Source organism: Neomonachus schauinslandi, chromosome 16 (assembly GCF_002201575.2).
Source record: "Neomonachus schauinslandi chromosome 16, ASM220157v2, whole genome shotgun sequence".
NCBI lineage: Eukaryota > Metazoa > Chordata > Mammalia > Carnivora > Phocidae > Neomonachus > Neomonachus schauinslandi.
Window position 1 is genome coordinate 8,299,896 of NC_058418.1, and position 69,367 is coordinate 8,369,262.

The following is a 69,367-nucleotide window of genomic DNA, read 5'->3' on the forward strand; positions in this document are numbered from 1 at the left end:
GTCCAGTATCCCTTTATGACAATAGGACTAAATCAAGGGGCCATTTCCTGGGAAAGGAGCACACAGGCACCAAGCCCACCATTTGCAATTTCAGAGAGTTCACGGGCCCCCTGACACGCATTAGCATATCCCCTCAGGAATTTGAGGACACCAGAGGATAAAGACCCCCAATGTAGAAAAAGCCAGTGAGATGATGAATCCCAGGTGTCTCTCTCTCTCCTCCTACCTGCCCTCTCCTGCCCTCTCCCGCCGTTGCCCTCCTGACCTCCTCACTGTTTCTCCAACACACCAGGGACATTCCTGCCCCAGGGCCTTTGCACCTGCTGTTCTGCTTCCGGTGATCTTCGCTCAGGAGTCCACATGGCTCCCTCCCTCGCTTTCTTCAGGTCTCTGCTCAGATGTCACCTCCTCTGAGGGCCTTCCCTGTCTAGCTTATATCAACTCCTCTGTCCTTGTTCTGCTTTGCTTCAGAGCACTTGTCGTCTCCAGGCATTATTTTATACTTACACACTTACTTACTGGTCTGCTCTCTCCTCAACCATCCCCAGTAGAACGTGAGTGCCAGGAGGCCAGGAAGTTTGTCTTTTCTCCCTGATATGTCTCCAGGACACCGCCCCGCACACAGTCAGAGCTCAATATTAACTTTTGTTGCAGAACCCTCCTACGTCTCATTGGAACACCAGTTGCAAAGGCTGTCTGGGTCCCAGATCCTCCAGGAACCAGATAAAAACCGCGGACCGGCTCCCAGACAGATATGCGAGCAGGTGGGTACATGATTTACCCTCAACCTTGCAGATTCCAGAAACTGCCCAAACTGAGGGCAGGGGAGACCCTTGTGAAAGGCAGGGGTCAAAACGGGGCAGAGGGACAGAGGGACACCTCCAGGCCTGCACACCTGTGCAACCCCCCATGCGCATGCACACACGGCCCTCCCACACACACCATGCATGGGCTGACGCTCTGACGACTGAGGTCCGGATTCTGTGTGTACGAACTCAGGCAGACACACAGCCCCAGGAGTCACCATATGCAGAGACAGCTACAGCCCTGCAAACACAGGCACATCCCCAGGCATTGCCCCACCACCAGACACACACACACACACACACACAGATGGCTTCAGACACAGGCACATGAGCATCCTTGGCTCCCAGGGGAGGGAAGTTAGGGGGCCCAGAGCAAGAACAGAAACTAAAATATGGGGTTTGGTTACTTCCAGCCTTCAGTTCTCTCCTCTGTCTGCACGTTTGTCTCCTAGAGACAGACAGACAGACAGAGACAAAGAGAGAGAGAGACAAAGAGACAGAGAGACAAAGAGGGAACGACATGGAGAGAAAGGGAGCGGGAGGCTCCGCGGCTGGGGAGCGGGGGCGGGCCGGGCGGACAGAGACCTGTGGCGGCCGGCGGGCGGGAGGCAGAGGAGGCCCGGGCCGGGTGCGGGGAGAGGGCGGCGCGGACAGGGGCAGCCGGGGTGGGGACCCGGGGAGACCCCGACACAAAGGCCGCCCCTAGGGCGGCGGCGGGGGGGAGGGGGGGAGAAGGGAGGGGGGGAGAGGAGGGAGGGGCCGCCCGCCCCGCCCGCGGCCCAGCCACCGGCGGACAGTGGGTTAAGCATCTCGATGTGGAACTTCCGGATGTGACCACAGAGAGAGGGAGAGACCGGGAGAGACCGGGAGAGACCGGGAGGCGGGGAGACACCAAGCCATCCAGCCGCCGGCAGCCGTCCGGCCCGCCGCCGCCGGGACCCCGCGCGGGGAGCCCCCCGCCCCCCCCCCCGCCCCCCCCGTGCCCCGCGCCCCCCGGCCCCACGCCCGCGCCCCCTCCCAGTCTCCCTCCACCCCCGGTCTCCCCAGTCTCCCGGTCCATCGTCCTCGGGCCGCCCCGATCCTCCCGGGACCCCGGGAGGGGGAAGGACCGGGGGCCCGACCCCCCGCTCACCCCCGCCCCCGCCGGCATGAGCCCCTCGTCCTGACCCCCGCGGGGGGAGGGTGCCGGGGGTCCATGCACGCAACCTCCGCGCTGCCCGGCGCCAGCCACTGACGGCGGCGGGGGTGGGGGGGCCGGTCCCCCGGTCTCCTGCCCCACCCCCTGGCGTCCGCACCGCGGCCCGTCGGGGGCCGCTGCCCCGGGCTGCGCCCGCCCCGCCGGCCAGGCCCTGGAGGGACCCGGGAGCTGCCGCCGGCATCAGCCCATGGCCCGGAGGGTAGGTCTGAGGGCGGGCACCCCGTGCCCCAGCCCGGCCGCGCACCCGTCCCTCCGTCGCCCACCCCCCGCCCCCCGCCCCACTCCGGCGCCCCGGCCCCCGTCAGCCCGTCCCGCCCTCTCCTCCATCTCTTTCTCTGCCTCCCCTCTCTGCCCCCGGTCTCCCGTCTCTGCTCCGGGTCTCCCCCTCTCTCCACCCCTGGGTCTCCTCCTCTCTCTATCCCCGGGTCTCCCCTGTCTCTGCTCCGGGTCTCCCCCTCCCTCCACCCCTGGGTCTCCTGCTCCATCTCAGGTCCTTTCTCCTACCCCCTCCTTCCTCTTCTGCCCTCCCCAGTCCTCCTCCCCGGTCTACTTTTGTTCCAAGTCCTCCTGAGGGTTAGGGGTGGGGACAGTACTGGGAGGGGAGGGAGGGTCTCACCAGGCTGGGCCGAGGGATTCTCTCTTCTATGGTCCTGGGGATAGGGAGATCAGAGTTCAGGCGAGGAGGTGAGTATGCACCTTTGGGGGTGCAGGGGTGTGGGAACATGGCAGGCTGTGAGGACCCCATTGCACATCCTCGCAGGGAACAGTTGGATTCAACTTCGGGGCTCGGGAGAAGTTAGGAGAGGAGGAAGAGAAAGAGACGGAGAGAGGGACATACACACACAGAGCCATCGGCGCACACCCGTCAGGGGCAGGGGCCAGCGACCCATGGCGGGAATGCCTGCATCCTTCTGTTTGAGTCTCTTGGCTTCTTTGAGCCTGTTTCCTCAAGCCCAAGGAGAGGGTTTAGCCTGGGTGGTTTAAGGCCCCTCTGGCCTCCCCAGTGTGCATGCTTTTGTGATGACAGTGGTTCGCTTTGGGGCTAATCACACAAGTGGGTTGTGCGGTTGTGCGGGGTTCCACTTCGGTTCAACAAGTGTTTATGGAATGTGTGCCAGGCGCTGTGCTACCTGCCTTATTCATTCATTCATTCACACATGTGCTAAATGCCTCATTCATTCATTCAACGACTCATTCCTTCATTGCTGTGTCTGGTGTTTGGCTCTGTGTGTGTGTGTATGTGTGTGTGGAGGGGTGGATTCACATGGTGAGTGGGGTGTGACAAGTTGTTAAATATGTACAGTCAGATGGACATATTTGACAACTGTGGGATGAAATTGAAGGGGGGGTGACAGTGTAGATTTACATTTATGCATAAATGATGCGCTGCTTTTGTGGGAAGTGTCCATGAGTGAGCATCTCTCTCTCTCTCGCTCCTGTATCTTCTCTTCTCCATCCCTCTCTTTCCTATCCTCTGTCTCTCTCTTGTATCTTGCTCCTAGTCTCTATCTGAATCTCTCCATGGCTCTCTCCCCTCTCCCCCTCCCCTCCTCATTCTGGGAGGAGTTGGGAGTTACCATCAGCTGATCCTTGACCCCCACCTTGATCCTCAGACCTGAGACCTGGGTCAGTCTGTCTCCTCTGGACCCTTCTGCCCACACATCAAGAATCTCTGATGGAACATTTTTCACAGGCCAGGGGTATAAGAGAAGACCATGGGACAGGGCTCTCAGACCCACCCAGAGAGCTCCATGGGACGTCCGCGGTCTAAAGGTGGCAGGGTTCAGACACGGGGAACGAAAGGGCTGGTTCTGGGGGGCAGGGAGGGGCATCTCCTGGATGCCAGGGTAGGGAGGTTTCCTGATGCCTCCCTGGGGCTCTCCCCCTCTTGCCTCCCCCCAGTATGATGAGCTGGCCCACTACCCAGGCATCGTGGACAGCACCGCAGCCCTGGCTGGCTTTTCGGAGGCAGTGCCCTCGACACCGAGAGCCCCCGGGCCCTATGGCCCCCACCGGCCTCCCCAGCCCCAGCCCCCGGGCTTGGACAGTGATGGCCTGAGGAGGGAGAAGGATGAGATCTACGGGTGAGTGGGGACAGGACTGAAGGTTCCATGGGGTCTTGGGATTTGGGCCCCTTTCTCTGTCTCTCTGACACGCTTGCTCTGTCTTCATCTCTCCATCTCTTCCCTTGGGTCTTCTGTCCCTCTCCCAGGTGCTCCATACTCCACACGTCCCCTGCTTTCCCTCATGAACCTTCTCTCCTGCTTCCCCCAGACACCCGCTCTTCCCACTGCTGGCCCTGGTCTTTGAGAAATGTGAATTGGCCACGTGCTCGCCCCGGGATGGGGCCGGGGCTGGGCTGGGCACACCTCCAGGTGGTGATGTATGCTCCTCTGATTCCTTCAACGAGGACATCGCTGCCTTTGCCAAGCAGGTGGGCACCCCCATCTGCTGTGTGCCAGAACAGCCAGAGAGGAGGGGTGGGCTGAAGACAGGGCGCCCCCTCCCTGGTCTCTCTCTTCCTCCCAGGTCCGCTCTGAGAGGCCCCTCTTCTCCTCCAACCCGGAGCTGGACAATCTGGTGAGACCTGCGCCCTCCCCAGTGCTCCTTCCTCCGCAGGGGTCTCCTGTCCCACCCTCCATAGCCCTGGGGTTGGTTGTGGGAGCAGAGAAGAGATCACCTGACCCACTTGATCAAACAGTGATAATTGTGGCCCATTTGCAATGAGTATAGCCTAGAGTTTGAGAATGGGGACTAATGGCCTGAGTTCAAATCCAAGCTCTGCCACTCACTAGTTCTGTGAACCAGGACAAGTAGCTGAATCTCCCTGTGCCTCGGTTTCCTCATCTGTAGCTAGGAACAATTCCTATCTCATAGGGCTGTTGTGAGGATATAATGAGCTAACAAGAGTCAAGCACTTAGAACAACATGCCTGGCACAGAACAGGGACTCAGTAGACGCTAGCTGTTCTATCAGCCAGGACAACAGAGCCCATGCCAAGATGAGTGCAGGGACAAAGCGCAAAGGAGAGAGGAGAGGGAGAGGGAAGGAGAAATACCCTGGCTTCTCCCTTATTTTTGTTTTCCAGCTCCCGCCAGGGCTTCCTATTGGCTGACCCTTTTGACAAAGGACTCTGGGAAATGTAGTTTACAGTCAGAGGGTGGGAAATGGAGCAAGGGGCAAGCAGGCAAAGGATGGAATATTTTTATTATAGCAGACCTTCATTCACTCCTCTTGCGATGGATCCTTTCCTGTCTCTTCCACCTCTTGCTCCTCTTTCTCTGTCTCTCTCTGACATTCCATCTTCCCTTAATTCTGGGTCTCTGTGTCTGTTCCCTGTTGCTCTCTGCCCCTGTGGTTCTGTCCCTCTCTGCCTGTCCTCTGTCTTTGCCATTCTATCTCACTCTTTCTGTTCCTCTCTCTCCTTTTTTCTCCTTTCTCTTCCTCCTCCTCCTCTTGTCCTTCTCCCTCTTTCTCCCTCTTTCCCTCTCTTTCCCTCCCTCCTCCTCTCCCTCCATCCCTCCCTCTCTCCCCTGCTCTGTCTCTTCCTGTCTCCATTTTCAGATGATACAGGCCATTCAGGTGCTCCGCTTCCACCTGCTGGAGCTGGAGAAGGTGAGTGCTTCTCACTTCCCCTCACACCCTTGCTTGCCCTCCACCCCTCCCCTTCTCCCCACTTCCACCCCTCCTTCAGGCCCTCTGCCCACTGGAGTTGGAGCAGAATGCTGCCCCCATCCCTGTACACCCCAGCCCTGGCCCCCGGGTGGCCCCCCCAGTACCCCGGTGCCCCCTCAGGTCCACGACCTGTGCGACAACTTCTGTCACCGCTACATCACCTGCCTCAAGGGAAAGATGCCCATCGACCTGGTCATCGAGGATCGGGATGGCGGCTGCAGGGAGGACCTCGAGGACTACCCGGCCTCCTGCCCCAGCCTCCCGGATCAGGTGGGCCGGGGAAGGGGCACCAGGCATCACCCCGCAACCAAATCCGCGAGCAGACACGGCCGGGCTGCAGCGTGAGGGCGCGCACACACACCCCGCAGCCTCAGCCAGACACGCCTGACCACTGGGCATGCGCCAACGACGCAACAGCTGCGCATACCGGGACTCAGCTGGATGGCAGCGCATGCGCACACACGCACACACGTAGGCGCAGCTGCACGCACAGAGCCTCAGACACAGCCACGCACGCTCAGTTACAGCCGTTCTCCCTCGCAGCTGGATGAGAGCGTATACCCCCTACTCAAGCACACACATCCCAGCTGCAGAGCAGCGTCATGCGCCGCACAGCCTGACCGAGACCCGCACTTCTAGAGCACGCCCAGCCACACAACAGTCACACCGGTGGAGACGGAGCCAAACGGCCCAGATCCTGCCGCACAGACTTGGACAGCGCCGCACTTAGACCCAGAGCTGCACGAGCACAGGGCCTGTGCTCACTCAGACGTGAGCCACCCTCACCGCGTGACAGCCCCTAGCCCCAGGTGCAGATGGATTCGTTTTGTTGGCAGCCCCATAACAGCCGCGCGGAGCCTGACCCGGGCCACCCCTGCCCCAGATACAGGCACATGGCCGTACCCCGACACAGACTCGGGCCGGCTGCGCACAGCAGTCACAGACGGGCCTCGGGGACCCTCGGCCCCACAGCGCACAATCTGCACATGCGCAGCAAGAGCCCCACTCAGAGGCATCGCCGTATTCTGCATTTTCAGGCAGCCTCCGATACACACCATGGCAATCCTCCAGCCCAGTGTAGACACAAAGCCACCGGCGTGGTAACCACACACACCGTCTCACAAAGAAGACAACCCAGCCCTGGAACACCAGACACAGACTTAGAACACTGTGGTCTCGTGATGGTCACATACAGCCATCTGGCCATCTCAGAGAGGGACACAGGCGTGGGCACACTGACACTTGCCACACAACAATCCCAAGACAGCTTCGGGCACACTGCTGTGGACGCTCACGCACAGCGTCCCATCAGAGCCAGCGCTAGAAGAGCTGGAGGCGACCCTTGCAGCCAAGCTCAAAAGCCTTCGGACTGATGGTTCCGCAGTTCGCTCGCCCTTCCATCATGCAATCAAACACACAATTCCACACAGACATACCACACCTGGAGAAACCTTCTCAGCTGTGGCATCTCCAGCCCGGCCCCTGCAGGATAGATGATGCACCCGCAATGGGCCATGTTGGGGGGTGGGGGTGGGGAGGGCTGCTTACAAAGCAACAGGCAGGGTTGAGGGTAATCAATAGGGCAGGTGGGGCACCCTGGGGTTCAACAAGAGCTGAACCCCCCCAGTCTGCCTCCCAACAATTGAGCTGAACCTGAAACTGAATGACAAAGGGCGTTGATGAAGTGTGTACAGGTAGGTCAGCCTCCAGGACACGGAACTGGGGCCGAGGGCAGATCCAATGCATTGTCCAGTTCTTCAAAGTGTGTCGGAGTCTGCATAAAGAAAGCACAGCCTGAACTCCCCCGATCTGCAATTCAGAGACACCTCCCTCCCTGTCGCTGAAAACTGAAAGTTGTTTTTTATCCCCCGTAAGTTTAGTGCAAACTCATTTGGCAGCAAAGTCTGACCTGAACTAATGAGAGGCTATTTATAGACTTTATTTATTCCACTTAGTTAAATATTCATCCATCTTGCTGCAGAAATGTTAATGAGTTTGATGAGGAGGTTAAGCCCCAGACCCTGCTGGGGGTGTTATGAAATACACAGTGTGTGCACGAATTTACTGTCTACACATGCGAAGAGTTCTAGGGGCGCCCAGCTGGCTCAGGCGGTAGAGCATGCAACTCTTGATCTTGGGGTCGTGAGTTGGAGATTACTTTTAAAAATAAATTTAAAAAAAAATGTGGAAAGTTCTGAATTCTGAAACACTGCTGGTCCCCAAGGATTTCAGATAAGCTGTCATGGATCTGTATAAGCTCATTTTTTTTTTTAAGATTTTATTTATTTATTTGAGAGAGAGAATGAGAGACAGAGAGCATGAGAGGGAGGAAGGTCAGAGGGAGAAGCAGACTCCCTGCCGAGCAGGGAGCCCGATGCGGGACTCGATCCCGGGACTCCAGGATCATGACCTGAGCCGAAGGCAGTCGCTTAACCAACTGAGCCACCCAGGCGCCCCTGTATAAGCTCATTTTTATAGGGCGATTGCTATGTGTCTTTATGTGAATGAACTCACTGAGTCCTTTCCACGCTCTGTGAGGTAGGGAGAGTTGTCCTGTTTTCCAGTTGAGGAAACGAAGGCACAGAGAATTGAAGCAACTTGCCCAAGGTCACACAGCCAGGAAAGAGGCAGGGACAGGCTTTACACTCAGGTGTCCCAGCTCCAGAGCCCATGGTCTCCGCCACTACGCTATAGAGCACCCAAGCCTTGGCACTGACCTCTAGCTCTTGTTTTCCAGAATAATACATGGATTAGAGACCATGAGGACAGCGGGTCTGTACATTTGGGGACCCCGGGTCCATCCAGTGGGGGCCTAGCCTCCCAGAGTGGGGACAACTCCAGTGACCAAGGTAAGACGCCTGGGAGGTGGAGGGGAAATGTGGGAGTTGGTCTGAGGATTGAAGTTAAACAGCAAGTAGGACTTCCAGAGGCGCAAGGATGACAGAGGTGTGGAGCAGTCTCTTGGGTGAGGGTTCTGGGTCCCTCTGGTCCCCTCGCTCACTGCCCACAAGCACAGCATGCCTGTCCTCCCTCAGGAGACGGACTAGACACAAGCGTGGCCTCTCCCAGTTCCGGGGGAGAGGACGAGGAGCTGGACCAGGAGCGACGGCGGAATAAGAAGAGGGGGATCTTCCCCAAGGTGGCTACCAATATCATGAGAGCCTGGCTGTTCCAGCACCTCTCGGTGAGAGCCCTGGAGCCCGGGTGCAGGGTAGGCATAGAGAGAGAAGGAGAAGGATGGTCACACAGAGACTGAGGCCGTGAGAGAGACCCAGTGATGGGAGACTGCGGCATGGGGGAGATACTGAGGGCGAATCTCAAGGGGAGGCGGTTAACAAGAGCAAGCATCCGTGAGCGCTAGCTGCGTGCCAGGTGCCGCTAGGGCTCTGAACTCACTCAGTCCTGCCCCCAACCCACCACCCATTCACATCCCGCCCCCTCCACAATCATCACCAAACAGAGCCTATGAGGATGGGGCTGTGAGGAGCTCCATTTTGCAGGTGAGGAGCCCAGAGGTCTCCTAGCCAGAAGTGTGTTCAGATGCAGGCAGTTTGGCCTTATCCAGTGCAGCATGCTGCCTCGTGGAGGGAGCCGGGAAAATACAGGAAGAGAGTCAGGGAGAGACTGAGTCACAGAGGGACAGAGACCGGGACAGAGAGAGACATGCACCAGGACCCTGACAGAGACTCAGACAGGGCCCCATGCTGGGCTTTGCCTCCTTTCTGGTGTTGGAGCCCCCACCCCGAGCTTCGGTCTCCCTAATGAGAGCTGGCCAATTAGCCTCTAATGGCTGGAAGAGGCGGGGGCGCCCACAGGCATAATTGCCCGAAGCTTGGCTCCGCTTCCCTCCACTGGGCTCTGGGGGAGCCTAGAGCAGCTCCGAAGAGCTGGCTCTCCCGGCCCTGCCCCAGCCTGGGCTCACCATCCTCATGGGGCCAGGCCTTGGGGACCAGATGGCTGCTGGGCAGGCAGGGTGACTCTTGCTGGTGGCCACAGCACCCATACCCCTCGGAGGAGCAGAAGAAACAGCTGGCGCAGGACACAGGGCTCACCATCTTGCAAGTCAACAACTGGTGAGTGACCCAGGAGGTTTGTGCGGGTCCGTGGGCCAGCCCGGGGTGGGAGGCCGGGCGCTGTCCGCGGTGCTGAAGGAGGCCCCGCAGCCCCTGGGAGCCTCTCCTCTCCCCTCCCCATCCCCGTCCTCTCTTTCCAGCTGTCTCCGTGTGTTCATTTCTGCCTCTCTCCTACTCCCTCTTTACACCCTGCTCGGTTTCCATAACCCCCTCCCAGGTTCATTAACGCCCGGAGACGCATCGTGCAACCAATGATCGATCAATCCAACCGCACAGGTACGGGGAGAAGGTGGAGAGAGAGGGCCTAATGTTCCCTGGGGAGTATCAAAGCTGGGACCCACATATCCTGGGGCTCAGCCTGCACCCCTCAACCTCCCTCCCAGGTCAGAGTGCAGTCTTCAGCCCAGAGGGCCAGCCAATGGGGGGCTACTCGGAAGCTCAGCCGCACATGACTGTCAGACCTCCAGGTAAGTCCCCGCCCCTTAACTAAGCCATGCCCCCAACACACCAGGCCCCTCCTCTTAATGGAGATGTCCCACCTTCTGGGATTAAGTTTATAAATAATGCAGTACTTCATTTGCATAACAGCGGAGTGGGAGAGGCAATTGCAGATTTCCTGGTGCTTCTTTCCAGGCCCTGCCCATCCATTGGAAGGTTCTACTTTTCCTTAAAGGAGTAGTACCTTTTTTTTTTTAAGATTTTATTTACTTATTTATTTTATTTGAGAGAGAGCGCAACACACACACACACACACACACACACACACACACGAGCTGGGTGGAGGTGGGGTAGGGGTGGAGCAGCAGAGGGAGAGGGACAAACAGACCCTGTGCTGAGCGTAGAGCACAACGCGGGGCTCAGTCTCAGGACCCTGAGATCAGGACCTGAGCTGAAACCAAGAATCAGAGGCTCAACCGACTGAGCCACCCGGGCATCCCAGGACTAGTACTTTCTTAAATGATGACTCAGTCTGTCCTGATAGAGGGATCCCCTGGGGAAGGAGCAGGTGGGAGAGATTTAGGGGCATATGGGGATGTCTGGTGAAGACTCACAATCTTCCTCTTTTGTCTTCCAGGGTCGATGGGAATGAGTTTGAACTTAGAAGGAGAGTGGCATTATCTATAGATTCAGGACAAGTGTGAGTGTCCACTGTCTAGGGGTTCTGGGTTGGGGTTGTGTGGCTCTCAAACCTTGGTAAGACCTCCAGATTCCAATATTGGGCTCACCCAGAGCAGGGTCAGCATGGGTCCCTGAACTGAGGGTTCTCCAAGGCTTACTGGGGAGATGATTCATCCATCCATCCATCTGCTCATTCATCTGTCTATATGTTTATCCATCCATCAATCATCAACCTACCTACTATCCATCCAGACAAATGTCCACTCACTATCCATTCATCCATCCACCTCCACCCTGATCCACCCACCAACACATCCACCCACTTATCCACGCATTCACTCACCTACCTACCTACCTACCCCTGATCCATCCACGCATGCATTTACTACCTGTCATCCATCAGAAAATACATCAGCCCACTCATATGTCCACCTCCATACATTCACCCACCCACCTACAAACCCATTCATCCACACACCTACCCATTCATACATCTCCAGCATATTGAGCAGCCTCACATAGGGTCCTGCTCTTGAGAAGATTTGGGCTTTTGAGGAAGTGGACATCAGGAAAGAATGACAGAGCAACAGCTGAAACAATAAAACACAGCTGGCTCAGAGGAGAGAGACATCACCTATCTCTGAGATATCAGGAAAGACTTCATAGAGGAAGTGACTTCGGGGTAGGACACTGAAGGATGAATAGGAGTTCACTGGGTAGAAGTGGGGGGCAAAGGAGTAGGGTACATTCTTTTACTCTCCCATGTCTTAAGGCTTTAGAGCATCTTCTCACTTAGTCTTAATAAAAACCCCAAGAGGGAGAAAATATTATTTTCATGTTACAGTTGAGAAAATTGACGCTCAGAAAGAAGAGTTCACTTGTGCAGGTTCACTCAGCTCAGAAAAGCAGAAGGAATAGCATGTGCAAAGACCCAGGGTTGAGAGGCTGCCTGGAAATTCTACAACACAAATCAGATCTTGACTCTCTCTGGATTAAAACTCTTCTGTGCCTTCCTAGTGCCCTCTAGATGCAGTCCAGAGTCTTTAGTTTAGCACCTCTTCATTCCTTCATTCATTTAATGCACATTCGCTGAGCACTTCTGTGCCTGGCCCTGTGCTGGCTGGTACTTGGGACATAGCAGTGACCATGACAGCCCAGCCTTGCCCTCACAGGGCCCACTGTCCAGCAGGGGAGACAGACCTGTCTTCAGACAGTGATGACCCAAAGTGAGCAGGGCTGGGATGAGGGAACCCAGGAACTGGAGGAGCCCAGAGGGGGCATCAGACCCAGGCTGGGGGCATTCAGGGAAGACTTCCTGGAAGAGGGAACTTGGGAGCTGAGACCAGGAGAATGGAAGGAGTGAGGCAGGAAAGGAGGGAAATAGCATATGCAAAGGCCCAGTGCACTTAGCAGACTCATGGCTATGAGACAGCAGCCCGCCCCCATCACCACTGCCTACACACCAATGAGGGGGAAGGAGGACTGGGCTGGGCTGGCGCCAGCAGGATGGGTGGGGGAGTAATGAACTTGGGGCCAACAGAAAGGCTGGGAGATGGGAGTGGAGACCTAGGAGGGCTTAGGCATGGAGCCTGGGAAGGAGAGATGGACATGTTTGTCCGGAGCCTGGCAGGTCAGTGGGGGTCTCAGCTCTGGCCCGACCAACCGAGGACAGGTGTGGCCTGGTCTGAGTGTCAGAGGACCTCATCTCTCTCTCTGACACCTCTCTTTCTATTCTGCTTCCCTCCCTCCCTCTGCATTCCTCTCACTATGGGGCTGATGTGGGGCCAGACCCCTCCCCACTTCCTGACGTGGCCTCTCGTCCCCTCTCCACAGACCCCAGCCTCTGGACTGTGACCACCAGGCTCACACCTGGTTCTGGTCCCCACCTGGCCCCCTGACTTCAGGACCCCACCTCCTAAGGCCCCCAATGCAATGCCTACCTCCCTGGGGCCCCACTGGGACATGGGGGCCTGAGCGCCCGCTCGAGGGTCTCTCAAGGATAAAGACAAGGCCCCCATACCCTGCGCCCCGCTTCTGCCCTCACCTCTGCCTGGAACCCAAGCTGAGATCCCGGGCCTGGGTCTTCAGAAGATGGTGGCTGGGGGTCCCCCGCCTCCAGGCCAGAGAAGGGACTGGCGGTGGGCTGGGGAGGTCAGGGAAGGAGGGTCAGCCGGATCCGACATTTGGAAGAGGTCCCCTTGTCCTCCCAGCCCACTCCCCACCCCTTCTCTCCCCTACCTCCCTTCATGGAAGTCTTCTACCTTTTTTTTTTAATGATAAAGTCTTAAAAACAAAAAGGCACCAATCTGAGTTCTTGTGTCTCTTTCGAGATTCAAATTCTCATCAATTTGAAGCTCATGAATCACCAATTATAATAATAATTGATACTCTTTTTTTTTTAAAGATTTTACTTATTTATTTGTCAGAGAGAGAGAGAAACAGAGAGCAAGAGCACAAGCAGGGGAAATGGGCAGAGGGAGAAGCAGGCTTCCCGCTGAGCAGGGAGCCTGATGCGGGGCTCGATCCCAGGACCCAGGGATCATGACCTGAGCTGAAGGCGGCCGCTTTACCAACTGAGCCACCCAGCCGTCCCAATAATTGGTACTCTTAATCCTCACTGTCCTCAGGCACTCTATATCAATTAGCTATTGCTGTGTAACAAGCCACTCCAAAGCTTTGTGGTTCAAATGCCAACTATTTTTTAGCTCATTATTCTATGGGCTAAAATACTAGGGCTAATAATTCTACGGGCTAAAATTCTATGGGCTAATCTACTAGGCTCTGCTGGGCAGTTCTTGTAACTTCAACAGGGTTCTGCTGTGTATCTGTGGCCTCTTGAGGCCCCAGCTCAGGTCTGACCTGGTTATCTCAGCTGCATTATCTTGGCCACAAATCTCAAGGCCAGCCCAGATTCAAGGGAGGAGACATAGACTCCACCCCTTACAGGCTGGGGATGGGGGGGCTGCAAACTCACAGCACAAGAGATGGGGACACGGGGAGGGATGAAGAAAAACGGCCACTTTTGCATTAATCTCCCACACTGCGGCTCGCAGTCCCAAGGGACACAAACACAGTTACCCAGGGCTGTCCTTGGAAACATTCATGTGTGGCCAACAGACCAGCAGACTGCCCAGCAGAGAGGTCATGAACCCAGACTCCAGCCCAACATGCCCGGGGTTCAAATCCCCGCTTTGCTCCCTACCAGCTCCGTGATCCTCACTTGGACTGAGCAGACCCGCGCTTGGACGCATGAGACCCTCAGAGCCCACCTCCAAACACCACTCACTGACCTACTCATCTTCGTTTTTTTAAGATTTTATTATAGAGAGAAAGAGAGCATGCGCGTGAGGGTGGGGTTAGGGGAGGGGCAGGGGCGGGGCAGAGGGAGAGGGAGAGGCATAAGCAGACTCTGCACCGACTCTGGGTGCTGGATCGGACGACCCTGAGATCCTGACCTGAGCCAAATCAAGAGTCTGAGGCTCCACCAACCGCGCCACCTAGGCACCCCTCACATACACACCTTCTAAGATACAGCAGCCTCTGGACCCTCATAATGCAAACACGGAAACTGAGGCCCTGTTAGGCCTGTGACCCACAGAGGCCTTTACCCTCCCCAACGAAGTGCACGTGGATCTAACCTCCCTCGTGGGAGCCTCAGCTGCTGCCAACTCCAGGGTCTGCCGATTCGGCTGTTTTGTTCCCAAGACGCCGTGGAGCTCAGTGCAAACTGTAAGTTACTTGGGTTTGGACCCTTGTTTGTGGCAAATAGCTCAGTCTTCCTTCTGCGCCTCCGTCCTGGCCGCTCCCTTTGCCCTGGATCACCTTCCCCAGCTCAGAATCCCCTCGGCAAAGATGCAGGAGCAGCCCAATCAAAGCACCCCTCTTCTGTCTGCCGCTCCTTTATTGCCCCATCCCTTTTCCTCCTAACGTCCCCTCCCTGGAATTCTCTCTGTCACTAATTCGCCTGTTTCCTTATTGGCTTGAACCTCAGCCCTGCCAGCACGCGGCGCGCAGCAGGTGCCCAGGGGACAACAGGTGGAGGGCAGAGGAAACGGGGCAGCTGAGCCTCATTCACTCAGGCCACAGGTGTCTCCAGGGTCCGCACTCTGCTCTCCGGGCTCATCCGTGAGCAAGGCGAAGACCCCTGTCCTCAGGAGCTGGCGTCCTAGTGTGGGGGACCCCCACAAAGGGCTGAGCAAACGAGCACATGGTTTATACTGCGAGGTGACAGGAGGTTGTAAATAATAGAGCGGCGTGGGGGTGGGAGTTACCTGCTGCGTTCTAGGAGCTCTGTACCTACCCACCTGGTACGCCCTTACCACTAAGGAAGTGCGATGGCTGTCCCCATTTCCCAGATGAGGAAACCGAGGGCCAGAGAGGTGAACTTGAGCCCACCCAGGGCCACACAGCTGGAGAGTTTGGATCTCCATTCAAACCGGCAGCCTGGCACCTCTGAAGCCCGCGTGCTAAGCACTCCGCCCGCGCGCCCTTTTATTTAAAAAAATAGAATTCTAAGAGTCTGATTTTGAAAGGGCCTAACATGAACTATTCTTCTCTGTGTTAGCTATGATTTTGGTGACGAGGATTCGTGTTTATTTCCCGCCAAACTCCGCAGGACTGAAGTGGCATGGATGAGTGATAGCAGGAAGGACTTCCCGGCCCTCCTTTGAGCGCAGGTCGGGGAGGGCCCTGGGGAGGGGGCGGGGCCGGGCCGAGGTCGGCTGCGGGGGGTTGAGAGGGGTAGGCCGGTGCATTCCTGAGGGCGCTGCCTGTTGGGGGGATGGGGGAACCCGGGACACGGGCGAGTGGGGGAGAGGCAGCTCCCCTCCCGCTTCCCCCTCCACCTGCTCGGTGACCGTAAATGCCTCTCGCTGAATCCTCTCTAATTAAACCAATTGGATGTGCCACCGGGGAGGAGGGAAATTGGGCGGGAGGTTAATTGTAACTAAAAATACCTCCCCCGTTTCCTGGGGTGAGGAAGCAGCGGCCGCCGCGGGTTCGGGCCCTGGGAGGTGGGGACCCCTCCGGGTCTGCGGGGCCGGGGGGCGGGGCCTGGCGGGCTGGGGCGGGGGGCGGTCGGCGCGGAGCGTGTTCGCGGCTGAGCTTGTCTCCGCCCAGCGCCCGCGTGTCCCCGACAAATGCCCGGGTCCCCGGCTGCGTCTGTCACGTCGTGCCTCCGTCCAGCTCGTGTGTTTGCGACTATGAGATTCTGGCCGTCGCTACCTGAGTCGGGGGGATTGTGTGGCAAAGCGGGTCATCTTTATAACTGGGGGCCTCCTTGAACGAGTCCACGGCGGTGTCTCTCTGCGTGTAGCTTTGTAGGCTCTTGGGAGCTCTGTTTCCAGGACAGCGAGACTCTGGGTCATTTCAGCTCGGGTGCCGGTGAATGTGGGGCAGGCAGTGAGCCCGGGCTCCCTCCAGAGGGCGCTGGGGAGCCATGCAAGGCGGTTTTGTTTGTAACCGCTTTATTGAGATGTAATTCACTACCTTAAAACCCTCCCATTTAAAGTGTGCAGTTCGATGGCTCCAGTCTATTCAGAGTTGTGCTGCCATCACCATAATCAACTGTAGAACATTTTCATTACCCCAAGAAAGAAACCTTCTACCCCTCAACAGCCACTCCCCCGCCACCCCAACTCCCAACCTCGGGCAGCTATGATCCACTTTCTGGGTCTATGGATTTGCCTGCTCTGGGCATTTCATAGAAATGAAATCATACACTATAGGGTTTTTTTTTTTTTTTTTAAGATTTATTTTAGAAAGAGGGAAGGGGCAGAGGGGGAGAGTTTCAAGCCGACTCCATGCTGAGTGCTGATCCCGATGCAGATTGACCTCACAACTCTGAGATCAGGGCCTGAGCTGAAGCGCACCCCCACTATATGGTCTTTTGTGTCTGGCTTCTTTCACTCAGCATAGAATTTTCAAGGTTCCTTCATGTTGTAGTGTGTCTCGATGCTTCGTTCCTTTTTATGGCGGGATATTATTCCATTGTCTCGGAAGGATTTTGAGCAGAGAAAGGACAGAGTCTTCTGTGTGCTTTGTGCTGAGCGGCCACGCAGAGGGTGGATTACGGGGGAGGGGGATGATAGGAGTTGGGTTGTGTCCCGCAAAAAGATATACTGAAGTCCTAATTCCAGGACCTATGAATGTGAATTTATTTGGTGATAGGATCTTGGCAGATGAGCCAGTTAAAATGAGGTCATAGGGTGAAAGAAATTAAAAAATCAAGCATTGACTTGGGGGAAATATTCACTACACACATGACAAATTTATATATATGTGTATATATATATATATACACACACATATATATAAAGGACTATATATATTATATAAATATATAAACTGTATATATATATATATTTTTAAAGATTTTATTTTTTGACAGAGAGAGACACAGCAAGAGAGGGAACACAAGCAGGGAGAGTGGGAGAGGGAGAAGCAAGCTTCCTGCCCAGCAGAGAACCCGATGTGGGGCTCGATCCCAGGACTCTGGGATCATGACCCGAGCCGAAGGCAGACGCTTAACGACTGAGACACCAGGCGCCCCTCAACCGTATATATATTTTTAAAAAATTTATTATTACGTAAACTCTACACCCAACCTGGGGCTCGAACTCCCGACCCCAAGATCAAGAGCTACATGCTCTACCAACTGAGCCAGCAGGCTCCCTGTAAACTGTATATGTAATATAAAGAACTCTTTCAAATCAGGAAGACAACTCCTTTATAAGAGTCAAAATAAATTAAGAAAAGTAGATAAACAGGGGCGCCTGGGTGGCTCAGTCGTTAAGCGTCTGCCTTTGGCTCGGGTCGTGATCCCAGAGTCCTGGGATCGAGCCCCGCGACGGGCTTCCTGCTCTGCGGGAAGCCTGCTTCTCCTTCTCCCACTCCCCCTGCTTGTGTTCCCTCTCTCACTGTGTCTCTGTCAAATAAATAAATAAAATCTTAAAAAAAAGAAAAGTAGATAAACAAATGGCTAATAAGCCCATGAAAAGATACTCGACATCATTAGGCATCGTGGAAATGCAAGTACAATTGCAATAAATATTACAGTATCATTAGCATGGCTAATCAAAGGTCTTATGCATGGCATACATTAGTAAAACGACTCTGGAAGGCCATTGCAAAGAATCTACTAACACTGAACCCCTGTGTGTCCCGTGAGCCAGCAGCTCCAGCCCTGGGCACGTACTCCACAGAAAGGCACAGATGGGTTCACCCAAAGCCACACGGACTGTGTGTCCATAGCGGCATTATTATTGTAGCTGGAACCCAGCCAACTGCCCATCAACAAAAGAACAGATTAAAGTGTGATGAATTCATTCAACAGAATGAATAAACCACAGCTCCACGCAACAGGATAGCAAAAGAAGCCAGGCATGGGAGACCACATTCTTATGAGGTTCTAGAACGGGCAACGCTAGGCGATGGTGTGAGGGGTCAGAGTGCTGGTCGCCCTGGGGGCCCGGGCTGGCCATAGTTTGTTTCTGTCTGCATGCTGGTGGCCAGGCGTGTTTTGTGTCCTGGGGAAATTCACCAGGCCCTTACGCTTCAAGAGAAAGTTTTACAACGTTGTTGAGTGAGTGCACACACACTTTGCATCTTGAAAGATGCTGCGAAATTGAAGTGCGAATTCCCCTCAGGGTGGCTGGAGGTGCCCCTCTCCTCACATCCTCGCCAGCAGGGAGCATCCTCCATCTTTTTAATTTGGGCCAATCTGTTGGGTGAAAAGGGAGGTGTCCGGGAGCTTTATTTCATGCAGTTGTGAGAATGGCCAGACTACAGCCCCACCTGGAGTTTTTGTGCACGTTTCAGAGCAGACCTATTTCCCCGGGGGGCTGACGGGTAATATGAACTTCTCAATTCGGACGAATGCCCTGGTGGCCATATCTGCGCGTTAAGAGTTTTCTCCCTTCTTCTGGCAGTTTCCTTCAGACTCACGCCCTAGCATGTTTTATTGGGCCTGAACCCAGGGCATGCTTGAGTCTTTTTGGCAGATACTGGAGAGCTTCCGTTTTTAGCACCTCCCTACCCGTGTGCATGGGCACACACACAAATAAAAAGAACTCTGTTTCATGCCAGTGGGACATTAATTTATGTTTTAACCTGAAAAAGGGGGAAAGCAGGAACAGTCCGATAAGCTGTAATGTTCTTAGGAGACTTGGCTGGACAGTGGGTGGGAGAAGCTCTGAGGTTAGTTTCTCCCATAAGCCATTTATTTCTCTATTTTTAATGCCATGGGTCAGGGAAGGCATTTTCAGAGGTCGTAACGGGAGAGAGATTTGACTACTAAAAAACTTAAAAATGTTGAGTGAAGTCACCATAAAGCCAAAAGACAAGCAGCAAACTGAGAGAAATGTTTATAACATCTATGATGCTTAAGATCCAGAATATATAAAGAGCTACTACAGACCAATAACAAAATGACAAAGAGTCTAGGATTTGAGCCGACAGAAGAGGAAATACAAATGGCCCAGGATATGCAAAGATGCTTGGGCTTGCTGGCGATCAGGGAAAATAAAAAATGTAAGTCACCACAGCCTGTACAGAGGACAGGTAGGCTAATCTATCAAATGACCTATTAAAATGTACCTTCCTTTGGACCAGTGATTCTACCTCCAGAGATTTATCCTACAGATACATATCTGGAAATGATCCACGTGTAAGGATTTTCATGCCAGCTATATTCGTAGGAGCAAAAGATTTGAAACCGCTTAAGCGTCTCTCCAAACGGGCCTGGTTAAATAAATGTTCGGCCCATCCAGGTAATGGGCCACTATACAGCCAGGCACAACGAGGAGCCAGCTCTGTATCAATACAAGACGATCTCCCAGAACAGTGCCCGGCACACAGTAGGCCCCACTGAGTGTTTGCTACTGTACCAAAATGCACGGTGTCCCTTGTAAGTTGGACAGAAATGCAGGTGGTTAAAAAGGAGGGGAAACTTGCAGTCTGTGCCAAAGACTCATCAGAAATGCTCTGTGGGTGTGTGCGTCTAAGTGTAACGTGTTACTTTTTTTTTTCCCACGGGTGTTTTATTAGTTTTGGGTATACAGTGTAATGATGCCACCATTCTGTACATCACCCAGTGCTCATCAGGACAAGTGTGCTCCTTCATCCCTGTCACCCATATGCAAAGGAATATTACTCAGCCATAAAAAGGAATGAAATCTTGCCATTTGCAAGGACATGTTTGGAGCTAGAGGGTATAATGCTTAGTGAAATAAGCCGGTCAGAGAAAGACAAATACCATATGATCTCACTCGTGTGTGGACTTTAAGAAACAAAATAAACGAGCAAAGGCAGAAAAAGAGGAACCAAGAAACAGATTCTTCTAGAGAACACACTGAGGGTTGCAGGGGTGGTGGTTGGTGAAACGGGGTGGGGATGAAGGAGACACTCATAGATGCTCTCACCTTTTGCCCGACGAATTGCACTCTTGGGAACGTGCCCTAAGGAAACGGCCCGAAGTTTGGGGAGAGGCATCGTGCAGAGGCAGGGGGACCAGACCAGAATGGAAGGAAGCCGGTCATGGCCCCGGGCAGGCCCGGCCACTAACCGAGGGGACAGGCGCGCCGGTAGTAACCGGGCCGTGTTTATGTGCAGATGCCTTGTGGACGGAAGCAAACAGGACCCGCCGCCGTCCGTGCGGCGCTCATCAAACACACGGGCGCCCAGAGTCTCTCGGGTGCGGGGAATTCCGGGGGATTCTTTTCCCTTCTTACTATTTCCAGCTTCTCCGAATTTCCCATCATGGAGAAAGTCTTTTCAAAAATGGCAATTCAGAAGCGGAGACCCCTCGATGCACACAAAGGTGTCCACTGTCGCGCTGTTTGGAAAATTAAGAGAGACCGAAGCAGCCCAGAGACGCAAGAGCAGGACACGGGTATTTACAAGTGGGTTGTCTCCACAACACTTGGGCCGTTTCACCGCCATTTGTAAAGAGTCCGCTTTCGGAAGAACGTGTAGCGAGCTGGGGAAACACTTAGGATCTGTCTCCGAGAACTGCTCCACCGGCCAAGGGCGCCACACGACCTTGACCAGTGCGTACGAGTCTGGAGACGCATGCGCAGAGAAAGGCGCTGGAGGCTGCGCCCGGGAAGGCCGGTCGCGGTGGATTCTTCTTCCATCGCGTTTCTGCACCTTCTCCATTTCCGCCCGTGTTGCTCAGGGCAGGGGGACCCCGGGTGGGCCCGGCTGACCCCCCTCACCTCTGGCGGCGTAGGCTGGAGGCGGCGCCCCCCGCAGCCGGACTCTGGCCGCGGAGCAGGTTCCGGCAGGCGGACCCCTCCAGAGACGGGGTGGGGGGCGGGTTTGCAGAAGACACCCCAGGGTCCCGGCCGGGCGTTCCTGCACCCAGCGGTCCCGGCGTTGGCCTCCAAGGGTTCTGTGCTGTCGTCCTGGGGGTCGCTCCTGAGGGCCCGGCCCAGAGCCCGCCGCTCCAGCCTCCCGGGCTGTCGTCAGCCGCCCATCCCCGTAGTAACCCCCTTCCTGGTTAAAACCCCTGCCGTGGCTTCTATTTAGGCTCTGATCCCTGCCCCCACACAACCATGCATTGCTCTCAGACTCAGGGGGAAAAAAATACGACGGCTTTCCAAGAGTTCCATTTGAAAATAGTGGGGCTGTGTTCATTGGTCAGAGAGAAAAACGGTAGAGCAGAGAGGTCGAGGGGTTTACCCGAGGCCCCAGGGTGTTGAAATTTGTCCGATATGCTTTGTTTTTAATATGGTGAATCCCACTGACTGGTCTTCAAACGTTAAACCAACACGGTTCCTAGAACAAACCCCACTTGGCCATGATGGACTTACTGCCGTTTTTACAGACCCGGGAATAGGCCTGGCTAAACTTTTGGTGAGGACTTTGCGTCTGTGTTTACACAGGATACTGCAGTGGGCTCTTGTCTGGGCCTTAGTGCGATGCTGACGTCATAGTTCTCTCTCCCTTCTGGAGCCAGCTTTGGGAACCTGCATCCTTCGCTTTTCTCTTTCAATGGAGCCGTGGGATTTGCCAGCATCCAGGGTTCACGGGGTTTCCCCGCGGTTCTCATGTGTGCGGCGGGGTCGGGCTGGGGGGTCGGAGGGGACAAGCGAGAACTGCCAAGGACCGTGTCAGATGTGGGCCCCCACCGACCGGGCCGCCCCCACCCCCCAGTTCTCGAAGCGACTCATGCAGACGGACAACGCAGGTCTCCCTAGTCTGAGGAAAAGCAGGGCCCGTGAGGACAGACGCAGGAGAGAGCAGCAGCGGGGGAAGGGTCCTCTGCCTGGGATCTGAAGTCCCTGCTGGCCCCCATCTGCCCCGCAGCGCCCCGGATGCCGGGAGTCGGACCGCGGGGAGGGCCGGCGTGCGGCGGTGGCAGGCTCCCGGGGCCCAGGCCGCGTAGGAGACTTTACTCACACACTCCTCCCCCCTCCTTGCGGGGCTGGGCCCAGGCTGCGGGCTCGGGCGGGAGTCCTGGGCCCGGCCCTGGTGCCCGGCGGGGGCGATAGGCGGGGCTCACAGGTGCCGCCCCCGGTGCCGCAGCACGTCCGTGGGCGTGAACAGGAAGTCCTCCCCGCAGACCTCGCAGTGGTAGGGCCGCTGCAGGGCAGACACCTTCGGGAGGGGCTCGGGGGTGGCTTTCTCAGCCCCTAGGAGAGAGGAGACGTGAGGCTGGGGGGGGGAGGGGGCTCAGGCTTTCTCCTGGCCCCGGGCTCTCCCTCCTCTGGGAAGCCTTCCTGGATTCACACATGCACACAGGCAAGTCTTTACTCTGTGTCTCTTGTGTCTCTGTCACCCCCTGGGACACCCACTGCTGCCTCCCGGACCAGCCCTGGCGGGAGGTGTGCGGTGCATGCCCGGGGTGACAATGGGGGTGTGTGGCCGAGACAGAGAAAAGAACACCAGACACAGCGAAATGAGAAAGAGGGGACGTTCTGGGCCCTCCCATCCCCGGCTCCTGGTCTCTGTGACAAAGCCTGATGTGGCTCCAACCGGGGTTGTCCTCAGTCCCCAGGTGTCGAGCGGATGAACGCCCAGACTCGCAGGAAACCACCGCGGGAGGGGCGGGCGGACACAGTGCCCCAGCCTGCCCCCACATTCTTACCTGGGGGGCTGTCCTGCGGGGCCTCAGGGCACGTGTTCTCATGGGCCATGCGCTCCAAGGGCGTCAGGGGCATGTGCAGGCCACAGTGGGGGCAGGTCCAGAAGGTGCGGAGACAGTCGCTGTACAGGTCCGTGTCGCTCTGGGGCAGGAAGGCTGCATCAGGACGTGGCCCCGTCCCAGAACCCCTCGGGGTTGGGAGGCCCCATGCTGAAACCACGTCTTTGCACTAAGATGAGACGTGGCTGGTGGGGAGCTCAGATCCCATCTTCAGGGGCAGGGGGGTGATGGGTCAAGGGGGGTCCATGCTTACCGCGAGGCAGTTGTAGGTGAGGAAGTCAGTGACTGCGTAGCCCCCTTTAGTGGGGTGGGGGGAGAGGGGAGAACTGCCAAAGAGGCCGGGGAGACTGGGGGCAGTGGTGATGGTCTGGGGTCCCACATATAGGTTCTGGACTTCAAGCCCTGTGAGCCGCCGGAGGCTGTAGGGAACCTGGGGAAGGAAGGACAGGAAAGGAGAGATGGACTCAGGGAGACACTGTTGGGGCACCTGGATGGTTCAGTAAGAGGGCCAATTGCTTAAGTCAATCACAACAGTCTCAGACACTGGCTACCACAGGCTTGTCTAACACATGCCCTGGTGCCCCTTCTCTGCTCCCTGTCACCTGGGGGACCACAACCAGACCTGCCACCGGGCCACCTTGCCCATCCTCACCCAGCACGTTGGTCCGATCCCCCTGCCCTGGCTCCCTGGACCCACTGCTCCAGGAAATCACTCTGGTGCACACCCTTCTCTGCGCCCCATCCACACGCAGTAGAATCAGGAGCAATTCCCAACTCCCCGCTGACAAGGTGGGGAACTGATCTTCCCCTGTGCCCTCCGTGAACGGATGGCTACTTACAGCTTCCTTCTCCAGCCTGCCCGCCCTTAACTCTTACTGAGGGTAGCTCACACAGCGCATGCAGTGGGTGCTCAATAAATGCATGTTGAACTGGTGGGGAGGGGCCCGCAGGGGCTAATGGCTCGGTCTATGGAGCTGGGCTCCCGGGGTCAAATCCTTGCTCTGCCCCTCCCCTGCTGTGTGACCTTGGGCTTGTCCTCGGCCTGTCTGGTTTGCAAACCCCCACAAGGAGCTGGAAGCCAGGCCTTCTGGACTCCGAAGCCCCGTGGCGGGTGGTCCCCCTGGCCCAGGCGGCACGTACCTTGGACGCCGCAAACTGCAGCAGGTCCCTGCTCAGGTCGGCCACCTCCTTGTGGTCCACTGGAGCCGCCTCCTCCTCTTGATCCACCTCTGGCCACCGCCGCTGGGCCTCACGGGCCAGCTGCCGGTCCAGGGCGCTTTCCCAGTGGGCCCGGAGCCGCACGGAAGCTGCCAGAAGGCGGACAGCGCTCTCACTCTCCGCAAGCTGGAGCTCCAGCCAGCCGTCGGCCACCAGGCGCGAGCAGTCCCCATTGGTGTCCAGGGACCGGCTGAAGAGCAGGAGGGACTGGAAGAGAGGGGACAGGAGGTCGACGGTGGGTGTGCGGGGCAGGAGGCCAGCTCAGACCCCTGCCCACCCTTCATTCCTCTCCCCACTTGTCCGTGGACCCCATGTGTCCACCTCCCATTAAACACCTACTGCACCCCCCCCCCCCCCGTGTGCCAGGCCCCCTTCCAGCCTCGGCTGCAAACGAGGGTCCCTGCCCCCACAGAACAAACTCGGTACTTGGAGAGAGAGACCAACCGAGGTTAAAGCGTAAACTGTACTAGGTTCTAAGAAGTCAGGGTCATCCTCCCATGCCACCACAGGGCTGAGCTGACACACACACATGCTCTGTCAACACCTCCTCGTTCGGCATCCCTCCCATTTGTACATGTCACTACCTATGCTTTACCCTCAAAATGTACAAACAAGAACTGAACACTAGTTGACGGACAGATGCTGAGGGCCCTGACTCCAGCCCGTTTACTTTAAAATGCGTCGGGAAATGGAAAAAACCCCGGCTATTGGAGCGGACTCATGGGGGGACACGGACGGATCTGCTCCGCCTGCTGTTCTTTTGTGTGTGTGAGAAACGCCCCATCAGACCGCAAGCATGCGGCGGCGAAGCTCCGCTCTGGATCTTTGCTTCCTCAGCGAAGTCCAACCGGCGCCGCCCCGCTGCCCCGCAACCCCGCTCTGCTCCTTTCTAGCGCTGCTGGGGGAACCTGGCATCCTCGCCCGTTTCTTGGTGTTTCTGTCTACATCTGCCTCCCCCACGCCTCTGGGCGCCCCAGGGACGTGGGCCGTGTTGGGATTCCGGTCGCGACCGCATCCCCAGCACCAAGATCAGGAAGCGGCGCCTAATGCCAGGCAGCTGCTCGGTTTGAGTGAAGCCGAACCGAGCAGGTTCGAGTCAGCATTCCGGGCGCAGGCGGAGAGCAAGGCGCCGGCAAAATCTCCGGAGGCTCAGGGAGCCCGCGGGCTTTCTCCCTTCCCTCTGCATTCCCCGGGGTTGAAGCGAGGGGGCCTGGTTACGGGGACCCCCAGCTGACAGGCAGAGGAGCCATGAGGTGTGGCGTGGGGCCCCGGAGCTCTGGCTGGGTCCCCTGCTCACTGTGCGGCTCAGACAAGCGACATGCCCCCGGAGCCTCCTGGCGGCGTGCGGAACTCACGGGGTGGGGTAGCTAATGTCGGCAGGACTCTCTCCCTTCCTGGCTCCAGACACATACCCCGATCTATCCGCAACCCAAGCGTGTCCTCGGCCTCCACCCGCGGCCAGCCACCACCCTCTCCTTCCCAGATGACTGCAGTCGCCTCCTTGCTGGGCTCCTGCTACTGCCCCACATCGGACCCTGTTCCAGCTCTGCTCAAACCCTCCAGGGGGTGGGGGGTTCCAGCCTCTCCAACCTCATCTCTCTGACACCACTCGTCCCTTCACCACCTCTGGTCCAACTGTTCCCTGGGCACGGTGGGCATGTGTGTGCCTCAGGGCCTTTGCACTTGCTGTTCCAAGACACTCTTCTCCCTACGTATTCTGTGGCTCTTTCCCTCCCTCCTTCCCTTGTTCCATTGCACCTTCTCGATGAGGCCCAAACTCTGATCACTTCATATTACAACCTGTTCCCTACCCTCACCGCCCCCCCAACCCCCTTACCCTATTCATTTTCCCCAAATATTCCTCATCCGCTAACATATCACAGGGCACTGCTTTACTGTCCTTATTACCATCCTCCCCAGCTGGACGTGAGCTCTGGGACAGCGGGAACCGGGTCTGGTCTTATTCACTGCCTGCAACAGGTCCGGGGCACACAGCAGGTGCTCAGCAAGTGCTTACGGAATGCAGACATGAATGCAGAGCCAGCAGCCAGCTGGGGGAGGGCAGTTCTTCGGGCCCACCCCGGCCTCCTGCCCCGGGGACACAGTTGTCAGACCTGCGAGTCGGGCTGCGCGGGGCTGGGACCCACCTGCAAAGCGGGGACACGGACGCAGTTCACCAGGTAGGGTTTGTTGGTCTCCAGCAGGGAGACGAAGGCGAGGAGCTGGTGCTTGCTGCTCATCTTGTCCTTGTCATCTGAAACAGTCCACAGGGCAGCTCAGGGCACCCCGCCACCCGATCTCCTACCCTCAGCAGCCCCTGCGCTGGTCTGTCCCCACAAGGGCTGCCAGCCCCCAGGGCCATTTACACACGTTAAGAAATACTGCTACTTTCGTTAGGTGCGATAGCGTTCTCGTAGTGCAAAAAAAAAGTCCTTATTTTTACACTTCTAAATGACAGGACATCTGGGACCTGATCCCAGCAAAAAGGAGAAAAACATGAGGTGACGGAAGACACGGGGTGGCAGGAAGCTGGGTGAGGGTACCAAGGGCTCATCCCATTCTCTGCTTGGATGGGGTCTGGGATTTTTCAAAATGAAAAAATAAAGGGAAAAACAATGTAACAGGAAGAGGATGAATTTACAACAGTTAAAGATCTGAGAGCAAAGTTCAAATTCTACCTTTGATGTTTAAAATCATAAACCTTAGCTTTTGGGGTTAACGTTGACATTTTAACGTGGTTACTTTGTTTACAAACAAGGACAGAGAGGAGTTGCGTCCCAGAGCTCGTGCCTGTGCCTTGGGGAGGGCGCCCAGCTGAGACCCCGCCTAGCCTGCTGCGGCCTCAGCCGGCTGCTCCCTCCGGCCAAGCGCCTGGACGCTGCCTTCCGTGCCCCCACGGCCAGGACTAAGCCGGGGTGTTCACAGGGCTCACGGGACAGGTCCCCTCTACTTGCGAAAAGCTCCGGCCTCCGGGGGTGTGGCCACAGTGCCCCATCAGCCGCCACCGCCATGGGGCGGGGCTCCGCGTGGGAGCGACTCCCCGGGAGGTCTGGCTTTGGGACCCTGAAGGCCCCACACCTGCCGCTCCCGTGTCGGCAGCCCCAGCGGAGGCAGAGTGTGGGTGGGAGCGAGGGGGTAACCCCAGAGGGTGAGGGACAACCCGAGGTCCCTGTCCCTCCGCCCCTCCCCTCCCGAGCGGTTCTGCTCTCCCCGCCTGCACTCACAGTACCTCGGCTGGCCTGGCCGGCCCCGGCCTTCCGCTCCTGCGTGTGCAGAGCCTCGGGGCTGCTGGCAAAGATGCATGTGGGGTGCAGCACAGTGCCCTGCTGGGACTGCGTGTGGAACATCTGCAGAGGCCAAAGGCGGACGCCAGGTGACAGAGGCCCTGGGACCTACTCCTCCACTGCCCAGAACCCTTCTCCTCCACTCTCTCAGCCAGATTCCCCCGTCCATGTCTCCACTCAGAAGTCCCCTCTTCGGGGCGCCTGGGTGGCTCAGTCGGTTAAGCGTCTGCCTTCGGCTCAGGTCATGATCCCAGGGTCGTGGGATCGAGCCCCGCATCAGGCTCCCTGCTCTGCGGGAAGCCTGCTTCTCCCTCTCTCACTCCCCCTGCTTGTGTTCCCTCTCTCGCTGTGTCTCTGTCAAATAAATAAATAAAATCTTTAAAAAAAAAAAAAAGTCCCAGGGCGCCTGGGTGGCTCAGTTGGTTAAGTGACTGCCTTCGGCTCAGGTCATGATCCTGGAGTCCCGGGATTGAGTCCCACATCGGGCTCCCTGCTCAGCATGGATTCTGCTTCTCCCTCTGACCCTCCTCCCTCTCATGCTCTCTGTCTCTCATTCTCTCTCTCTCAAATAAATAAAATCTTTAAAAAAAAAAAGTACCAAAAAAAAAAGTCCCTTCTTCCAGGAAGCCTTCCCTGACACCCCCACACTGCACCGGAGCCCCGTGAGGGCAGGGCCAGGACTGTTCCCATAGCCGCCAAGTCCCCAGCACCGAGCAGGGCTGGGAAGGCGTGCTGAGTGACGACGCGCACGCGGGTCCAGGGCGCAAGGAGGAGGCCCACCTGGTCCGAGTCCTTGCGACTGCTGTTGAACGGATCCGGGACGGCGAGCTGCGGGTAGAGGCCCCGGCCCAGCACCAGCTTGAGCAGGGCCATCTGGTCCCGCGTCAGGTCCTGGGCTGAGCTGGTGGCCGCCTGCAGCTGACCCAGGCTGTGACGCAGCTGAAACTTCACGTCCTGGGGGGAAATGCGGGGTGGGGGTGGGGATGGTGGGTTCCTGGGGGGCCCAGCCCGGTACCCAAGGGGCTGGCGCTAGGACACGTGGACCCCAGGGTGCTGCAGAGTGCGGGGACCAGGTCCTGTCCACAGAGCCGGGTCTCCTGAGCGGAGCGCAGCCCACCTGGATGTCCACGCCGTCGCCGGGCCCCCGGTCCTCGTCGCTGGAGCCGCCGTCCAGGTCCTCCTGCAGCCGCAGCACCTTGCGCCGGCGCCCCCCGCCCTCCTCGTGCTGCCGCTTCAGGTGGTACAGAGCCCTGCGCTCACGGCGCTCCTGCAGCCGACGGTAGCTGTCGCCTGGTGTCGCGGCCTGCGCCCGGGCCAGCAGCCCGTGGTCCTCCAACAGCTCCTGGGGGGGGGGGGGCCAGGTGAGGGACACAGGGCCTGCCACCCGCCAGCCCCTCTGTTTTAGAGGACACGGGACATCATGTCTGTGTGACACAGAGAAAGGGGCCCCTGCCTTTCACTACCCTCTCAGGGCCTGCAGGCCAACACAAAGTGAGATGCCGAGAACGGCCTGAACATCCGCGGTCCCCGATCGGGGGGAGGCTCCTAAAATTGCATGGTAGGCCGCGGTGGGGTGACCACCCCCTCCGGGCCTCAGTGTGGCCATCCGCAATCACGGGCAGTGATGACACCAGGGACTTGCCCTGTCCTAAAGGCTCTTCGTGTATTAACTCATTTAATCCTCAGAGGACGGCACGGAGGCTGAGACCCAGGGCCGTGCAGGAACTTGCCCAGGATCGCACTGCTAGTGAATGACGGAGCTGGGACTTGCCACTGGGACGTCCGCTCCAGATCTGATGTGCCAGCCATCGCCCCCTGCTGCCTCCCAGAGCTCAGCACCCCTGCTCCAGGCGGCCAGGTTCTTCGTGAGGATGTAGCATGTGACTGCTGACCCTGTCCACTTCTCCAGGAAGCCCTCCTGGATTTCCACCCCCTTTGACTCACCCAGGCCACCCCACGTCTGAGTGTCTGAGGGTTGCAGGAGGTGGGTGTAGGGTGGGACTCCGATTGCGCCATCAGAGAAGGAAAGGGGTGGTGTACCCGCACTCACTGCCCCTCCCCCACCCAGCCTCCCAGCTTTGGTCCCGAGCCTCACCTTGAACTGGCGCCGCAGGTTGGCCATCTCGTACAGCCGGTGCTCCTCTATGCCCCGCTGGCGGCACCACTTGCGTGAGTTTCTGCTCCGTTCGGATTTCACCTGGGTGGAAAACCAGACACCAGGGGGTCAGGGCCTAGCCGGCTGGGGAAGGGTGCAGGGGCTGACCCAGCACCCAGACGCCCCCAGCACAGGCCCAAACACCAGCCCCTGAAGAATAAGAGGCAGGGACACATGTGTTCTCCTTCTTCTTCCAGGTCTCAGCGCCACTGCCCCCTCCTACAGGAAGCCCTTGCAGACCACACTGGGTCAGACATCCCCTCTGGGCTCTCCCAGCCCCCTGGACTGCCTATCACAGCCCATTCTCGGTGGTCACAGTCCGGGGACAGGTCTGCCTCTCTGCACGGGACTGTGCAACCCAGGAGGGCAGGGCCACGTGCTTTTAGTCACCACCAGTCCCCAGCACTGCCCGGCACAGGGCCAGGCCCAGAGTACGTGCTGGATATACACGTGCCACCCTAGGAGTGTGTGGCCCTCCCCTGGGTGGCAGGGCTTTTATTCAGCGCTTTAAAAACTCCAGCCTCGGGGGCGCCTGGGTGGCTCAGATGGTTAAGCGTCTGCCTTCGGCTCAGGTCGTGATCCCAGGGTCCTGGGATTGAGCCCCACGTCGGGCTCCTGGCTCAGCGGGGAGCCTGCTTCTCCCTCTCCCTCTTCCTCACCCCCCCACCCCGCTCATACTCTCTATCTCTGTGTCACAAATGAATAAATAAAATCTTTAAAAATAAATAAATAAAAATAAAAACCCCAGCCTCGGGTGCCTGGGTGGCTCAGCCGGTTAAGCGTCTGCCTTCGGCTCAGGTCATGATCCCGGGATCCTGGGATCAAGCCCCGCATCAGGCTCCCTGCTAAGTGGGGAGTCTGCTTCTCCCTCTGCTGCTCCCCCACACTTGTACATGCACACTCTCTCTCTGAAATAAAAATCTTTAAAAAAATAAAAAACAACCACCAGCCTCCCCTTGAGGCTGGGCCCTGGGAATGAATGGTGGAGACGGGGCCCTTCCAGTTTGCAGAGGGCTCAGGGGTCCTCAGCAGGGTAGCGGGCCTCCCCTGGCCCCACGCAGAATGTCACAGACAGGGGTGGCCCCGCCGCCGGCCTCACCTGCACCCAGGCGTTGAAGACATTGAAGAGCGTGAAGGGGTCCCCCTGGTCACTCTCCAGGGGCCGCCGTGCCGCCGCACACTCCAGGTGGCTCTGGGCACTGCGGGTGAAGGGTGACTGGACGCTGAGGGCAGCCGCGATGGTGAGCACGGGCTCCGCCAGGTGGAACATGGAGCCCAGGATCAGCATCTTCCCTGGCGGGGGCGGGAAGAGGTACGCAGACACTGAGCTGAGCCTCCTGGGCTCCGGGACGGCCACCCCCCACCTCCCACCCCAGGCCAGCCACAAACCCCCTCCACCTGGCCCGCAAAGGCCTCGGGAGCCACAGGGACAGAATCAAGCCCACACTCTGCTTCCCAGTCACGTGAGTTTGGGCAAGGCCTCAGTTTCCCCATCTGTAGGCCGGAGGTCACCTCAGTCTCACTGCCTCGGGCCCCAGGTGGGCACCGTCTGAGAGCTGGCTGCTGTCGGCAGCACTGCCCCCACCCACCTGGCTCTCCTCTCTACAACTGACGCCCCCACAACCCCCTCCTGGCTTCGTGTTCCTTCCGGCACTCGCTCTGACCCCCCACGGTCTCTCCCTCCTCCCTCCAGAACGGGACTCCCCATGAGCCCCAACAGCCGGCCCGGCACACCGTGGGCACTGACTTCTGCGCCTGCCTCCGCTGGATCCTCTCCTGCCATCTTTGTTTAGTTCAAGGTGGAGGTGGGGGGAGAAGGGAAGGGGGGGAGTGGGAGCAGGGAAGACAGGGCAAGACGGAAGCAGCACGCCCCTGGTCCACACCACCAGGCCCTCGCCTACCTGCCCCGTGCTCAGCGGCCTGCGTAACATGCGTCTGACTCATCCTCTCTGGTCCCCTTGGCTGCCTTTCTGGAAAGTTCCTGTTACACATCTAGCCTCGTAAAATAAAGCTGGGCAAGAAAACGAGGCTGTCCCAGAACCCTCTAGCTCTGTCCCTTGGGCAAGTCCCTCCGTTTCTCTGCGCCTCTGTCTTCCCGTCGGTGAAATGGGCTAACGGCGGCGTCTGGCTGCCATGAGAACGGACCGTGCCGCACCGGGAAGCACTCGGCGCCCCACCTGGCGCAGACGAAGCACGGTGACTGAGCCATCGGGGCCCGGAGCCTCCCGGCACTGAGTCCCCGCAGGGCTTGGGGACCAACAGTGTCCGCATGGCTGGGGTGCCTCCCAGCTCTGCCCACAGCATGACCCTGAGCAAGTGAGTGACAACCTATCTCTGAGGCTGGATTGAGTTACTCCCACGTCACACGGATCCAATCCAGGCCCTGTTGCCTGCTTGCTCCAGGCCCTTGGGTGCAGATCTTTGTCCCTGGCCAATCTTCAACTTCCTCGTCTGTACAGAAGGGGTGACCAAAGGCCCTCCCCTCCCCAGGTGAGGGTGAAATGACAGAAGGCCCACAGAGCCTTTCACTGACACACGGCCAATGCTCACAGAACGTTCTTTTTCTTCTCAGATCGGATTCCCCTTGCTCTAGCCCTGTGTCCTCAAACAAACAGAACCACCTTCATAACCACGAGAGGCCCTCAGGGTCGGTGGTCCCCAGGCTCCTGTCCCCCCTGAAGCTCCAGGATGGTGCACTGATGGGGACGTTAATGATGTTAACATGGGCAGAAGGTTCTGTGGAGCATCATGCCCAGCCAATAGTGCCACAAGGAGTCCTGCTCGCCTGGGAATACTCTGCGGGCCACAGAACCTCTAGAACATCTCGAGTCAGGAGAATCAGACCAGAACACACGTCAGTCAGCGAGTTTCTCAGAAGGGGCAGGGATGACTCAGAGATGAGCAGGAAGAGGCAGGCCATGTTGACATCCTTATGACACCAAGAGAGGGGACACCAGGGTGGAGCTGGGAACAGGGTGTGTTTGTTTACTGCTGTAACCCAGCGCCCGGAACAGGGAACTCGTGACCGAACCGACGGGGCCCAGAGAAGGAACAGGCTGGCCCTACGAGTCGCTCAGAGCATGAACGGTCCCCACAGCCACTCCCAGCGCCCTGGGTGACCACTCTGAAGGAAGTCCTCACCAATCACAACATCCACCGGCAGCTGGGCCAGTAGGGACCCGATGGGGGTGAGGGCCTCGGAGCTGTCCAGGGCCCCCTGGTCCCGGAGGTAGAGGATGGCCGTTTCCAGGCTGGCTGGTGGTGGGGGCTCGATGAAAGGGAAGGTTCGCGGGTCCCCCACGTTCATGCTCTTCATCTGGAATGACAGTTGAGCCCCCCAGGAATGGGGGACACGGGAGCTACTGTGGAGCACTGGCCAGGGGCTCACAGATCATAAACTCATGCTACCTTAAAACTCCCAATGCCAAGGCCCTCTGCACGGGGCAGGGGAGAAGGGCCACTGTCTGTCTGTCTGTCCAGCACCTCTTCTCCCGGACCCTGGCCGCAGAGCAAGCCACAGGACCTAAGCTGGACCAATCTTGGTTTCTCAGCCCCTCAACACAGCAACCGAGCAAAGAATGAGTATGGGACCTGAGCTGGGCCAATCAGGATCCTCCCAGGGACGTTTGCAAACGGACAGTGGGAGAGAGAAGTTCTGGCTTCCTCTCTGGTTGTGAGGGGCCAGCGTGGAAGCCCAGAGCTGCTGGGATTATTTTTCCCTTGCCTGGAGATTAGCCCAAGCACAGCAGATAAAGAAGTCCTCAGTCATTCCTAAGCCAGACCACCCCCCACGATGGATGCACAACCTCGTGAAATCCTCTTTTCTGCTCACGGTAGTTTGAGTTGGGTTTCTCTCACCGTGGACCAAAGTGAATCCTCATTAATTCAGAGGTCCAGAGGGGCAGCAGGGTGTGGGGGAATCAAGTAAAGCATGCACCCATCACCGGGCCTGGCAAGGCGGAAGCAACCATCCCCTCTCTGGACCGAATGGAGGAAAGGTGGGCGTGGCAGCTCATGGGGCCGGGAGAGAGCAGGAAGGAAGCTCAGAGGGCCCAGGGGCTCTAGCCAACCTTGCCGCGAGGTCATCTGCTGACTTGGGCCTCATCTGGTGGGCACCACAGCTTGGGCTGGCCACCCAGCAAGCAGCCGGTCCACCTCCCTCCCTGCTGCCCGGACAAACATCCAGGGCCCATGAAAAAAAAAAAAAAAAAAACCCTTTACGTTAGAAGCTCTGGGTGAGGGGTAAGGCCAGATTTTTTAAATTTAAGCTCTCTACATGATTCTACTGTGTAGCCGGGGCCAGCAATCCCCGCTCTGAGCTACTCTGCCAAGGCCACGGCCCTGGGCATTTCCAGGTCAACCAGGAGACACCCATGACGCAGTGCTGCCGACGAGACAGGGATGGGAGAGCGGCCAGGGGCCTTCAGGGAAAGGTGCCCAGGGTCTTAAAAATGAGACCCACGTGGAGGGGCAGTTGTTGCCTCTGCCTCTGGATGGTCGAGGTGGTGGTGATGTCATGGCTGCCACAGCCAGGTGGCACGCCTGAGGCCAGCTCGGAGCCCAACAGCCCCAGATGGAACCCGGGCTCTGACCACCTGGGACACACCTGGGGCAACTTAAATCACGTCTCTGTGCGACTGGTTCCTCGTCCAGAAACTGGGATGATAAGACAACCTCCCGTCTAGTTTTTGCGGGGATCCAAACAGTTCTACACAGACAACACCGAGGACGGCGCCTGGCCCACAGCGAGTGCGAGGCAAGCGCTCTCTATCCAGCGTCACCTTTGCCATCACTGTGCTTGGAAGAGCCGCTGACGGATGGAAGATGGAAAAGGCTGGAACGAGCCCGAGCCCTGTAGGACATCACTGACCCACTTAAACAACCGAGCCTGCCGCCTCCCCATCTGGGGACTGCTCCGCTGTGAAACGGTCCATTATCCGTATCGGTCAGGCCCCACGGGTCAGGAACTCACACAGTGGGCCCCAAGCAGCATTTTTGAAAAATGAAATCAAACAAAACAGGAACTACGAGGGTGCATCACCCACAGGGAGGGGGCTGGTTGGTGCTCCCGGCCGCTGCCGCCCGGGGGAGCCTGCTGTGGAAGCCGTCGGCCCTTCTTCTTCTGCCCGAGCCCAGAGCCCAGAGCCCACACCGGCCAGGCTCCCCAGCGGCCGCGGGTGTGAGCGCTAACCAGGGCAAGGCAAGTGGAGGGGCCTGCCCCTCCAACCCTCCCAAGCTCCTCTCCCACGCTCCCTCCCCTCCACCGGAGCCACACAGGGAAGGGGCCTGGGTCTCCAAAGAAAAGAAACCGCCCACCACCCCGAGGACCGAGATTCTGTGTGTCGGCCGCTCGGCGAGTGGGCCCATTTGGCGCAGCTGCCTGATCGAAGCAAAGCTGACTAATGAGCTAAGAGCCAGGACATAAAATGTACGGAGAAACCCCGGTTTCAAGAGCCACTTCCGGGCAGATTTTCTGTCCCAGCTGAAGGCATTCTGACGGAGTCACGAGGTTCTTCCCACGAGCCTGTGGACCCAGGGACAATCCTCTCCTTGCCAGGGGGCTCGGACGTTTGGAAGCCATGAGCTCCCGTGCCCTTCCCGGCCCTGAAACCCCAGGGTGGGTCCCGGCTGAGGGGCCCCCTCCCTGCCCAGGCCTCACCTGCAGCACCAGCGCGTCGAGCGCCACCCTCCGAATCTCCGGGACAGGGTAGGGGGCGAAGGCGTCGTAGTCGGACTCAGCATAGAGGCGGAAGCAGACCCCGGGGCCTGTGCGGCCGGCCCGGCCCTTCCGCTGCTCGGCGCTGGCCTGACTGATCCAGAACTCCTGCAGCCGCTGCAGCTTGGCCTGCGGGTCATAGCCCATCTCCTTCACCTTCCCTGCACGGGGATGGGAGACTCGGTGCGGCAGCCACGGGGGGCGGGGGTGCACCTCCGCTCGGTCCCTGACGCCCTCGCCTCCTTCATTCCACTGACACAGACGGAGAGCTTGCTTAGCCTCGACCCTGATGCTTCGTTGATTTAGCCTTTTGTTTCCTCATTCCCCCATCTCTTGCTTGTGTATTCAGCAGCCTGGTCATCCAACTGTTATTATTAGGCACCTGCTATGTGCCAGGCAGCGTGCGAGGCGCCGCCGTGATCGCTGTCCCTGCTCTCCCGGGGCTGAACAGAACAGAGTTCATCAACTCTAAGACCAACTCTGTCCACTTTCACAGTCTCTGAAAACGGGGCGCACCTTGAGAGCAAAGCCACGTCCACATTTAATGGCCGGCATTTTTTTTTTTTTTTTTTTTTTTTTTTTTTAAAGTTTTTTTTTATTTATTTGAGAGAGAGAGAGAGCACAAGAGGGGGGAGCGGGAGAGGGAGAAGCAGGCTCCCCGCCGAGCAGGGAGCCCGATGCGGGACTCGATCCAGGGACTCCAGGATCATGACCTGAGCCGAAGGCAGTCGCTTAACCAACTGAGCCACCCAGGCGCCCAAATGGCCGGCATTTTTAAATTTTGATGGTACATAAAGTGACAATGTTTTACCGCGGACGGTGTCCCAGGTTCGGTACGGTAAGCTCACTGCTAACACAGAGTGCTCGCTCGGCGCCAGGCACCATCCGCAGTACCCAGGGGAAGAATTCGCTCGCTGAATCCTCAAAACCGAGGGAGGCTCTGCTATTCTTGTCATTTTACAAATGAGCAAACACACATGGTCTCAGTGACACGACCTTGGTCACATAGCCAGGCTGGCCCCAGCGTCTCCCAACCGCTACACTACGCTACGCTGACTTCCCAGACAACGGTCCAGTTGGGGAGACAGAAAAGAAATAGGTCAACAGATATGAAATATAAGGCCCATATTCTGGGGAACAACAGGTCTCATAAGGAAAGCAACAGCGGCAGAAGGAGGGGGAATCACAAAAGTGGACAAGGTAGGCCTCTCTTATGGCGGCACATTTATGCAGGCCCTGAAATGAGGGCGTGAGCCCTGTGGATATCTGGAGAAAGACTGCTCTCGGCAGGGACAACAGTAAGTGCAAAGGCCCTGAGGCAGGAGCAAGCTTGGAATGTCTGAGAAGATGTTGCTGCTGCCCCACAGCCCTAAGGCCCCCTACTCCCTGCTTTGGTCCAGAGTTCCCTCACTGCACTTGCACATCTCCAGACCCCACACTTCTCTCTAGGGCCTGAGGGGTGGCAGGGAGCAGCTCTTACCAGAATCGACTACAAAGCGGATCCCATCAATGGTGACAGAAGTCTCGGCGATGTTGGTGGAGAGGATGCATTTCCGAACTCCAGGGGGGGCCACGTCAAATACCTGGGGGGGGGGGCAGAGGAGGAGGTGACATCTAAGACTAGCTGACCCTTGCTGACCCGTGTCTGGTGGCCTCCCTGACAACTCCTGGATGGCCCAGGGGCACGTCACACCCACTTACAGTATCTCGAATAGCCTCAGCGCCTCCCACTGAACACTTTTCTCCTCCTCGGGTCCCCATCTCAGAGACGGCTCATCATCCACCACTCCACGTGGGCCAGGAACCTGGGCTGTCCTGGCTCCCCTGCCCCTCCCTGCTCCAGCCACACCTGCACGTCTTGAACGTTTCCGAAATTCATTCCGTTCTCCCCAACCCACAGCCTTGCCCTGGTCCAGGCCCTCGCTTCCCACCCAGGTCCTGCCCCAGCCTCCTCCCTGGTCTCTGGCCTCCCATCCATGATCACACACAGCAGAGGGATCTGCTAAAGCACAAACTGGCACTGCTCCCCACCTTGGTCAGAACCCTCCCATGGCTCCCAGGAGCACTCAGGACAAAGCCCAAGCACCACACTGGGTCTTCAAGGCCCTGCGGCCTAGGCCTGCCCACCTCTCAGTGCCACCCGGCCTGCCTTCCCCATCACAGTCTGGACCCCAGACACCCTGCAGGTGGTCTCCCAGGGGCCCCACCTTTCTCTCACCGCAGGCCCTTTGCACAAGCCCTTCTCTTAGGCCCAAGAGACAAACACAGTGGTCAAGAGTGGGGGATCTGCAACTAGGCCTAGGGGCCAGAACCAGCCTTCTGTTTTTTGTGAATCAAGTTTTAACACAGCACAGCCTCACCTGGGTCAGTCTGCGGCTGCCTTCCTGCTGTAATGATAGAGAGGAGTAGAGCCAGAGACGAAATGGCTCACAAAACCTATGACTTTGGGGGCACCTGGGTAGCCCAGTTGGTTAAGCGTCTGACTTCAGCTCAGGTCATGATCTCGGGGTCCTGGGATGGAGCCCCATGTCAGGCTCTCCGCTCAGCAGGGAGTCTGCTTCTCCCTCTCTCTCTGCCCCTCCCCCTGCTCATGCTCTCTCTCAAATAAACAAACCTACAACTTTGTACTCCCTGGCCCTTTACAGGAAGTTGGCAACGTCTGGTTAAGAGCGTGGGCTCTGGTGCCAAACTACCGCGTTCCAAAGCCTGGTTCCACCACTTACGTGACTTTGCATGAGTGCCTCGGCCCCAGTGTCTGTGTCTGTCCTGGGTAACAGCGGCCCCTGGCAGACAGGGCTGCTGGAAGGTCTAAATGAGGCCAGGCGTGCACACAGCTGCCCACTCCGGCCGGCACCCAGCAATGCTCCACACACCTTAGCCAGGACACTCTTCTCCCTGCCCCCTTCCTAGGCTGGGGCTTTCTCGGGTCTCAGTTTTGAAAGTTTCTTCCTCCAGGAAGCCTTCCCCGAATCCACCACAACTGTGCTCTCACAGAGCTGTGCCCACTTCCAGAACTTTCCTTTTCCATTTGTAAATTATCCTTGCTTGCCAGCTCCCTCCACAGACCGGCAGCTACTCGAGGGGAAGGGCCATATCTTGGCTCCCAGTGTGTCCCAAAGAGCCCCCTCGGCGCAAGGGGAGGCACTAAGGAGGTGCTCAAAGGTGGTTTCTTCAATCAACCAACGACTGACTGTGACGTGAAGGGCCTCCCCCTTCCCCCCCGCAGAGAACCGTGGTAGTCAGCCTCCACAAAGGCCCCGATGCGGCTCGCCTCCCCGGATCCACACCCTCATCCAGTACCTTCCCCCTGACCAGAGCAGCCCAGGTCAACTAACGGGACACTGCAGACAGGACGGGCCGTGATGCCCAAGGCCAGGCCATAAAGGACGTTGTGGCTTCTGCTTGGGTCTCTTGGGGAGAGCCAGCCACCATGCTGGGAGGACACTCAAGCAGCCCACGTGGAGGGAAACTGAGGCCCCCACCCAACAGTCCGCCATGTGAGTGAGCCCTCTTAGAGGAGGGCCCTCCAGCCCCGGGCAAGCCTTCCGATGGCAGCCCACACCTCAGCTGCACCCTCCGGAGAGAGCCTGGGCCGGAGGCACCCACCGAAGCCTCTCGCGACCTCCTGACCTGCGGGAGTGATGTGAGATGGTGAACACTTACTCTTCTAAGCTGCTAGGTTTGGGGGGACTCTGTTACACGGCAACAAACAACTACCAGGGTGACCCGACGGCCTCTTTGACGGCCCCCTCCCGACCCTTCCCCACACCCAGCTCGCAGACTCCCACCTCCACACCTGTGCTCGAATCGGGCCTCCCCTCCCCTCCCATACAGCCAGACGCGCCCCGCCCCCATCCCCCCCCCCCCCAAGCCTGGCCACACGTGGTACCTTGTCCTGGTCGGCCACGGAGAGGGTGCTGTGCAGGGGCAGCACCACCCAGCGCTGGGTGCGGCCGGCGTAGGTCTGGGCAGCCTCGAGGACCGAGCTGATCTCTGCCATGCCACTGAGGAAGACGAGGACGTCGCCCCGCTCCTCGGGGGGGTACTTGCTGTCGATGGCTTCCAGCACCCTGAGGAAAGGCCGAGGGTCCAGCCTCCCGGACTTGGACGCTGCTGGCTCCGCCTCCTGTGGCTGGTACACGACCTGCGGGGAGACGGCCCCGGGCAGGGGCGCACCTGTCACCCGAGCACAGGGCCACAGGGCAGGGAGACCCCAGGCTGCGGGAGACGGCGGGGACCCCTCAGGCAGCACCTGGCGCCCTCGAGCGAGTTAGTTAGAGGAGGACGTCCCAAAAGGACAGCGTATGGGGGTAACCAGGCTTCTGGGGCGCTGGGGACGTCTGAGGTTCTGCAGTCCGGGTGCCGGCTGCACACAAGTATTTGAAGTGTGAAAATTAGCTGAGCTCCACGCGCGACACGCACATTCCGTCGGGTTTGACGGGTAACTTCAACAACAACAGAATTTTTAAGGGTGGAGTCAGGATCAAAAGCCTAGAGAAATCACTTCTCAGATAGCATGCTCCCCCCTTTTTTTACAGCTGCTCGGAAGACAGACAGATGGGTATTTAGAACCCAAAACCACAAGGAGCAGTGCGGTTTGCTGGTGCTGGGAACTCCGAGACTCCTACCAACTCTCCCTGCGAGGGAAGGGAGTGGCTTTCAAAACACGAAGAGAGCAGGCATAGACCGTCTCGGAGGGCCACCGGGAAACCAGGCGGGAGGGGTCCACGAGTGCCACCCATGGGAGGGGGGCGGGGAGACAGACAGGTGGGGAGGGGAAAGGGGATCGAGAAGAGAAACTGCCTGGCCCGGGGCCACATCTGGGATTCCAGCAGGATTCCAGTCCCGGCTCTGCCGCTCCGCATCTCTGAACCTCCGTTTTACCCCAAAGGGGCAGAAATCCCTGGCGCAGGCCCCCCAGGGCTGTGGCGAGGGCCGCCCTCGTGAGCTCCCCCACGCTAGCGGCTTCACTCTGATCCCCGACAAGACCACTATGCGAGCCACAGCAAACAGGCCACAGCAAACAGGCCGGAGCAAAAGGGGGCAAAGGTCAGGGTAGAAGTTTTCGGAGAAACCAAAGACCTGGGGTGGGAGATTAAGGACGTGTGTGGAGTCAGGCCTGCCCAGGACCGCTGTGGGGACGGGGTGAGGTCGGGGGTGTCGAGTGGTGTGCGAGACCCACAGTGGCCCCAGAGACTCTGCTCTTTTCTTCCTGGGCACGCCGTCCCCTAGCGAGAGAGCGAGCACCTTCCAGCCCTCCCCACCTTGCACCAGATGGGCACGGAGATGAGAACAAGACAACTGCAAGGTCACGTCCAACTTAAAGACAAACTGGCCTTTCCCTGGACTAGGGCTCCTTCCCTCTTCCTGCAAGCTTTGACCAGACAGACCTGGACAGCTCCCTAGAACAGTGGTGCTTGGTGCGGGGGTGGGGGGGGGAGGGGGGCTGCCCCCAGGGGACATTTGGTAACATCTGGAGACATTCTGGGCCGTCACCCCTGAGGGGGAAGAATGGCGCTGGCAGCTAGTGGGAAGAGGCCAGGAAGGCTGCTAAACATCCTACAACACGCAGGGCAGCCCCCACAACTGAAGAATTATCCAGCCCAAAATGTCAACAGTGCGGAGACTGAGCAGCTCCACCCTGTGCGATGGTAGAGCAGGAGAAATGAGGAGCCCGGGTCCCTGAATGACCACATGCAACAGAGCTGCCCAGCAGCCTGGACCAGCAGGACTGTTATATAAGAGGAATGAACTCATAGCTTTACTTCGCTGGGTCTCTTCCAACAAGCACCGAGCACCTGCCCAGCACACTGCAAATGCTCAGGAGATGACAGCTTTAGAAGAGAGAGCACGAGCAAGAATGTCCTTCACAGAAAGATGGGACTCTGAGCAGGAGAGAAGGGAGAGGTCCAGGCCGGCCAGAGACCGGGTGGGACGACTGGGGGACACGGGGGCAGCACTGACCGTGATGGGGAACAGCCTCCCAGGCACCTGCACCACGGGAGCACCACCGAAGTAGCTGGAGAAGAGCGAGATGTTGATGGTGGCCGACATGAGGATGACCTTGAGGTCCGGCCGCTTGGGCAGCAGGCGCCGGAGGACACCCAGGAGGAAGTCGTTGTGGAGGTGCCGTTCGTGGACTTCGTCCACTATCAGGACCTGGTACTGGGGCAGGCTGGGCTCCCGCTGGATCTGCCTCAGGAGCAGCCCCACCGTCAGGAACACGATCTTGGTGGCTGCCGTCCGCGTGCTCTCAAAGCGGATCTGGTAGCCAACCTGAGTTGGGGGGAGAGGGGGATGGTCAGGATAGGAGCCCGCGCCTGAACACCAGCCCGCACCCGCCCAAACTGAAAATCTGAGCAAATGCCCCTGCTCCCCGGCCCCCATCAGACTCTGGAGTCCAGCACGCTTGGGGCTGGACGTCACCTCTGCCGCTTAGTGCTGCTGACTCGGGGCAAGCAGTTCCGTGCCTCAGAGACATTTCCCCCCAGATGCTGGGAGAATGGTACGTGCTCATGCACATAAAGTGTCGGCACAGAGCCTTGCGTATATACTAATTAATGATCATGGGGATAGTTCACCTTTCTTTGAGTCCCTACTCTGCTGGGAACTACTGTAAACACTGAATGGGCACCCCCTTCTCATTTCATCCTCACAGCCACCGTGAGAAGCAAGAACCACCATTCTCACCTCACTGCTGGGGAAAATGAGGTCACTCATCCAAGGCAAAACACAGTTAAAAGCAGTATTGAGAGGAAATGATCTTTTTTAAAAATTTTATTTGAGAGAGAGAGGAAAAAAGCACAGTGGGGAGGGGCAGAGGGAGGAGAGAGAGAATCCCAAGCAGACTCCATGCTGAGCGCAGAGCCTCACATGGGGCTCGATCCCACGACCCTGAGATCGTGACCTGAGCCGAAACCAAGAGTCGGACACTCAACCAACTGCGCCACCCAGGCGCCCCGTGAGGAAATGATCTTAACCCTACCTTGTATCACATACACATCAATTTCTGATAAATTATAGTTTTAAAGGTAAAAATCCTTAGGAAAAAACGCAGGATGTCCTTAAAGTAGGGGGATAATCCTTAAACAGAACCCAGAGAGTGCCAACCACAGGAAGAAAATGACAGACTGAACAGTATTTAAATAAAAAGACACCGTCATCAAAAGACAGCATTCAGAAAATGAAAGACAACTCACAGAGTAGGAGACAAGATCTGCAATACACAAATCCTACAAAGGACTCATTTCCCTCCTCTTTAAAACCCCATAAATCGAGAACAAAAAGACAACACTAAAGACAAACAGGGAGAAAGACTTGAACAGACACTTCAGAAAAGAGGATCTCCAAATGGCCAATACACACGTTCAACCCTTAGTTGTCAGAGAAATGCAAATTAAAATGTGCTACTACGACCCACCCACCCAGAAAAGCTAGAACGAGAAAGATTAACTGTAACAAGTGTAGAACACAGCACCAGTTGGGAGTGTGGATGGGTACGACCACTTCGCAAAGCGGCTCAGCAGCATCCACTAAAGCTAGACGTTCTTGCAGATCTGACGCGTCGGCGGTCACACTCCTAGCTATATCCCGGACAGAAATATGTACCGACAGACAGCAAATGGCATGTTCTAGAATGTTGATGGCAGCACCTTTCCACAAGAGCCTCAAGCTGGAGATGCCCCAAGTTCCAGTCAACAGCAGAAGGGACAAATGCCTTGTGGTGTCTTCACCAGGGGATACCAAACAGCAGCGAGAAAGAACAGTAGGACAGTGTGTACCCACACACTTGACCACAGACAAGTCCCACAAAACTAATACCGGGCGACAGGGGACAGGCACCAAAGAGAACACACTTTTTGATTCCATTTATAAAAAGTAAATAAAAGAGGCAAAATTGATCTGTGGTGTTTCCTCTTTAACTCAACTGTCATAATCTAAGAGATAATCTATCACTCAGGATAGTGACAACTCTTGGGGCCTCAGGGCAGTAACGGGGGGGGACGGGGGGACAGAGGGTTTCTGGGGTGCTGGTTACATAAATGAATTCAATTTGTGAAAATTCACTGAGCTACATAGGATACATATTCTTCTGCTTAGAGTATTAGAATTTCAATAACGATTCTTTTTTTTAAAGATTTTATTTTTATTTATTTGACAGAGAGAGAGACAGCTAGAGAGGGAACACAAGCAGGGGGAGTGGGAGAGGGAGAAGCAGGCTTCCCGCGGAGCAGGGAGCCCGATGCGGGGCTCGATCCCAGGACCCTGGGATCGTGACCTGAGCCGAAGGCAGACGCTTAACGACTGAGCCACCCAGGTGCCACTCAATAACGATTCTTAAGGGGCAGAACCTGGATTAGAACCCTAGAAATCATTATAAAAAAGTAGCCTCACTCTTTTTTTTATGGCTGCTAAAAAATGAATAATTTAGGACATTTCCAATTTTTTGCTGTTAAAAGTGTCATACCGGGAGGGGGGCGCCTGGGTGGCTCAGTCAGTTAAGCATCTGACTCTTGATTTCGGCTCAGGTCATGATCTTGGGATGAAGCCCCACATTGGTCCCTGCACTGGGTGTGGAGCCTGCTTGAGATTCTCTTTCTCTCCCTCGGCCGCTCCCCACGCTCGCACTCTCTCAAAAATAAAATAAAAATTTGGGTGCCTGGGTGGCTCAGTTGGTTAAGCGACTGCCTTCGGCTCAGGTCATGATCCTGGAGTCCCGGGATCGAGTCCCGCATCGGGCTCCCTGCTCGGCGGGGAGCCTGCTTCTCTCTCTGACCCTCCCCCCTCTCATGTACTCTCTCTCATTCTCTCTGTCTCAAATAAATAAATAAAATCTTAAAAAAATAAAATAAAATAAAATAAAATAAAAATTTAAGAAAGTGTTATGGGTAATGCTAGTGCCTTTCTCGTTTGGACCATATTCAGGTCAATCTGTAGATCAGTCTCTCGAAGAACCGGAAGTGCTCCGCTAACTTTCATCGATACGACCATAGGGGCAACAGCCTACGCCTCGAGGTCGCGCTGGAAACACCGGCCCACTCACCTGGGAGCCATACTGACTGAGGCTCTCAAAGCTGACACGCTTGGCCAGGGAGATGCAGGCGATCCGCCGGGGCTGGGTGCATGCCACGTGACTGAAGCCGGCGGCCAGCAGGTACTGGGGCACCTGAGTGGACTTGCCACAGCCCGTGTCCCCGGCCACCACCACCACCTGGTGCCCCTTCAGCGTTTGCAGGATGCGGTTCCCGTACTGGGCGATGGGAAGCCCCGCCCGCCCCTGCTGCAGTTTGGCCAGCCGCCCGAACGCCTGCTTCTGGCCGAAGTCGAGGTAGTGCAGCAGGGCTCGGCGGAACTCGGCAACTCTCTCCGGGGGCTGCCTGCCCAGCCCCCGGGAGCCGCGGGTGTCGGGGCCCAGGACCGAGAGGTTGATGCGGTAGCGTGGGTCGTAAGTGCGAGGCAGGTCAGCCAGGGCTGGGACGCTGTGCTTGCGACACACGGGGTCTTTCTCCCGCTTGCTGGTGGCCTTGAGACTCTGGAATCTCTGCAAGCGTTCAAAGAAGGCCCAGAACTTCTGGCACTCCTCAGAACCCTGGCGTATATAATCCTCATCGCGGAAAAAGGCATCCTCGAAGAGGCGACGTGTCTCTGGACAATTCCAGTCCCATTTCTCGGGGGCCTCCTCCTCACCGGGATCCCAGTGTCGGCCTCGGGGATCCCCGCCCTCCTTCGTTCTGGGAGGAGGCATGCTATTGGTGCTATCTCCAAGTCACAGGAAGAAGCCAGTGTCTGGAATAAGGAACCACGCTCTCTTCAAAGAGACACTCTCCCTCCTCGTTGATGGTCCAGGATGACCACAGGCAGTGACAGAGCAAGTGCCCAGGAACCTGGCTCAAGCTGGCGACACCCAGGGCCCCTCACAACTCCTGCAGTGATCTCTGGGACAGACACTAGTCCATCCTGGGTTTTCAGGTCCGGAATGCCTGGAGGAGAGAATAGAAGACATTCATTTTTAGAAACATTTCCTGAGGGGCGCCTGGGTGGCTCAGTTGGTTAAGCGACTGCCTTCGGCTCAGGTCATGATCCTGGAGTCCCGGGATCGAGTCCCGCATCGGGCTCCCTGCTCGGCAGGGAGTCTGCTTCTCCCTCTGACCCTCCTCCCTCTCATGCTCTCTGTCTCTCATTCTCTCTCTCACAAATAAATAAAAAATAAAAAATAAAAAAAAGTAGAAACATTTCCTGAAAGCCTGCTGTTCTGGAAGCACTGGACTAGGACGGATAATATGAGTAAGGCCATCCTGAGCCCTCACATGTGGTCGTGGTCACAGGCGAGAGACAGACAATCCAGTGACTGGGCCGTGGGAGCCCACAGGAGCTGCCTGACCATACTTGGGAGTCAGGGAAGGATGCCCAGAGATGTTTGAGCTGAAACCTGAAGGAGGGTGGGTCACAGGGCCAATCGACAACAGAACCTTGTCACGAGCGGCAATGACACAAGAGGGGTGTGGTATAATGAAGAGTAAGGCAAGCGTTCTTCATCTGAGGTCCCTGAGCTTCAGGACATCTAGGAACGCTTTGAAATCAAGTGCACAATTTTGCAAGTGTTAGGTTAGATGCGGTCTTTGCTTGCGTGGCACATCCCTTCCTCCCTTCCTTCCTTCCTTTTCTGGTAACAGCACCCACCATCCCCCCTCTCCCCACCTTTGAAAAGCAGTCCTTCCTGGATTCCACACGGTTCTGATGGCTCCAAGTCAGAGAACCCCTACTGCTTGGGCAAGCGACAGAGGCCTGGCCCATCACGGCACCCGACTCCTCCTCCTTCAACCGTTGATTGGTGCGAGAAGCGGACACATGACCCACAGGGAGCCAATCACGGCCTTTCTCTGGCATTTACACTAGGACGACGTATCAACCCGCAGCTGTCTGTAGTAGTAGCTCTTGAACCCCAGAGTCCTTCCCAGAAACCCATCCTAGAGAAAAGCCTGCACATGGGCACAATGAAGGACGCACCAGGACGGCCACTGAGGAACTAGGAGGAGAAGTGGAAGAGAGAGAGAAGCTTGGCTTAGTCCACTCCAACCCTCACTTCTCAGCTACACAAGAAAATGTCTTTTGGGCAAAGTTGGTTTTCTCCCAGCTGCCTAAGTCCTAACGTATGTACAATTTTCTGGAGTGAAGCCCATCACTCAGATTCTTTAAGTTTATGACCTTAAGAACATTCAAACCTTCCTTGGTATAGGTTTTGGAGTCAGGCAGATCTGGGTTTGAATCTCTGAATCTCCGAATCTTCATCATTTATTAGATGTGTGGCCACCTGCAAATTAACTATTTTGAGGCTGTATTCTTCACCCATAAAATGGGGATAATACCTCCTTCCAAACACTGCAATGCTTATCGCCTAGCCTGGGACAGAGGAGCTAAATAGTAACTAGAATTCAAGTCCACTCTTTCTCGCAGTGATGACTAACATGGAAAATCAGTGACAGGAACCAGGGCATACAGCCTGGAAAACTACACTCAAAAGGCCACAATTTGAGGCTTCTGGGTAGCTAATTTGGTTAAGTGTCTGACTCTTAATTTCAGCTCAGGTCATGATCTGAGTCATGGGATCGAGCCCCGCACCAGGCTCTATGCTCAGCAGGGAGTCTGCTTGAGATTCTGTCTCCCTCTGCCCCTGCCCCACCCCTCTCTAGAATTAAAAAAAAAAAAAAAAGGCCACAATTCGCCTTCATCTGGAATTAGCAATGCTTTCACCCACTCTCCCTGCAGTCTCTCAGGGCCATCACGGAACACAGTTCAGAGATTCGATCTCTGCAGTCTCAGGGGGGAACTCAGGCCATCCCTGGGAGTAATTAGAGCCAGAAAGGGGGTTTCTACTGATGAAGCACCTGTGAGCTGGCGGAGTGGTTTCCCATGGGAGCACATTTTCCGGTAAACACCTGGGTTAGGTGATGCTAGAGTGGCTTCATAGGTAACTCCTGCTGGAGGGGAGGCAGTAAGAGGAAAAGGCCTTAGAAGGCTATGGATACTGAGCCCGGGATCCCGAGAAAAGGATCCGGAATGAAATGAGCATTCCTCCCAGCTGCAAGCTGCCTATGCGCACGTGGGCCCAACTGAGTACCATGGCTCTGGAGTCTCAACCTTGTAGATTTCCTGGGTCCCCTCGATTCTCTGCCACAGTGTCTCTGACCATCTCTGGGTCTCTTGGTGATGGCTTGCAGAGTTTCTCTGCTTCTGAGCTCTCCCCTCTGTGGGTGTCCATCCTCATGTCTCAGCCTGTTTTTTTCAGCTCACCATGCTCACCCCTCTTCCCTCTCATAGTCTGGTCGCGTCTCTCGTCGTTTCTCTTATCTTCAGGTCTGATATTCTCTCCAACCAGCCCTCTCCATTTGACCCTTTCCATTCCTCGTCGGTTCTCCAACTGACTTTCTCATTTGCTTGTTCAGTCGTGTTTTTTTTTTTTTTCCTGACGCTCCATTTTTCTCTCTCTCCAGTTCCCAGTCTCTGTTACTGCCTCTCCCTCCATCATGACTATTCATCTGCATTTCCCCACCTAACCTTTTGTCTCCCAGTTCTGACGCTTTACTAGCTAACAGCGCTCCTCACTTATCAGGTACTATTCTAAATCACCTATGTATATTTATATGCACAACTACATACATACACACAGCTACACTTTCCTCGTGTTAAAAAGGTGCTATTTGGGGTACCTGGGTGGTAGAGCTGGTTAAGTGTCTCTTGGTTTCAACTCAAGTCATGATCTCAGGGTCATGAGATCAAGCTCCACATCACTGGACTCTCTCCCCCTCTGCCCCTCCCTCCTCCTTTAAAATAAATCTTAAAAAAAAAAAAAAAGGTGCTATTATCACTCCCTATTGTACTGAGCCAACAACAGGTTAAGTATACAGTGAGACAAGGAATTTAAATCCAGGGAGTCAGGCTCCCATTTATTCCTCTTCATCTTCTCAGTGTGATTCTCCGTGGTCTGGCTTTTAAACTTGACACTGTCTTTTCAGTTCTCTTTGCTCTCCAAGTTTACCAAATGCACCCTCTCTCCATCGAGCCCCATTTCTCCACACTCCAGATGGCTCTCTTCACTGGTCTGCCCTAATCACCCAGTTCCCATCTATCTCACTCACTTCCCACCTCCGGCTTTCTCTCCAAGTCTCTTTCCCTTGGCTGCTCTTCCCCTTTCTCAGTCCCTCCATCAGCTTTTGCCAGGTTCTCCCTATTCCACTGCCTCCATCTCGATCTATCAGTCTCTCACCATTAATGAAGAAAAATCTAAGATGGAGCTGGGAGGCCAGAAGGATGGGGGAAGCTCTCCTGCGATACCACCTGAAGTTAGTACTGGAAGAACTGTCAATTAGAGGCTCCAACAGAATTGCGGACAGGAAAGAATCATCAATTACAGGTGCCAACAGGGAAGGAGGTACAGCTGCATCTCCCACAAGAAAGCGACCACCCCAGCAACTCAGCCAATGAGAAACCACCAACACCCTGAACTCTTGCTCTTCTCCAACCTACTTTCCATTCAAAACAACCCCTCCCAACTTCCTCCTCCTCCTCCATAAAATTATCTTCTCTTTGGTTGGACTAGCCAATGGTTTTTGCTGTAGCTGGCTTGTCCCAAATTGCAACTCGCAGTTATCCCCAAGTAAACCCATTTTGGCTGGTAAAATAACTTTTAAGGTCAACGAGTGTTTTGTTCCTCCGTTTGAACCGCCCTCTTCCTCAGTCTCTTTCTGTTCGCTAGTTTCCCACCTCCCCAAGTTCACGGTGCGACCACATTTCTCTGCAGCCTCTGGGAGGCGCTCGGGGGGGGACCCCATCAGCTCCTTGTCCTCCATGGCCCCAGTTTGCGGCTTCCGTCCTCTCTCCGCCACCCCGTCTCTCGGTCCCTCAGCTTCTCTGAGCTTCTTTTCGTGGCTCCCATTTCTTCCAGTTTCGAGTCTCTGTGTCGCCCAGGTGCTGTCGGGGCGCTCAGGCTCCATCTCCGTCCGCTTCTCCCGGGCCCCATGTCTCCTCCAACACATGTTCCCATGTTGGAACTTCCCTCCCCACCCCTCGGCTCGCTCCCCAACTACCCAAGCCGGTCGGACACCCACCGCCTCCACCGCCACGGCCCCGCACAGCAGCCCCGCCACCCTCACCTCACTAACAGCCGGAATCGCTCCAACTTCCGGTCCCCAGCGCCCCTCACGCGCCCGAAGCCGCTTCTGCGCCTGCGCGCGCCACCTTCACTGCCAGGCCCCACCCCGCCGCAGGCAGAGGAGCCAGTGTGCAACTGGGAGCGGCCAAAACGCACTCTGCGCCTGCGCACAACACGCTCCAGCTCCGCCTCTCTTCGAGGGGTGCCAGGGGTGACGCTGCGCCGTCTAGAGGTCGGCGGTAGCGCTGCAGCGGAGACTTGCAAGCGCCTCCGCCCGGGCGCGCGCTCTACCCTACCGGTGAATCGTCTTTGCAATGGATCGCCCGACGCCAGAGAGAAAGCTGGCGGGAGCCCAGACACTATTAAACTGCTTCTGTTGGGGCGCCTGGGTGGCTCAGTCGTTAAGCGTCTGCCTTCGGCTCAGGTCATGATCCCAGGGTCCTGGGATGGAGCCCCACATCGGGCTCCCTGCTCAGTGGGAGGCCTGCTTCTCCTTCTCCCACTCCCCCTGCTTGTGTTCCCTCTCTCGCTGTGTCTCTCTCTGTGAAATAAGTAAATAAAATCTTAAAAAATAATAAAAATAAAAAATAAACTGCTCCGGTGATTTAGTCACTATAATTCATAATTATTAATGCATAATTCTATTAACGTATAATTCACTAACAAATAATTCACTAACAAATAATTCAACTCCCCCAATTGAAGGCAGGGGCCATTCTTGTCTTGGAGGTCCTGTGTTGTCCAGCGTCCACCACAAGTATCAGAGAGTCGGTAAATGTTGTTGAATGAATGACTAAATGAATGAGAAAATAGAGTCCTCTCTAGTCCTGGGTGCCCCAGTCATTGTGGGTCTCAGCCTCAGTTTCCCTATTTATAACAGGATAATATCTGCTTTTCAAGATTGTTGGGGAAAGTAAGTGAAAATATATACATAAGGTACATAAATTGCTTTTTCATTAATGTACATAGTAGGCACTCAATAAATGTTAGATCTTTCATTTATAGTATATCCTCCCATCATTCTCCTTTTTCCTTAAGAGAATGTTGCCGCTGAGAAGGTACAGCCTTCAGTTCCGGAGCCAGTTCTAGGTACTGAGAACATAGCAGTGAACAAAACGGATCAAGTCCCTGCTCCCGTGGAGCTCGGGTTTTAGTAGGAGAAACAGACATTTAAATATCTTTACTTAAATAAAAATAAAAAGAATGTCAAGCAGTACCAGCACGCTCTATGGAGAAAAACAAAGCAGGAAAGGGGCAAGGAGTCATGTTATTTTAAGTAGTGTGGTCAGAGAGGACAGCTCCAAGGAAGCAGTATTTGAGCAGAAATAAGTGAGGCAGCAAGCCATGGAGATCCCTGGAGGTGAAGGAAATCGCAAATGCAGATTGCCATGGCAACATGGTTGGTGGGGTCAGAGGTCAGCAAGCTGGCTTGTGTGGAGGGAGTGAAGGAGGACGGAATAGCAGGAAATGAGGTGAGGAAAGGAGGAGAGTAGATCAGGCACACCACGGTGAGGACTTTGGCTTCTCATCTGAGTGAGGTGGGAGCCATGGGAGGAGTTTGAGCAGAGGAAGGACCTGAGACACGATCTGAGTTAGATTTTTTTTTAAAGATTTTATTTATTTATTTATTTGACAGAGAGAGAGATAGCAAGAGAGGGAACACAAGCAGGGGCAGTGGTCTCTAGAGGGAGAAGCAGGCCTCCCGCGGAGCAGGGAGCCCGATGCGGGGCTCGATCCCAGGACCCTGGGATCATGACCCGAGCCGAAGGCAGACGCTTAACGACTGAGCCACCCAGGCGCCCCAAAGATCTGAGTTAGATTTTAACAGAATCTTGGGCTCGTGTGTGGGGGAACAGACTGTAGGGAGCCAAGATGAGGAAAGAGGACCAGGGAGGCAGCCGGTGCAGTAAGTGAGAGATGGTGGATCAGGATGATGGCAGAGAAGGTGGTGAGAAGTGGTCGCATTCTGTGGATACTTTAAAGTAGTGCCCAGAGGGGTTGGCTGACAGATTGGCCATTGAATGTGAGAGAAAGAGAGGTGTCAAGGATGACCCCAAAGTTTTTGGCCTCAGTGCCTGGAAATAGAGAGTTGCCATCAACTGAGATCAGGAAAATAGGGAAGGAGGGCTGAGAGAGAAAATCCAGAGTTCCATTTTGAGCGTATTCGAGTTTGAGTTATGTGTTGGACATTGATTTGGGTTGTCAAGGGGGAAGTTGGATGCAATTATCAAACCTTTGGAAAACAATTTGAACGTAGAGAAGGCAATTCGTAAGTCATCAAAAGAAGAAGGGGAAGAGGGACGCCTGGGTGGCTCAGTCGGTTAAGCGTCTGCCTTCAGCTCAGGTCATGATCCCAGGGTCCTGGGATCGAGTACCGCATCGGGCTCCCTGCTCTGCGGGGAGCCTGCTTCTCCCTCTGCCTCTGCCTCTCTCTCTCTCTCTCTATCTCTCATGAATAAATAAATAAAATCTTTAAAAAAAAAAAAAGAAGAAGAAGAAGAAGGGGAAGAAATTGACTAAGCACTGCTTGGACTTTCCAAAAGAGAACTACAACTTCTTTTTAAAGAAAAATGGGAAGGGGCGCCCGGGTGGCTCAGTCGTTAAAGAAAAATGGGAGGAAGTAAACAACAAATATGACTTCAAGATGTGTGTCTCAAGGAAGTAAACAACAAATATGACTTCAAGATGTGTGTCTCAAGGAAGTAAACAACAAATATGACTTCAAGATGTGTGTCACAAACTACCAAACCTAGGATTGAGTAGCAAACTTGAAATTCGTTCTTAGAAAAATATTCAGACCTGGTGCTTTGGAAACAATGCTTTGGAAATCAATGTGTTCAAAGAACAAACAAAATTAAGAACAGAAAAGGGGAAATAACAACAAACAAAAAGCAAGATTATTTTTAATGACCAAGTTCCACAGAAATACATTTAAGGGGCACATGAGTGGTCAGTCTGAGAGTCTGACTCTTGATTTCTGCTCGGGTCATGATCTTTGGGTCCTGGGATCAGGCCTGCATCATGCTCCATGCTCAGTGGGGAGTCTGCCTGAAGATTCTTCTCCTCCCTCTGTCCCTCCCCCCGCTCTTGTGCACTCTCTCTAAAATAAATAAATTTAGGGCGCCTGGGTGGCTCAGTTGGTTAAGCGACTGCCTTTGGCTCAGGTCATGATCCTGGAGTCCCAGGATCAAGTCCCGCATCAGGTTCCCTGCTCAGCAGGGAGTCTGCTTCTCCCTCTGACCCTCCCCCCTCTCATGTGCTCTCTCTCTCTCTCTCAAATAAATAAATAAAATCTTTAAAAAAATAAAATAAAATAAAATAAATTTTTAAAAAAGCATTACATTTGAAAGCTTCCGTGAAATTGATTTCTTCTTTAAAAAAAAAAGTAAGGCTGATGCAATAATAAATGAAAATAAATTTTTAAAAAACCACAAAAGACTTTTTATAAATGTATTGAAGAAGAGCTCTCTTAAATGGCACCTGGCCCCAGTGGATTAACAACAGGATTTCCCCCAGCTGTTCATAAAGCTCTGTAAATTGTCCCAGGACATAATTCATTCTACAAGGAAGAATTGGTCTTCATAACTCATGCATGTCAATTCTGAATAAAACCCCAGGACTAAAATATGTATTGGTGAGGACCTACTATGTGTCCCTATACCAGAAATAGAAAGAAGAGATATCGGGGCGCCTGGGTAGCTCAGTCAGTTAAGCGTCTGCCTTTGGCTCAGGTCATGATCCCAGGGGTCCTGGGATTGAGCCCTGTGTTGGGCTCCTTGCTCAGCGGGGAGCCTGCTTCTCCCTCTCTCTCTCCCTGCCACTCCCCCTGCTCCTGTTCATGCTTTCTCTCTCTCTCTCTGTCAAATAAATAAACAAAATCTTTTTTTTTTTAAAGAAGAGATAGCAAGAAAGAGAGCTTCATCACTGGGGAGCTCACAGTCTAGTTGGAAAACAGGATGTAGACAAATAAAGATAGTTTTGTTATTTCTAAGGCCTGGGAATGGGTGGAGAAGAAATAAAAATAAAAATGGCTCAGATGTTGCCCATGGGGAATTTACAGCGTACCTGGGAACTTGTGTTCCAGAAACTTAACCCAGAGAAGAGAACACTACTCCCTCCCTCGGAGGGGAATGAATCAGAGAGGACTCCCTGAAGAAAGTGTCATTTGAGCAAAGTAAGGAAGGAAGATTTCAGAGATAAGAGCATGGGCACTAGAGTCAAGTGAACATGGGATCAAATCTCAGTTCTATAATTTCTTTGCTGTGTGATCTTGGGCAAATGACCTCCCTTCTCTGGGCCTCATCTTATAAAAGGAAGCATCTCCCCTTACTTCCCTGTGTTGGGGTAGGACTTACCTTAAAGGGGAAATTCTATGGAAGATGCAGTCCTGTAGTAATGACCCTACATTCAGGTGCCACTACAATGACTTCAAGATGTGAGCGGGTGAGATCCTCGAGAAGCCCTGTCTCGTAAAAGGTCCTGCAGTGATGAAAAGGTTCTGTATCTGCACCGCCCCGTATGGCAGCCGCGAGCGACACTGGGCTATTGAGCTTCGAACTAGCAGCTGGTGCAACTGAGGAACTCAATTTTTTACTTGAATTCATCTGCATCCGAAGAGGAACCGACAGCTAGTGATTACCAGATAGGGCGGCACCGATCCGAAGGGCACGCTAGGCAGTGGCACCAGCTTGAGAAAAGGCCTAGAGGCATGAAAATGATACAGCCCAGAGGATCTGTCCTGGTCTCCTGTGGCAGCTGTAACAAGGTGACCACAGACTTAGCGACTCAGAACAGTACAGATTTATTCCATTAAAGTTTTGGAGGTCAGGCATCTACAATCAAAGTGTCGGCAGGCCCCTTCTGGGGCTGCATTCCTTGGCCGGTGGCCCCTTCCTCCCATCACTCTGATATCTGCTTCCACTGTCAAATCTCCTGCTCCTGACTCTGACCCTCCTGCCTCCCTCTTATAAGGACCGTTGTGATTACCTTGGGCCCCCCCAGATAATCTAGGATCCTCTTTCCACCTCAAGACCCTTAATCACAACTGCGAAGTTCCCTTTGCCATGTATGGTCACATATTCCCAGGTGCAGGGGATTCGGATGTGGACCTCATTAGGGGGCCGTTATTCCGTCCGCCACAATGGTCTGCACAGCTAGAACGTAAGTGTGTTCAGTGGCAGAGAGAAGCCTCAACTACCAAGCTAAGGAGCTAGGACATAGCCTTTCCTTCAAAACAGAGCCATAATCTGTCACCTTCTCACCTGCCTCTGCTAGTACCCTGACCCAAGTGAACATCACTTCTTGCTCGGACCATGGCAGTAGTCTCTCTGCTAAAGCAGAAGATCCTCATGTCCCTCCCCCACACCCCCATAGTCTAGTCCCCACCAGCAACTAGAGGGATCCTATTAAAATCTAAGTCAGATCAAGACACTTCTCTGGGGTGCCTGGGTGGCTCAGTCATTAGGCATCTGCCTTTGGCTCAGGTCATGATCCCAGGGTCCTGGGATGGAGCCCCGTGTTGGGCTCCTTGCTCAGCAGGAAGCCTGCTTCTCCCTCTCCCACTCCCCCTGCTTGTGTTCCCTCTTTCGCTGTGTCTCTCTCTGTCAAATAAATAAATAAAATCTTTAAAAAAAAAAAAAAGACATTTCTCTGCTCAGAATAGGGTTGCCTGATTTAGGAAAAAAAAATTTACAGAATGCTCTCTTGAATTTGAATTTGAATTTCAGATAAACAACAAATAATTTTTATTTCTTAATTTTTTTTGGATTTTATTTTTTTAAGATGTTTATTATTTATTTGAGAGAGAGAGCGAGCCATGGGGAGGGGCAAAGGGAGGGGAGAGAGAGTCTTAAGCAGACTCCATGCTGAGCATAGAGCCTGGCTTGGGGCTTGATCCCATGACCCTGAGATCATGACCTGAGTGGAAATCAAGAGTTGGATGCTTAACCGACTATGCCACCCAGACACCAGTAAAGATTTTATTTTGAAGTCATCTCTATACCCAATGTGGGGCTCGAACTCACAACCCTAAGACCAAGAGTCACAAGCTCTACAGACTGAGCAGCCAGGCACCCCCAACAACATATAATTTTTTGAAGTATGTTTCAAATATTGCATGGGACATACTCATGCTAAAAAAACAAAACAAAACAAACAAACAAACAAAAAACCCCCACGTTTTCTTGTTGTTTCTCTGAAACCCAAAACCCAAATTTAATTTGGTGTTGTATATTTTATCTGATAACAGTAGCTCAGAACACTACCATGGATCTCCAAACACTTGCTATGGCCTGGAAGGCTTTCAAATCCAGCCCCCCACTACCTCTCTCCCTTCGTCTCACTCCACTTTCCCTCTTGCTCCCTCTGCTTCATTCACATTGGCCTCTTCACTCTTCCTGAAATGTGCCAAGCATATTGTGCCTCAGGGCCTTTGTACTTGCTGCTCCCTGTGCTTGACATGCTTTTCTGCCAGATTTAAGCATGACTCCTTCCTCCCTTCCTCAGGTCTTGGCTCAAATATCACCTTACCCAATGGGCCTTGCCTAACTTACCTAAATCCCTGCCCCACTCAGTCCTCTTTGTCCCCTTTAGGTTGGCACTTGTCACCACTTGATATATTCCATATTTCTTTTTCCTTTGTTTATTGCCTGTCTTCCTCCAATAGAATGTCAGTTTCCTGAGGGCAGGGATTTGTGTCTGTTTTAGTCACTGCTATTTCCCCAGTGCCTATAATAGGGCCTTACACATAGGAGGTGCGTAATGAATGCTTGTTGAATGAATAAATAAAGAAATGACATCATTGAGCTGCTGGATCCAGCCATGCCTGAAGCCAGCCAAATCGGAAGGACTCACACAAACCAGTTTCCTTCTAGCCTACACGCCCATCTCCGAGACTAGATCATGGCTGGTGGATTTCTGGCTGACCGCATTTTCATCCTTGCTCTGTGACTCCTTCAGGGCCCGGCGACAGGCGGCTGGCAGTGACCTTTGCAGTTGAGTCCTCCCGAAGTACAAGAAGAGCATGGGATTGAGGCAGCTGTGAGCCAGAGCGAGGCCGTTGACCAGCGGTTCAGCCCGCAGGGCCCCGGCCAGGAGCGCGGAGTGCGGGGCAGCCGCGGTGATTACCAGCCCCAGCAGGTGGTAGGGGGTCCAGCAGACAAAAAACCCCACCACTACGGCCATGCCCAGTGGCCAGCGGTGTCGGGCCACGCGGCACAGAAGGGCCCCGTGGCAGCTGGCCACGACCACCAGCGGCCCCAGGAAGCCAAAAACAAAGCGGGTGGCGGTCACCGCGTTCTCCACCACGGCGGAGCCCCCGTAATCCACCACACACTCCAGCCGGCGAGGGAAATGCTCCTGGTGCAGCCGGCGGTAGATGGCCGAGGGCACGGTGAGCAGCGAGGCCACGGTCCAGGCGACCCCGCAGGCTACCTGCACCCCGCGCGCCCGCCCCGCCGCCGCCCCCCAGCTGGGCCTGAGGGCCCGCAGGCAGAGGTCGGCGCTGAGAGCGGCCAGAAGGAGCACGCTGGCGTACATGGACAGCAGGATGCCCGAGGGCAGGACCCGACAGCCCGCCGCCCCGTACGGCCAGTGGCCCCCGCGCGCGATGGGCACCGCCAGGAGGGGCAGAGACGCACAGCAGAGCAGATCCGCCGCGGCCAAGTGGAGGAACCAGGTGGCGCCCACCCTCTGGCGGGCCTCTTTCCAGGTCACCCAGGCCACCATCGCGTTGCCGGGCACGCCCACCAGGAAGACCGCGGCGTACAGCAGGAACGGGGCGGTGCGCAGCGGGTCGGTGGAGACGCAGATGCCGTCCACGCAGTCCACGGGGAGATCCGGAACCCCGCCGTAATCCGCGTACTCGTAGCTGAGAGAAGTGTTCTCCATCCAGGCCCCAGACACCTGAACGGGAGAGAAATCGTGGGAGCTCCTTGACGAAACCCTCAGGCCCCTGGAATCCCCGGGTGTGGGAACCCCCACTAGCCGCTTGGACGCCGGACTGCGACAGCTTCCGATCTCCAGTGCATCCTAGTATCAGAATTCTAGAAGACTACCATCTTAGAACTCGCCGCGGGAATAGTGCCACGTCGGAACCCCAGCAGGTTAGAATACTGGAATTCTAGAATGCCAGAGTGTGAGAACACTAGCTCATGAGCATCCTGGAATTCTGGAATATTACAATGTTAGAACCCAAGCTTACTCGCATCTAGGAATTCTAGAGTACTGCAATGTAGAAAATGATCGTGATTTAAAAAGATATTTTAGGGGCGCCTGGGCGTCTGCCTTTGGCTGTGGTCATGATCCCAGAGTTCTGGGATAGAGCCCCAAATCGGGCTCCCAGCTCAGCGGGAAGCCTGTTTCTCCCTCTCCCACTCCCCCTGCTTGTGTTCCCTCTCTTGCTGTCTCTCTCTCTGTCATATAAATAAATAAATAAAATATTTAAAAAATATATTTTGGAATCCCAAAATATTATACTATCAGAACCCCAGCCAATTATTATTTGGAACTGTAGGGCCGCGCTGTGTGATCCAACATTCAGCGTTGATTGAAATGTTCTTAAAAAAAAAAAAAGATTTTATTTATTTATTTGAGAGAGAGAGCACGCGAGAGAGCACAAGCAGGGTGAGGGGCAGAAGGAGAAGCAGACTCCCCACCGAACAGGGAGCCTGATGGGGGGCTGGATCCTGAGACTCTGGATCATGACCTGAGCTGAAGGCAGACGCTTAACCAACTGAGCCACCCAGGCGCCCCTAGAATTTAAAATATTGGAATCTGAATATCCATCAAGAGGGGGAAAGGTTAATATGTATTGACAGCAGGGGCGCCTGGGTGGCTCAGCCGTTAAGCATCTGCCTTCGGCTCAGGTCACGATCCCAGGGTCCTGGGATCGAGCCCCACATCGGGCTCCCTGCTCTGCGGGAAGTCTGCTTCTCCCTCTCCCACTCCCCCTGCTTGTGTTCCCTCTCTCATTGTGTCTCTCTCTGTCAAATAAATAAATAAAATCTTTAAAATATATATATATATATGTATTGACAGCAAAGGCCCTGAGGTGAGAACATGGTGGTCATGTTCAAGGAACAGCGAGGATGCCAGTGTGGCTGGGGTGGAGTAGGGAGGCAGAGAAGGGGAAGGTAAGAACAGAAAGATATCGTGGACCATGGGGCACACTGTGAGGACATTATCTTTTATTCCACATGAGATAGGGGCCACAGGAGGGTGCTGAGCTGTGAAGCGACATGATCTATCATAACAATAGCAATAATAATAATTATTATATATATTATAATATTATTACTATGATAATATAATATATAGTAATATGTTATAATATGTAATATATAGTAATATTACTACTATAATAAATAATATATAGTAATATTATTAGTAATATAATATTAATATAATACAATAGTAATAAACTAATATATATCATATATTAGTATTATATATTAAATATATTAAATAAATATTATATATTAAACATATTAAATAAATGCATTAATATATATTTTTAGGGCGCCTGGGTGGCTCAGTCGTTAAGCGTCTGCCTTCGGCTCAGGTCATGATCCCGGAGTCCCGGGATCAAGTCCCACATCGGGCTCCCTGCTCGGCGAGAAGCCCGCTTCTCCCTCTCCCACTCCCCCTGCTTGTGTTCCTGCTCTCGCTATCTCTCTCTCTGTCAAATAAATAAAATATTTAAAAAATATATTTTTTTATATTATGGATAATATACTATATATTAAATATATATAATAATATACTGTATACTATATTATATATAAATATATAATAATATAGATATACTATATATAATATATAAATATATAATAATAAGTAATATAGATTAATACATTAATACATTATATAGTGATATAAGTTATTTTTACTTTTATAATATAGTAATATTAATATATAATTATATATTATTATTACTTACTATTATTATATTAGTAGTATTAGTATTAGAAGCCACCATCCACTGAGCACTTTGTGTTATGTGTTGGGCATTGCTCCAGGTGCCTTTAAATCTTATATCATTTGATCCTTATAACAACCCTCTGATTTTAATACTATCCTTTACCCGTACTATCATTGTACCCATTCGGCAGACAAGAAAACTGAGGCCCAGGGACATAACTTACCGAAGATCATTCAGCTAAGCAAGTAACAGAGCTGAGTTTTGAACTGTGTCATCCCCACTCTGGAACTCCGGGCCCTAGAGGGCATTCACCCAAAAACCTTAGATTCAGGAGACAGACGGCAGCACAGCCAGTGGCCCTAAGCAGACCCGGGCTCCGTAACTCAGTTTCAGTTGGTTCTCTCTTGGTTTCCTCATCTGAGCAATGAGTCACCGAGGTGAACCTACCTCACTGGTTTAGGGGAGGCTTTGTGGAGTTGACGTGTGATAAAGGAGTAAAGGGCTCGGGTGGATGGTAGACCATCTCCCCCCAGCATCAGCATGACCTGCCCCTGAGGCTCTCTGCTGGCTCTCATGGGCACTCCCCAGAGCTCTAGCTGGCATTGATGCAACAGGAAAAGCGGAGGGGAAGTTGGAGTGTTGCCCTCTGCCCTCTCCTCCCTGCCAAGTAGTTGCCAAGAGGCCCAGCCACTTGTGTGTGTGTGTGTGTGTGTGTGTGTGTGTTTGGAGTTTGGCATGCTGCTTTCATATTATTTTCATTACTAGAGTAAAAGGTGTGCAGCTTTTAAAAATTCAAACCCTCACCAGCTGTGTGACCTTGGGCAAGTCACTTAACCTCTCTGTTCTTCAGCTTCCTCGCCTGTAAAATGAGAATAATACTCTTCCTACCTTAGAGGTGTCACGAGCGTTCAGGAAGCGAATCAGAGTGGAGAGCTGAACGCAGTGCCTGGTCCACAGCGAGCATTAGCTGTGTGGTAGCAGCTGGTACCTGCTGGTACACACGCCCTCTCTCCCCACCCTCAGACCCCACCCTGCCCAGCTTTTACTGGTCAAAATCCAGGAAATCTTCTGCATGTTGGCAGCTCAACAAACTGTGGTATTTCCCTTTGAATATATCAAACAGAAATGCAACATCCAAAACCCACTGTGTCATCTCTTTATCTTTTCCACATAATGAATGTGTTTTCGATCTGTTTCCCTATCTGCACACACATCAGCCCTTTCCTACAGCAGCTTGAGTATCAGCCCGCTGGCTGGATGGGCCGTGCTCACCAACCAGCCTCGGACTGTAAATAAAGGACATTTAATGATAATCACGAATAGCCTTATTATTTTATCCTCATTTTGTACAGTAAATTTGATTCATATAAAAAACAATGAATTATATTCATATAGTTATATATATACAAAACATAATTACCATCATCATCACTATTATTTTACAACAATTAAGATAGCAGATGACAGGGGCGCCTGGGTGGCTCAGTCGTTAAGCGTCTGCCTTCGGCTCAGTTCATGATCCCGGGGTCCTGGGATCGAGCCCCGCATCAGGCTGCCCGCTCTGCGGGAAGCTTGTTTCTCTCTCTCCCTCTCCCCCCTGCTTGTGATCCTGCTCTCACTGTGTCTCTCTCTGTCAAATAAATAAATAAAAAATCTTTAAAAAAAAAAAAAAAGATAGCAGATGACATTTATCCAGCATCTATTATGCACCAGGCATAATCCTTATAACAACTGTATGAAGTAAGAACTATTGGTATGCCCCATTTCCCAAACCGTCAGCTACTTTGGGCTCCACCGTCTCCCCAGCATCTAGAACGGCATCTGGCAAAAATCAGGCACTTCGTTGGTATTTGGTGAGTAAAAGAATAAAGAGCGAAACTGAGGCACAAAGCAGCAAAGGGGACACTTAGGTTTCTTTCGGTTCCTTAAGCTCACAGGCGCCCGTGTGCACGCTCTTGGCACGTGTGTGTTTGTAAATCAGCTAGTCTTGTCAGAACTTCTGCTCTGGGGACCCGTGGGGCTGAATTGACTTAAACCGAACATAGGATACTTCGCCCCTCCCCCCAGAGAAGCATACATATGCTCATCAAAAGACGTGTGCCAGGAAAGACATGTTCACGGCAGTCCCTGATGGGAAACCACCCAAAAAGTCACCCCAAGGAGAATGAATAAACATACCATGGTATGGGGCGCCTGGGAGACTCAGTCGTTAAGCATCTGCCTTCGGCTCGGGTCATGATCCCGGGGTCCTGGGATCGAGCCCTGCATTGGGCTCCCTGCTCAGCAGGGAGTCTGCTTCTCCCTCTCCCTCTGCTGCTCCCCCTGCTTGTGCTCTCTCTCCTCTCTCAAATAAATAAATAAAATCTTTATTAAAAAAACATAGCATGATATATTCATGCAGTGGAATACTCTATAGCAGTGAGGATGAACAAACCACACACACGAATGTGGATGGATTTCATACATATACTGCTGGGGAAAGAGGCAAACAGACACGCAGGGGAGGTGACTGAGTGATACCATTCACATCAAGTTCAAAAACGAGCAGAAGAGTTCTGTGGGGGGTGGGTAGCGACTGGGGGAACAGGAGGGCACGTCGGCACGAGGCTTGTGCTATTCCTTGACCCGGGTGCTCAGTACCTGTGCACATTTGGCTCGTGGAAATACACAGAGCTTCCCAGCTCTGACGTGCGTGTGTCTGTTATCTGTGAAAATAAAGTTAAAGCTTCTTTCTTAAGAAGTGGAATTGGAGGGGCGCCTGGGTGGCTCAGTTGGTTCAGCGTCTGTCCTGTGCTCGGGTCATGATCGCAGGGTCCTGGGTTCAAGCCCCACATCGGGCTCCCTGCTCAGTGGGGAATCTGCTTCTCCCTCTGCCTCTGCCTCTGCCTCCTCCCCCCTGCTCCTGCTCTGTTTCTGTCTCTCTCTCTCTCTCAAATAAAGAAATAAAATCTTTAAAAAAAAAAAAAAAGTGAAGTTGGTGAATCGAAGGGCTAGTTCACTGGACAAGTGGCCATTGGGTGGATTATCCAGAAACTGCTGGGGTTCCTGGAGTTTGGAGAATCGTCCTTTGCTGTACACCTGAGTGTGCCAGATATGTGGACCCTTTGACCAAAAGCTTTTCTGTTGGGCCGCCGACGTGAATTCCAAGAGCCTGGAATTCCAGTGTAATGGTGATAAGATCCCACCTCTCAAATTGCCGTTTCTGATTCCCAGATTCTGAAAAGAATTAGCCTACAAAGCCGAGATGGCCAAATGCCACCCTCCCGTCCTTGCCTCCCTCCTTCCCTCCATCCTTACCGGCTCTTGTAAGAGGATCCTCATCTTGACCAGATGCCACTCAGAAGCCTGATCCGGGCTCACAGCCAGGACCCGGGGGGTCTGGGGGTCTCTCCCGGCGTCTGGCAGCTGGTGGATTCCTGGAAGTTCGTCCCCCTTGCCGAGGCTCCTAAGGGATGCCTCTGAGCACTGCCACCTCACGGGCCCCAGCCAATCTTAATAACCAGGGGAAAGCAGGAGTGGCCTTTTCGTACTCTAAGGGTGTGTTTGTCCTATATTCTTCCCATGACTCACACATCCCAAAATTACTGGGCAGCAAAGGAAGGTGGGTGGAGAGTTGACTCAGTGTCACCAACCCCAGTTATCAATGCCATCTGTTCCTGGAAGCTAGACCTGCATGCGGTTTGACCTTGAAGGCCTGGAGGTCTTCACTCTCACTTCCCCGGGGGGCCCTCTGGGGTCATCCTCAGGGAGCACCCACTGCCCGCTACCCGCCTCCCAGCCTCCAAATGTATACCAGCCCCCTCCCTCTGCTCTCTGCAAAGCCTTGAAGACAGATAAATATTCCTCCCTCCTTCCGAGTACTGAGAGAAACAGCTCAGGGTCACATTCCCCACAAAAGGGCCAAGGTCGTCAACCACAGGGCAGACAAAAACACAAACAAATCATATCCCTCCTGTTCCCCCAGTTTCCCATCTTTGAAATGGGAGGATGTTGACCGTCGTGGTCCCTAACCTCACTCCCAGCACAGGCGCCAGGCCGAGAACGTGAACTTGAGGGCCAGAATGACGAGACTCATAGTCCAGGTCCGCGGTGGGTGAGATCCAGGGCCTCGGCCTCCCTGGGCCCCAACTTCCTCATCTGTGCAGTGGACGTTTTGCCTTGAGCAATACATGGGTGAAGAGATTTCAAGCACATCCATGGGTGCCCGGCTCACCGGCCCATCGGCTGTGCCTCCCTACGTGTTAAATTAACAATGACGAAAAGAATACAATAGAAATTGTTAAAATGGGTGGCGCCTGGGTGGCTCAGTCGTTAAGCGTCTGCCTTCAGCTCAGGTCATGATCCCAGGGTCCTGGGATCAAGCCCAGCATCGGGCTCCCTGCTCCGCGGGAGGCCTGCTTCTCCCTCTCCCACTCCCCCTGCTTGTGTTCCTGCTCTCGCTGTGTCTCTCTGTCAAATAAATAAATCTTTAAAAAAAAGAAAAAGAAATTGTTAAAATGTACATTTTAAGAAGGCTTAGCAAGAGGAAGTGGTTCTCCAATTTCAGAACTCTTATTCAGCAGTTCTTTTGTGGCTGTATACTTCTCTCTGTGCATGCTTTGGGTGGAGGGGATATATTTACACATTTCTTTTGATGTCCTTTAGGGAATAAAACCGTGTTGTTAGAGGAAGTTGTTCTGGGCGCCTGGTGGCTCAGTTGGTTAAGCGACTGCCTTCGGCTCAGGTCATGATCCTGGAGTCCCTGGATCGAGTCCCACGTCGGGCTCCCTGCTCAGCGGGGAGTCTGCTTTTCCCTCTCCCGCTCCCCCCCCCCTCTTATGCGCTCTCTCTCTCTCAAATAAATAAAATCTTTAAAAAAAAAAATAGAGGAAGTTGGTCTGAGTCAACAAACGAGCTCACTGCGTGACCTGTTACATCTCCCGGCCCCTCCCCAGGTGACCATGTCTTGGCTGAGTCTTGTCGTGGCCCCAGACCCTCCCGATGAGACAAACGCCCCTTCTATCCCCTCCTGCCATGCTCTGGGAGGCCTCCTCATCTCCCACATCCTATGGGAACCCACCTTGGTCAGAGAAGAGACGAGCATGGCAGAAGCTCAGGGTGGGGACTGTCCTTGATCAGCCCAAACTCCCACTGATCTCAGATTTACAGGAGTGTGTCTCTCAGATCAGTAGAGCTTCCTAAATGCCGTGGTCACTGATCCTGAAGTGCACGTTTCTCAGATTCTGGGGGCCTGAGGTTTTCTGGTGTCCCTGGCGCTGGGGGCTCTTCCCTGAGGGCTGGGGGATGCTGGGGGCAGAGGCCAGGGTCTCCATAGCCTGCAGATGGCTGGGGGTGGAGAGCGGGCATGGGGGGAGGGAGACACAGCTTTTATAGAAAGGGAGGGCTGCTCTGGGTGTGGGATTCCTTTTTACAGCCACTCCGAAAGACGCCAAGTACCAGCCCCTCAACACGGGGGGAGCTAGAAGAAGAAGGACCTTAGACGGTTACATTGACATAGGAAATTGCCATGTTGTGGGTCAAAATAGGTTGGGTGGCACCTGGGTGGCTCAGTGGGTTAAGCGTCTGCCTTCGGCTCAGGTCATGAGATGGGATCAGCCCGCATCGGGCTCCCTGCTCTGCGGGAGCCTGCTTCTCCCTCTACCTCTGTGGTTCCCCCAGCTTGTGCTCTCTCTCTCACACACACACAAATAAATAAATAAAATCTTAAAAAAAAAAAAAAGTTTGCATTCCGGCAAATCTGTAACGAGAAAGCAGATTAGTGGTTGCCAGGGGCTGGGGGGCAGGATGGGGTTTCTTTGGGGTGATGAAAATGTTCCAGAACTAGAGAATGGTGGCCGTTGCACCCCACTGGGAATGTACTAAGTGCCATTAATGGTGAATTTTATGTGGCTCATATTTTATAATTTTTAAGTAATAAATAATGAGCCGTTACACCCCCTCACCCCAAAATGAGATGAAGTGTGGCAACTTCATGGAGCTCAACCTAACATAATTTTTTAATTAATTAATTTTTTTTAAGAGATTTTCTTTTTAAGTAATCTCCACCCCCAATGTGGGCTCGAACCCACAACCTCGAGATCAAGAGTCACACACTCCACCGACTGAGCCAGCCAGGCGCCCCCAACCTAACACAATTATAGAAACCTGAAAGGGTAAATGAATGCCCAAGATGGGGAAACAAGTCCCTTTTGGACAATGTATATTATTATGTGATATCTGATGCACGGGAAAGAGTGTAGGTAACATCAGCGTAAGCTGATCAGTAAAAGAACAAGGAGTAAATATTTTAGTTTTTGCTGGCCAAGAGGTCACTCGAGGTTTCTGTCACAGCTACTCAGTCTGCCTTGGTGGAATGAAAGTAGGCACAGACTGAATGGCCACAGCTGTGTTCCAATAAAACTTTATTTACAAAAACAAGCAGTGGGCCGGATTTAGCCCCAGGCTGGAGTTTGCCGACCCCCGATCTAGATCAAAGACTCTGAAGTGTTGAAATTACAGACTCGTAGAACATTGGAATCACAAGCTATTAGGTCCAAGGGATCCGACAGTGGGAGTCACAGACTATTTGAATCATAGGATTCTAGAACCTGGGAGTGTTAGACATATGGAGCTCCCGCTGTTGGATGTTACAGAAAGGGAAATTTGTAGATGGTCTGGACATTAGTGAAGGAGTCCTAGCCCTCTGCTGTCCAGTATGGTAGCCGCTGGCCCCAGGAGGCTCCTGGGCATTTGGAATGTGGTGCATCTGAGATGCTGTGAGTGGAAAATACACTCCAGATTTCAAAAATGGGTAGGAAAAAGCAATGTGAGATCTCTTGATAACTTTTTATATTGATCACCTATTGAAATGAAAATATTTTAAACATTTTTTTTTAAAGATTTTATTTATGTATTTGACAGAGAGAGAGAGACAGCTAGAGAGGAAACACAAGCAGGGGGAGTGGGAGAGGGAGAAGCAGGCTTCCCGCCGAGCAGGGAGCCCGATGCGGGGCTCAATCCCAGGACCCTGGGATCATGACCTGAGCCGAAGGCAGACGCTGAACGACTGAGCCACCCAGGCGCCCCGAAATGAAAATATTTTAAATATATTTGGTTCAATAAAATATATCACCCAAATTTGTGTTATCTGATTCTTTTGGTTGCTCTTTGCTTGTCCCTTGCTTAGCTGCTGGAAAATGTAAGCTCCCGTATGTGGCTCACATCGTACTCCTATCAGACAAGGCGAAATCTGGAGTAATACGCTCCTGGAGGCCAGAAGTGTGGTGCCCGGGGAAGGTCACGTGACACGGATGCGGGGGAGGAGGCTCTGACCCAAGCCCTGGGGAGCCTGGTCTGAGGCATAGGTGGGTGTGTGGGTGACAGGGGACTTCGTGGTGGGGAGTGGGGTGGGACAGGGGATGGACACGGCCAACTCAGCCAAACCCAGTCATCCACTTCCTTTTCCCACCACTTCCTCTTCAGGACTTGTTGACCCAGCAGATCCCCCAAGCCCCAGATTTGGCACGGCCTGGCCCTTCAGCCCACTTCCTTCCCAGGCAGGGCTACTCAACACCTCAGAGAAGCCACCTGGATCCCCACTCGCCGGCCTCCAAGTGTTTCTAGAAGACCAGGGGGGCCCAGCTCTTGGAACAGCATCTCCTTCCCCAAACCAGAGCAAGGGAAAGACCTCACTGCCTGCAGCCCACTCCCCAAACCAGGAAAGCTAGCGTCTGACCAGGAACAGAGATGGAGAGAGGGGGGTGGGGGGAGGGGGGATAGAGGAGGAAGTCAAGAAGGACTTCCTGGAGGAGGCTGCACCCTGAAAGAAGGTATAATAGAGACAGGGATGATCGGGGCACCTGGGATGATCGGGGTACCTGGGTGGCTCAGTCAGTTAAGCATCTGCCTTCAGCTCAGGTCATGATTCCAGGATCCTGGGATGAGTTCCGCATCGGGCTCCCTGCTCAGCGGAGAGCCTGCTTCTCCCTCTCCCTCTGCCTGACACTCCCCCTGCTTGTGTTCTGTCAAATAAATAAATAAAATCTTAAAAAAAATAAATAAATAATAAGGACAGGGATGATCTTTTAAAAACAGGTCGGCAGGGGCGCCTGGGTGGCTCAGTTGGTTAAGCGACTGCCTTCGACTCAGGTCATGATCCTGGAGTCCCGGGATCGAGTCCCGCATCGGGCTCCCTGCTCGGCGGGGAGTCTGCTTCTCCCTCTGATCCTCCTCCCTCTCATGCTCTCTGTCTCCCATTCTCTCTCTCAGATAAATAAATAAAATCTTTAAAAAATAATAAATAAAAATAAAAACAGGTCGGCAGCCAGAAGACCAGACAGGAAGCAAGGTAGAGACCCAAGTCTGGGAAGAGGGGGGAGCTTCTACCTGGAAGGGTGTCGGGTGGGAAGAGGGTGGCCTCCAGCCTGGGTCCCAGGCACAGGCTTGGTGACTTCGTGGACAGTAGGGCTTCCCTGGGATGGGGATTTGAGGGGAGGGGAAGGCTTGGGAGAACATGACAAGGTCAGTTTGAGTGAGGTCAGTGGGTGCTGAGGCCACATCCTCCAGAGAGCTGTGAAGGTATCGGGTGAAGCTGTAAATGTGGGCAGCATGTTGGAGAGAGAGAACTCCAGAAAGCCAACATTTAAGGGCCGAGGAAGAAACTCTGCTGATTGGAGGTGGTAGGAAAGGGTCGTAGAGAGAGGACGCCCAGCTGTGGGAAGAGGGTGGGGAGGGATGTTGGCTGTCTAGCTAGAAAGGACATCCAAGATCACAAGGGGCTTCCGGGGTGGTACCAGGCGCCTCCCCCCACCGACCTGAGGCTTAGGTCTCCCCAAAGACTGTGGTGCCTGAGGATCTATCCAGGTATCAACATTTACTACCAAAACCACACACAGCCCCTTCTAGAAGCCCAGCAGAGCACCTGTCCTCTGTGCTCAGACAGTGTCTTTATTTTTTTTAACTTATTTATTTACTTGAGAGAGAGCGCGCGCGCACACACACACACACACACACGAGTGGGGGGAGGGGCAGAGGGAGAAGGAGAGAGAGAATCTCAAGCAGACTCCGTGCTGAGCAGGGAGCCCGACATGGGGCTCGATCCAAGGACCCCGGGATCATGACCCAAGCCAAAATCAAGAGTCTGATGCTCAACCAACTGAGCCACCCAGGCACCTCCAGACAGTGTCTAAATAAAAGTTGTACCCAGGCAGACGCAACCATACTGTTGTAACAGGATCCAACGACATTGGCCACAATCGTGCAAGATCCCAGCCCAGCACTGCAGGCTGTTCCCTGGGCTCAGCCTGCTCTTGCAAAGATGGAGGACAAGGCCATACCCACGTTGTCCACTTTGGAGGCCACCAGCCCTGCGTGGCTCCTGAGCACTTGAAATGGGCCAGTCTGAATTGAGACGTGCTGTGTGTAACATACACACAAGATTTTGAAGACTTGGGGGCGCCTGGGTGGCTCAGTCAGGTAAGCAGCTGACTCTTGATTTCAGCTCAGGTCACGATCTCAGGGTTGAGATTGAGCCCTGAGTCGGGCTCCCTGCTGAGAATGAAGCCTGCTTAAGATTCTCTCCCTCTCTCTCTTCCTCTGCCCCCCTCCCCCCACTCACCTGCACTCTCTGTCTAAAATAAATAAATAGATCTTTAAAAAAAAAGATGGGCATCTGGGCGGCTCAGTCGGTTAAGCGTCAGACTTGATTTTGGCTCAGGTCATGATCTCAGGGTTGTGAGATCGAGCCCCATGACGGGCTCTGTGCTCAGTGAGGAGTCCGTTTGAGATTCTCTCCCTCTCCCCCTGCCTGTCCCCCTGTTCGCACTCTCTCTCTCTAAAATAAATAAATAAAATCTTTAAAAATATATTTTGGTTATATTAAGTTAGGCAAAATATAGTATTGACTATATTAATATTTTATATATTAAATATT

At 54.5% G+C, this 69,367-nt stretch overlaps 3 protein-coding genes across 3 annotated transcripts; 1 reads left to right on the forward strand and 2 right to left on the reverse strand.

Annotated features, from left to right (window-relative positions):
- The first annotated feature begins 2,114 nt into the window (after positions 1-2,114).
- Positions 2,115-12,921, forward strand: MEIS3 (Meis homeobox 3). Its single transcript, XM_021681199.2, has 13 exons — positions 2,115-2,203; positions 3,907-4,088; positions 4,279-4,438; positions 4,534-4,584; positions 5,569-5,619; positions 5,800-5,949; positions 8,417-8,528; positions 8,715-8,863; positions 9,676-9,752; positions 9,970-10,028; positions 10,136-10,219; positions 10,828-10,890; positions 12,705-12,921. Exons 1-12 carry the CDS (start codon positions 2,192-2,194, stop codon positions 10,875-10,877), a joined length of 1,137 nt encoding a protein of 378 aa, XP_021536874.1. The 5' UTR covers positions 2,115-2,191; the 3' UTR covers positions 10,878-10,890; positions 12,705-12,921.
- Positions 12,922-20,183: 7,262 nt separating this feature from the next.
- On the reverse strand, positions 20,184-49,562 carry DHX34 (DExH-box helicase 34). Its single transcript, XM_021681198.2, has 17 exons — positions 49,540-49,562; positions 44,433-45,369; positions 41,354-41,665; positions 39,279-39,533; positions 36,870-36,972; positions 35,333-35,550; positions 32,815-32,989; positions 30,773-30,966; positions 29,614-29,715; positions 28,636-28,860; positions 28,299-28,472; positions 27,464-27,581; positions 26,382-26,488; positions 24,157-24,441; positions 23,270-23,446; positions 22,960-23,098; positions 20,184-22,504 (listed from the first exon to the last, which is right to left on the reverse strand). The coding sequence occupies exons 2-17, from the start codon at positions 45,132-45,134 to the stop codon at positions 22,371-22,373; spliced, it is 3,420 nt and encodes a 1,139-aa protein (XP_021536873.1). The 5' UTR covers positions 45,135-45,369; positions 49,540-49,562; the 3' UTR covers positions 20,184-22,370.
- Positions 49,563-55,649: 6,087 nt separating this feature from the next.
- On the reverse strand, positions 55,650-57,425 carry C5AR2 (complement C5a receptor 2). The gene has a single exon (XM_021681197.2). It carries the CDS (start codon positions 57,423-57,425, stop codon positions 56,412-56,414), a length of 1,014 nt encoding a protein of 337 aa, XP_021536872.1. The 3' UTR covers positions 55,650-56,411.
- Positions 57,426-69,367: the final 11,942 nt, after the last annotated feature.

Coding starts and splice junctions, on each gene's coding strand:
- DHX34 (XM_021681198.2), bottom strand. CDS start 45,134: ATGCCTCCTCCCAGAACGAAGGAGGGCGGGGATCCCCGAGGCCGACAC. Junction 26,489..27,463: donor GGCCGGCCAGGCCAGCCGAG/GTACTGTGAGTG, acceptor GGACTGTTTCAG/ATGACAAGGACAAGATGAGC. Junction 24,442..26,381: donor TCCGTGTCCCCGCTTTGCAG/GTGGGTCCCAGC, acceptor CCTCTCTTCCAG/TCCCTCCTGCTCTTCAGCCG.
- MEIS3 (XM_021681199.2), top strand. Junction 5,620..5,799: donor ACCTGCTGGAGCTGGAGAAG/GTGAGTGCTTCT, acceptor GTGCCCCCTCAG/GTCCACGACCTGTGCGACAA. Junction 8,864..9,675: donor GGCTGTTCCAGCACCTCTCG/GTGAGAGCCCTG, acceptor TGGTGGCCACAG/CACCCATACCCCTCGGAGGA.
- C5AR2 (XM_021681197.2), bottom strand. CDS start 57,425: ATGGAGAACACTTCTCTCAGCTACGAGTACGCGGATTACGGCGGGGTT.